The sequence below is a fragment of the Triticum aestivum genome, chromosome 3D, assembly GCF_018294505.1.
Source record: "Triticum aestivum cultivar Chinese Spring chromosome 3D, IWGSC CS RefSeq v2.1, whole genome shotgun sequence".
Taxonomy (NCBI): domain Eukaryota; kingdom Viridiplantae; phylum Streptophyta; class Magnoliopsida; order Poales; family Poaceae; genus Triticum; species Triticum aestivum.
Window position 1 is genome coordinate 326,845,207 of NC_057802.1, and position 72,089 is coordinate 326,917,295.

A 72,089-nucleotide genomic window follows, 5' to 3' on the forward strand; every position below is an offset into this window, starting at 1 on the left:
ACGGAGGTAGGTCCTCTGCCGGGGCAGGCGCTGGTGAGCCCCTTTCCCACCCCCCCAGCGGAGGGCCCATGGTCGCCGAGGGCGCCGCCAGCATCCCCCTTGCCCCTTGGCCTCATCCTAGTTTCCGGACGCCCCAACGGTGCCCGGGGGTGGCGCAGGGTGGGGTCCTCACTAGGCGATATGAAGCAAGGCTCATGTCTGTGAAGGTCTCCGCTCGTGACACTCTCACGTAATAATGAGTGGGGCTGTACGCGCCCCGGAGTCTCCAGAGTGCCGCACCTCGACCTCCGGGGCTCCCGCCCACGTCCAAGTGGAAGCACCATGCTCTGCACTGACCGTCGACACTGTCCCCTAATAACTATGCTCACATCCAGTGAAATCACTTAGCTTCGCGCTGGTGGAAGACAAGAAGACTAGCTAGGCGCCGGATGCGGCTGTTTGCTCTCATCCTTTTTTTCTATAACTCGATTCACCGTTTTTTGGACTGAGACTTGAAGTTCTTTTTTGCTGTCAAAAATGGGGGGAGCCTTCTCTTGTTCGTGTCGATTTCTTGCGTACTGGTTGCGTGTTTCACTTGGGGTTCGAAGCCACTGCCCCCCCCTACGAGCACCTCGCGAGCGGGGGGCTGGTCGGCACGCGGCGTTAGTAGCATCCGGACGGCATGGGCAGGGCCCCCTCGGGGTCAAGGACGCACTCGCTATAGGATCACTGCATGTATATCTTGCCATAGTCTGATGCTTGCTCCTCTCGAGGCCCTCCTGGACGGGTCAACAGGCTTCTCGGGAGATTTGGAGCCTCGTGAGCCCCAAAGGGCTCATCTCGGGAGGAAGGTTCGACCAGGACGTTGGGGCTCGCCCGAGACATGCAGAACCAAGGTAAATTGCAACAACTGCCCCGCGGGCCCGCGGTGGCACATCTCAAGCCCTATCCTTAAAACACGCATCATCACTTCACTAGCCCATACATTCCATTTCATATACTGTAAGGGGACCCCCCCCCTCAAAAATGCTTTCACGACCCGCGGGGCCGCACCCAAGGCTTTTCTTCCTTACAGGTTGAGGCAAAAGGAAACACAGGACTAGCCGGAGGTGATGCCTTCCGCGCCCTCCTCACCGTCTTCATCCACGTCGTCTGCATCATCACCAATGTTGCCTTCGTCGTCGCCATCCGCACCATCCGCATCGGCTGCGATCACGATCGTGTCGTCCTCAGGGGTGAACTCTGCGACCAGCGCATCCACGTTGTCATCCACCCAGGTCATGAGGTTATCCTGGATAACCCCGGGCACGGGGGCTATGGCGGCGTCGAAGTCGAAGTGGGGGTTGAGGCTCAAGAGGTGACTGAAGACGCGCGAAAACGCGCGCCCAAGAAGGCCCCGACTTCTCTCTTCAACGAGCTCGCGAGCTCTCACAGCCCGATCCTCCAGGCGGGTCACAACCTCGGTGAAGAAGCTGAGGTGGCTAGTGTAATCTTCTTCATGCGGGTGAGGAGCGCTCTCCTCGCAGATGGTGCTCAAGGCTCGGTTGGCTCTCACCTGAGGGACTGGAGCATAGAGGAATGCTCGCGTTGCAGTGTCTGCCGACAGCACGCCTCATCCGCATTCTTCTTCGCATGCAACATGGCACCATCGATTTGCTGCTAGAGTGAGAGCAAGTCAGCGCATGTGGAGGCCAAGTCAACCTGGGCCAGGGCATGAGCCGCCTCGGCATCCCTCTCGCGCTGCTCAGCCTCGTTCAACTTTGTCTTGAGGGCGGCATTCCTGCCTGCAACCTCGGCTTCCAAGAACTCCACCTTCAGGCAGTACTCATCGGCAACATCTGAGCGGGCCTTCGCCACCCTCCGATCAACCTCCTCCTGGATCTTAGCTTCCCGCGCGGTGACGGTGTCCTTAGTCATGGACACTTGGCGCTCCCTCATATCCAGCCGCTCGAGCTCGAGGCTGCGCTCCAAGGCCTCTAGCATTAGCGCCTCCTCGCGTTTCTGGATCTCCTTCTCTACGAAAGGCACTCCCTTCATCGATGCCAAGACGGCCCCGCGCGCCTGGATCCGCTGCTCGAGGGTGGAAATTACTTTAACTGCTAATCTAATGTCGAAGTAATTGCTGCATCGCCACCAAAACCCACCATCACTTAAGCTAAAGTAGACCGAGCTAACCCCTATATTAGCATATTACTAAGATAAACAGAAGGCACTGTAGAATCATTTAGGAGGTGAGCTTGTCAATCTGAACATGGAGGGACACCGTCCTCGACAACCGAGCCCCGGCCAGCAGCTTGGGCAGAACTGTGAAGAAGGTCAGCTCCTGCACGGCGACATTGCTGGGATCCTTGCTGCCTGTCACCTTGATTTCCACCTTGACGGTGTTGGTCCTGCCTTTGGGCTCCCCCGGCGGGCCGTTCGCCCACAGCTTGGCCGCATAGTGCGGCAGTGGGGACGCCCCCGCTCTGATGCAGTCCTCCTTTGGAAGCATGGCAGGCACAGGGTCGCCCATCAGGAGCTCGAGTACCGTGCGTAGTGTCTCGGGGGAGTGCAGGTACATGGAGCCTCATGGGGTCCCTGCTACCGGCATAAGCCCACATCCGTTGGGAATGGCGCTAGAGCGGAGCGATGCGGCACCGAACAAACTCACTCACCACCATGGGCGCCGTCACCCCCAGCTCCTTCAACCTGGCGAGTCGGCGCCAAACGTGGGCAAGCCGGGGGTCGACAAGCCTCGCGTGCCCCCACACAGAGCTCGGCACAGCCGGAGCCCGGGGAAGCAAGAGCAGGGAGTTGAGCACGTCGACGTCCTCGAACACCCACCGCTTTCGGAAGCCATTCACCACCGGTGAGAGCTCGAAGTCAATCCCTGAGTCAGCCGTCGCTGCCACAGCCTGGAAGGTCACGCACCCCGAGCACTGATGGGCGTCGGCCAGATGGAGCGAGAAGAAATGGCAAAACAAGGCCACAGAGGGAGCAATGCCCACCATGGCCTCACAGACGAAGGCGAAGACGGCGAGGAAAAGGATGGATTGGTGATCCAGATGCAGCGCATGGACTTGGTAATGCGAAATTATGGCATTGAAGAAATCGGAAAAGGGGGGAATCAAGCCTGCCAAGAGGGCATGGAGATGAAGGGGAATCTCCGTGGCCGCCATATCGACCATGGCACGGGAAGCAGGCCAAGCCACCGTAGCGTTCCACTCATTGGAACTGGCGGCGAGCGCTGGACGGATCTTGTCCAGCATCTCCCGATTAACCACCGTCGACCGCTCGAGGGCCGGCTCGAAGGCCGGCATAGATTTGGTCGGGGCATGGGTTTTCCCCTTCTTCTTCCTCGTCAGCCTCGGAGCCATGTCGACAGGGGAGAGTTAAGAAGATGGAGGGGCCAAGGGAGCGCGCGGCAAGCAATGAAGATGGGGCTGAGTCGGCGGCGACAACCACCAAGCCCGGCGAATATCAAGGCCGCGTGGGGAAGTGGGTCCGCCCACGTACCATCGGTCGCCACGCGTCAACCAGGGCCGCAGGTGATTGGGGCTCGCGGCGCTCTACACTTGCCCCTTGGCTTCGCCTCAAAGCCAAGTTCGAGCGCGCCTTGGGTCCGGGGGCTACTGTCGACGTCCTGGGAACGGGGGTACTCAGACTTGCCTGCCTGCAGCCCATGGCATGGCTCCATCAACGGCCTGGTACGGCCCAGCTTTAACTACAAAAACTCAAGACCCTCGCGAGGGGCCAAGCCTCGCGAGGTGGGCGACAGCAAGACCTTCCTGGGGGGCAGCCTCTCTAGGCTGGCTCCCGAGGAGCGGAGATATCTATGCAAGGCGCACCTCGTGAGGTTCATGTGACGTGAGCCATGATGACCAAGGCCAGGCGGGCGCCAGCGGGCGCAGTGTACCAGTTTCCCCTTTGGTGCCAAGGAAGCAAGCGCAGGCGCTGAGTCCCGAGGAATCAAGCAAAGGTTTCCATATCGGTGCAACAAGACCAAGGACCGCCAGGACGACAGGATGGAGGTCATCGTGGAGCCCGGCGCAGCATCACCACCAGAGCCTTTTGCAGCCGAAGACTACTTTTGTCTGGATAACTTGTACTAGTTGTCCCCCTTCAAATCTGGTCGTTGTGGGATCCCTTCCCGCCTACATTTTGAAACAGGACCAAGGCCACTATAAATAGGACTTAGCCACCACCATAGAGAGGCATCTTGGGACGGATTCGTTCCACCCGAACCACCTCGCCAGCTCATCGAGCTCAAGAACACCTCACCTCCTGAGGCTGTTCCACCGCTGTATTAGTTCATCCTCAACCCCTCGAGGCAATCCACCACAAAGCTGGAGTAGGGTATTACACCGCAAGGTGGCCCGAGCCAGGATAAATCCCTGTGTCTCTTGTTCTTTGGGTTTGTCGAGCTAGGCTGTGGGATCGTTGAGTAGGTAGGCTGGGAAGAGAGAGTTCTTCGCATGCACCCCAGAGTTCGAACCTCTCAAGGGTCCGCGGAACCCAAAATCCGACAATCTACGTTATCAATCAGTTGATCAACTGCTCGAACTGATGACTTCCACCACATCAAGGTGACACTCTACCGCGACATGGCGATAGGCGCGCCGATGTCGAGTACATCGCCGACCAAGAAAAACATGCGGCCCTGCTCCTCCGCGAACAGCAAGAGCCGCGGCTCCAACACTGGCACTTGCTGCTGGAGCACCTTGCCGTACCAAATCATGTGCACGGGCTTGGAATGCACGGTGCTGATGTGGTGGGGGAGTGCCGGTGATGGGCCTTCATAGCCGTAGACGGGTACGGGGCATTTGTCGTAGACGTGGTGGGGCCACGCTCGCACTTCTGGCACTGCCGCTAGTTTACGGGGCGCTCGCCGCGGCAGTCCGCAGGCCAGGTGCACTCCCTTGCACTGCATAAATCAATCGAACAACACATCAATCAAGAAACATGCACCTTGCTCGATCAGCCGAACGGACGAGGTGTATTCAAACCTCATACACTAGAGGCTTCAAGGGGCGGAGGCACAAGGGGCAGTGGAGCAAGGTGAGGTCCATAGAGACCATAGAGAGCCCCATCGTAGGGTCATGTTCTGTCGGCATGATCTCGCCCTCCTCGTGCACAACCATCTCTCGCTTTAGGGCCGGGGCATTACAAAATTTTACCATGACATATTCATACTACTTCAAGGTGCATTAAATCAACACATGCAAGTAACAAAAGGAAAGTCATGGCATGCATGCATGCGTTGTAATTAATCCATCAGTAAACGCAAATTATTGAAATATATTGAGTGCACTGCTTTGATATGTCGCGTCAACTCGTGCAACAAGGAGAAGTTTGATTACAACGCCATCTCCCTCGCCCATGAGCGTGGTGGCTCGCAGGACAAGGAGAAGCTTTCGCTATACGCTCTCCCTCCCACACATGGTGGACATGCAGCATTTCATTCGGTGTCAGATGGCCAGAAGCATACTAGTAGTACTCCACTGCAGTAGTACCATCATTGTTCGACTTCCCGAAGAGGCGAAGAGTCGAGCGCAACCCGGACGCTCGTGTGGCATTTTCATGTGTAGGGGAGGTAGTATAGTGACATAGTCTAGGATAGCGTGCACCGTGCCTCTAAGCTTAAAATCGTTGGAGTCGGCTCAATGCTATGAGGCCACCTTGAAGCATTTTTTATTAAAATAATCTTCTGGCCCTACCTGCCATCCTGGTGATTGTAGTTTGCATGCTCATCTGGTCAAGACAGGAATATATATTTTAATTTGTGGTGGGGTAAATGTTAGAGGTTGCAGCAAATATATTGTACATTGCAGGTCTTTTAGCCAAGTTTAGAGGCAAGCATGTCGGGCCAGTGCTATGATGTGTCGCCTCAACTCGTACAACGAGGAGAAGCTTGATTTTACTACTACACGCCCTCTCCCTCGCCCATGTGCGAGGTGGCTCGCAGACGAGGACAGACTTTTGCTTACTACAACAAGCTATCCCTCCCGCACGCGGTGGACGGACATGCATCAGTTGATTCGATACTATAGAAGTAGTAACATCATTGTTCGTCTTCTCGAAGAGGCGAAGAGCCAAGCGCAACCCAAACGTGGCAGTTGCGAACGCTCGCTTGGCAGTCTTTGTGTAGGGGTGGGGCGTGGTGCGGAGCCTTGGAGCACGCATATAGTCAGGCTCTAGCATGAGACAAAATTGCCATGTAAGCAGGCTATAAGCCCACTATTGTACTTGCTCTTAATAGTATGGCCTTGTAAACCGGAAAGGAGGGACTACTCCCTCCGTTCCTAAATACTCCCTTCGTTTTTATTTAGTCCGCGTATTAGCTTTGGTAAAAGTCAAGCTTTATAGACTTTCACCAAGTTTATAAAAACATATTATCATAAGCAGCAACAAATCAATACAATTAGATTTATTATTGAATGTACTTTCACATCATATAGAGTTGTTATGATAAATGTTTATATTATTTTTTATAAACTTGGTCAAACTTTATGAAATTTGACTTCAGTCAACTCTAATATGCAGAGTAAATAAAAACGAAGGGAGTATTTGCCTTTCTAGAGATTTCAACAAGTGACTACACCCTAAATAAGTACATACGGAGCAAAATGAGTGAATCTACACCGTAAATAAATACGTAGTTCTCTCGTTTTTCCTCTCCGCCTTGGTCGCGGTGCACAATATTAAGTATACTACTACTGACTAGTCTCTTTTTGACACGCATTTACGTTGATACGGCTTGAATGCCAACGAGGCAGAGGGTAGCGGTTCCCGAAACGTTGAACGGTCAATGATGCCTCCGCATTCAATTAGCATGCAGAGGTAAGTAATTGGAGAAGCAGAATGGAGCCAGCACGATGTGAATGCAACGCAGTTTGGACTCTCATATAAAGGCGCCCCACCACTCCAATCCATCTACTCCTAGTCTCTGCACAACACTACCCACTCCAATCCAAGACCAAGTGACCAGAATCCACAAGCACCCATGGCGTCGATGGACGCGAGCGGTAGTCGGCTGTGCCTGATCGTCCAAGACGCCGGCCTATGGCCCCGCACCGTGCATTGTTTCCAGACGGTGCTGGCGACCGCCGGCGTCATAGCCCTCGTCGACGCCGGCTTCGCCTCTCGCATGTGCCAGATGATGGTCGACTCCATCCGCTAGTTCACCGACGTCAAGAAGCGCACGAACGACCTTGCCGTACTGCTCCAGCCCGTGCGCCCAGGCTCCTCGTTGCCTGCCACCCTCATCGGCCTCCAAGGTGATGAACTCTTTGAAGCACTGGTGGCCCTGCAGCTGCCGGAGGTCGCGACGAAGAATGTGCACCTCGGGGCCGCGCTCGCCGCGCAGCGCCTCGCCATGCAAGAAACCGTCGACCTGCACATCCACGTCTATGAGGAAATCATCTACATAGGCCACTACAAGGCCGGCGAAGATAGAAAGACGTTGGCCTTGTTCCAGCGGCTGGAATCTTTGGATGCCATTGTTCAGAAGCATGGCGACGTGGCCACGAAAGCCGCTGCTACTTAGCCGCCGTTCTGTGGGACGGTGCCCTGTGTCGAGGAGGTGGACGTCGTCGATGGATGCATCTTTTTCTTGCCTCCTGTAACTAGCACTACATCGCCGCGTGGCCTTAATGTTTTATTAGTGTATGGCATTTTTATTCCAGTCGTAACATTTTCACTGTGAGGTGGGGCCACAGTTGAGCAAACCGACCATCGGCAAATCCCCACCCCGCCCACCGCGCGTCGGGTGAGTTAGAATTAGAAGAGAGAAACGAGGGAGAAGTGCTAGCTCTAGCACGGACGCTGTTGTCAGATGGGACTCGTGTTGATAGAATAGGAGTACTGTGTACTCGTACCTTTTTTTTAGGGAAAAAGTAGTCGTACGTCTAGTACCACTAGTTGGGTGCGTTCGACCTATACCTGTCATCACTTTAGGTCTCCTTTTCGAACCACAGCTACGCTTCATAGTACATATTTTTTCACGCATTTATCCTCCTATATGTACTCCTAGGCTATTTCCACGTGCTCCCTTTCGCCGACATGTGGGACATAGAGCATCTGGGTCGTAGTGCATGCACGACTCGAAGCATATGCAAACATGTCAGCGTACTTTACATTTCAGACCTCACAAATTACATGTAAACCCCCCGCAGAAGAATAAATAAATAAATGAATTACTACATGCAAACCGGATTATTTTCATAGAAACCGGAGCACGTTCATTAAATTTTGGACATAACACATTTATAAAAAAAACGACCGGACCTAAACCAGTCTAAGGGCCTCTTTGATTCATAGGATACTGAAAACACAGGAATGGGGAAAGTATGATGGCGATGAACCAAGATGAGGAGGAAGAGGAGTGGTACTGTACATGCTATAGACTGGACTGTAGCACATTGTTTTTTATGGCCATAACACCACATTGTTTTCTATGGCCTATCGCTTGCTAGTTCACTGGGCTGCCGTGGTTTGCACTCCTCCGACATGAGTAATAGTACTAGTATATACACTATATATACCGCATGATTCTTTGCTCCTTCTTACGTACTTCGCCGACATGTGGGAGAGCCAGCATCTGGGTCGACGTGTCATGCACCAGATTAGAGTGGGGAACGGAAGGGGGCATCACCCTGGGCGTAGCGCCAGTAATTCATGACTATAGTGAGTAGTCATATCACAAGACCCCGTCTTTCCAGCAGTAACGTGATACGTCTCCAACGTATCTGTAATTTTTTTTGTTCCATGCTATATTATATTCTATTTTGGATGATTAACGGGCTTTATTATACACTTTCATATTATTTTTGGGACTAACCTATTAACCGGAGGCCCAGCCCGAATTGCTGTTTTTTGCCTATTTCAGTGTTTCGCAGAAAAGGAATATCAAACGGAGTCCAAACGGAATGAAAGCTTCGGCAACGTGATTTTTGGAACGAACGTGATCCAGAGGACTTGGAGTCTGCGTCAAGAAATCAACCAGGAGAGCATGAGGCAGAGGGGCGCGCCTACCCCCCTGGGCAAGCCCTCCACCCTCATGGGGCCCACGTTGCTCCACCGACGTACTTCTTCCTCCTATATATACCTACATACCCCCAAACTATCAGATACGGAGCCGGAGGGGGCATTGATCACGGAGGGCTTCTACATCAACACCATAGCCTCTCCGATGATGTGTGAGTAGTTTACCTCAGACCTTCGGGTCCATAGTTATTAGCTAGATGGCTTCTTCTCTCTCTTTGGATCTCAATACAAAGTTCTCCACGATTCTTGTGGAGATCTATTCGATGTAATCTTTCTTTTGCGGTGTGTTTGTTGAGAGCGATGAATTGTGGGTTTATGATCAAGTTTATCTATGAACAATATTTGAATCTCCTCTGAATTCTTTTATGTATGATTGGTTATCTTTGCAAGTCTCTTCGAATTATCAGTTTGGTTTGGCCTACTAGATTGATCTGTCTTGCAATGGGAGAAGTGCTTAGCTTTGGTTCAATCTTGCGGTGTCCTTTCCCAGTGACAGCAGGGGCAGCAAGGCACGTATTGTATTGTTGCCATCGAGGATAAAAAGATGGGGTTTATATCATATTGCATGAGTTTATCCCTCTACATCATGTCATCTTACTTAAAGCATTACTCTATTCTTATGAACTTAATACTCTAGATGCATGCTGGATAGCGGTCGATGTGTGGAGTAATAGTAGTAGATGCAGAATCATTTCGGTCTACTTGTCGCGGACGTGATGCCTATATACATGATCATACCTACATATTCTCATAACTATGCTCAATTCTATCAATTGCTCAACAGTAATTTGTTCACCCACCGTAATACTTATGCTCTTGAGAGAAGCCACTAGTGAAACCTATGGCCCCCGGGTCTATTTTCCATCATATTAATCTTCCAACAATTTTTATTGCCTTTTATTTTACTTTGCATCTTTATCATAAAAATACCAAAAATATTATCTTATCATATCTATCAGATCTCACTCTCGTAAGTGACCGTTGAGGGATTGACAACCCCTTTATCGCGTTGGTTGCAAGGTTCTTATTTGTTTGTGTAGGTGTGAGGGACTCGTGCGTGATCTCCTACTGGATTGATACCTTGGTTCTCAAAATCTGAGGGAAATACTTACGCTACTTTACTACATCACCCTTTCCTCTTCAAGGGAAAACCAACGCAGTGCTCAAGAGGTAGCAAGAAGGATTTCTGGCGTCGTTGCTGGGGAGATTCGCGCCAAGTCAAGTCAAGTCAAGACATACCAAGTACCCATCACAAACTCTTATCCCTCGCATTACATTATTTGCCATTTGCCTCTCGTTTTCCTCTCCCCCACTTCACCCTTGCCGTTTTATTTGCCCTCTATTTTCCGTTCGCCTCTTTTTCGCTTGCTTATTGTTTGCTCTTGTGTTGGATTGCTTGCTTGTCACAATGGCTCAAGATAATACTAAATTATGTGACTTTACCAATACCAACAACAATGATTTTCTTAGCACTCCGATTACTCCTCTTACTGATGCTGAATCTTGCGAAATTAATGCTGCCTTGTTGAATCTTGTCATGAAAGATCAATTCGCCGGCCTTCCTAGTGAAGATGTCGCTACCCATCTAAATAGCTTCGTTGATTTGTGTGATATGCAAAAGAGGAAAGATGTGGACAATGATATTTTAAATTGAAGCTATTTCCTTTTTCGCTTAGAGATCGTACTAAAGTTTGGTTTTCGTCTTTGCCTAAAAATAGTATTGATTCATGGAATAAGTGCAATGATGTTTTTATCTCTAAGTATTTTCCTCCCGCTAAAATCATCTCTCTTAGAAATGATATTATGAATTTTAAGCAACTTGATCATGAACACGTTGCACAAGCTTGGGAGAGGATGAAATTAATGATACGTAATTGCCCTACACATGGTTTGAATTTGTGGATGATTATACAAAAAATTTATGCCGGATTGAATTTTGCTTCTAGAAATCTTTTAGATTCGGCCGCGGGAGGCACTTTTATGGAAATCAATTTAGGAGAAGCTACTAAACTCCTAGATAATATTATGGTTAATTATTCTCAATGGCACACCGAAAGATCTACTAATAAAAAAGTGCATGCGATAGAAGAAATTAATGTTTTGAGTGGAAAGATGGATGAACTTATGAAATTATTTGCTACTAAAGGTGTGTCTTCTGATCCTAATGATATGCCTTTGTCTACTTTGATTGAGAATAATAATGAATCTATGGATGTGAATTTTGTTGGTAGGAATAATTTTGGTAACAATGCGTATAGAGGAAACTATCCTAGGCCGTTCCCTAGTAATTCCTCTAATAATTATGGTAATTCCTACAAAAATTCTTATGGAAATTTTAATAAGATGCCCTCTGAATTTGAGACTAGTGTTAAGGAGTTTATGAATTCGCAAAATAATTTCAATGCTTTGCTTGAAGAAAAATTGCTTAAAGTTGATGAATTGGCTAGGAACGTTGATAGAATTTCTCTTGATGTTGATTCTTTGAAACTTAGATCTATTCCACCTAAGCATGATATCAATGAGTCTCTCAAAGCCATGAGAATTTCCATTGATGAGTGCAAAGAAAGAACCACTAGGATGCGTGCTAAGAAAGATTGCTTTGTGAAGGTGTGTTCTTCTAGTTTCTATGAAAATAAAGATGAAGATCTAAAAGTTATTGATGTGTCCCCTATTAAATCTTTTTTTTTGCAATATGAATCTTGATAATGATGGGACTGAATATGAGCCACTTTTACCTAGAAGGTGTTCCAAAAATTCAGAGTCTTTAGGTCTTGATGCAAAAATTGGTAAAAGTGAGATTGAAGAGATCAAAACTCTAGATATTAATGAACCCACTATTTTGGATTTCAAGAAATTTAATTATGATAATTGCTCTTTGATAGATTGTATTTCCTTGTTGCAATCCGTGCTAAATTCTCCTCATGCTTATAGCCAAAATAAAGCTTTTACTAAACATATCGTCGATGCTTTGATGCAATCTTATGAAGAAAAACTTGAGTTGGAAGTTTCTATCCCTAGAAAACTGTATGATGAGTGGGAACCTACTATTAAAATTAAAATTAAAGATCATGAATGCTATGCTTTGTGTGATTTGGGTGCTAGTGTTTCCACGATTCCAAAAACTTTGTGTGATTTGTTAGGTTTCCGCGAATTCGATGATTGCTCTCTAAACTTACACCTTGCGGATTCCACTATTAAAAAACCTATGGGAAGAATTAATGATGTTCTTATTGTTGCAAATAGGAACTATGTGCCCGTAGATTTTATTGTTCTTGATATAGATTGCAATCCTTCATGTCCTATTATTCTTGGTAGAACTTTCCTTAGAACGATTGGTGCAATTATTGATATGAAGGAAGGGAATATTAGATTCCAATTTCCGTTAAGGAAAGGCATGGAACACTTACCTAGAAAGAAAATTAAATTACCATATGAATCTATTATGAGAGCCACTTATGGATTGCCTACCAAAGATGGCAATACCTAGATCTATCCTTGCTTTTATGCCTAGCTAGGGGCGTTAAACGATAGCGCTTGTTGGGAGGCAACCAAATTTTATTTTAGTTTTTTGCTTTTTGCTTCTGTTTAGGAATAAATCTTTGATCTAGCATCTTGTTAGATTTGTTTTTATGTCTTAATTAGTGTTTGTGCCAAGTTAAACCTATAGGATCTTCTTGGATTATAGTTATTTGATCTTGCTGAAAATTCCAGAAACTTTCTGTTCATGAAAACATTTTTTAAAAATCACCAGAACGTGATAAAATATTTATTCCAATTTCTGCTGATCAATAAACAAATTGTCTAGGTCGTCCCATTTTGGTAGATTTTTTGAGTTCCAGAAGTTTGCGTTAGTTACAGATTACTACAGACTGTTCTGTTTTTGACAGATTCTGTTTTTCGTGTGTTGTTTGCTTATTTTGATGAATCTATGGCTAATAAAATAGTTTATAAACCATAGAGAAGTTGTAATACAGAAGGTTTAACACCAATATAAATAAAGAATGAGTTCATTACAGTACCTTGAAGTGGTGTTTTGTTTTCTTTCGCTAACGGAGCTCACGAGATTTTCTGCTAAGTTTTGTGTTGTGAAGTTTTCAAGTTTTGGGTAAAAGATTTGATGGATTATGGAACAAGGAGTGGCAAGAGCCTAAGCTTGGGGATGCCCATGGCACCCCAAGATAATCTAAGGACACCAAAAAGCCAAAGCTTGGGGATGCCCCGGAAGGCATCCCCTCTTTCGTCTACTTCCATCGGTAACTTTACTTGGAGCTATATTTTTATTCACCACATGATATGTGTTTTGCTTGGAGCGTCTTGTATGATTTGAGTCTTTGCTTTTTAGTTTACGAAAATCATCCTTTCTGTACACACCTTTTGAGAGAGACACACATGATTCGGTATTTATTAGAATACTCTATGTGCTTCACTTATATCTTTTGAGCTATATAGTTTTTGCTCTAGTGCTTCACTTATATCTTTTAGAGCACGGTGGTGGATTTGTTTTATAGAAACTATTGTTCTCTCATGCTTCACTTATATTATTTTGAGAGTCCTACAAAACAGCATGATAATTTGCTTAAATTGAGAAATTAGTCCTAAAGTAATAGGCATCCAAGATTAGTAAAAATTATCTTATGAGTGTGTTGAATACTATGAGAAGTTTGATGCTTGATAATTGTTTTGAGATATAAAGATGGTGATATTAGAGTCATGCTAGTTGAGTAGTTGTGGATTTGAGGAATACTTGTGTTAAAGTTTGTGATTCCCGTAGCATGCACGTATGGTGAACCGTTATGTGATGAAGTCGGAGCATGATCTATTTATTGATTGTCTTCCTTATGAGTGGCGGTCGGGGACGAGCGATGGTCTTTTCCTACCAATCTATCCCCCTTGGAGCATGCGCGTAATACTTTTCTTTGATAACTTGTAGATTTTTGCAATAAGTATATGAGTTCTTTATGACTAATGTTGAGTCCATGGATTATATGCACTCTCTTCTTTCCACCATTCCTAGCCTCTCTAATGCCGCACACTTTTCGCCGGTATCACACACCCACCATATACCTTCCTCAAAACAGCCACTATACCTACCTATCATGGCATTTCCATAGCCATTCCGAGATATATTGCCATGCAACTTTCCACCGTTCCGTTTACTATGACATGCTTCATCATTGTCATATTGCTTTGCATGATCATGTAGTTGACATCGTATTTGTGGCAAAGCCACCGTTCATAATTCTTTCATACATGTCACTCTTGATTCATTGCATATCCCGGTACACCGCCGGAGGCATTCACATAGAGTCATATTTTGTTCTAAGTATTGAGTTGTAATTCTTGAGTTGTAAGTAAACAAAAGTGTGATGATCATCATTATTAGAGCATTGTCCCAAGTGAGGAAAGGATGATGGAGACTATCATTCCCCCACAAGTCGGGATGAGACTCCGGACGAAAAATAAAAAAGGGGGAAAAAGAGGCCATAAAAAAAGGGAGAAAAGGCCCAAATAAAAAATGAGAGAAAGAGAGAGAAGGGAAAATGTTACTATCCTTTTACCACACTTGTGCTTCAAAGTAGCACCATGATCTTCATGATAGAGAGTCTCCTATGATATCACTTTCATATACTAGTGGGAATTTTTCATTATAGAACTTGGCTTATATATTCCAATGATGGGCTTCCTCAAAATTCCCTAGGTCTTCGTGAGCAAGCGAGTTGGATGCACACCCACTTAGTTTCTTTTGTTGAGCTTTCATATATTTATAGCTCTAGTGCATCCGTTGCATGGCAATCCGTACTCACACACATTGATATCTATTGATGGGCATCTCCATAGCCCATTGATACGCCTAGTTGATGTGAGACTATCTTCTCCTTTTTGTCTTCTCCACAACCACCATTCTATTCCACATATAGTGCTATGTCCATGGCTCACGCTCATGTATTGCGTGAAGATTGAAAAAGTTTGAGAACACCAAAAGTATGAAACAATTGCTTGGCTTGCCATCGGGGTTGTGCATGATTTAAATATTTTGTGTGGTGAAGATAGAGCATAGCCAGACTATATGATTTTGTAGGGATAACTTTCTTTGGCCATGTTATTTTGAGAAGACATAATTGCTTGGTTAGTATGCTTGAAGTATTATTATTTTTATGTCAATATTAAACTTTTGTCTTGAATCTTTCGGATCTGAATATTCATACCACAATTAAGAGAATTACATTGAAAATTATGCTAAGTAGCATTCCACATCAAAAATTCTGTTTTTATCATGTACCTACTCGAGGACGAGCAGGAATTAAGCTTGGGGATGCTTGATAGGTCTCCAACGTATCTATAATTTTTTATTGTTCCATGCTATATTATATTCTGCTTTGGATGATTAACGGGCTTTAGTATACACTTTCATATTATTTTTGGGACTAACCTATTAACCGGAGGCCCAGCCCGAATTGCTGTTTTTTTGCCTATTTCAGTGTTTCGCAGAAAAAGAATATCTAACGGAGTCCAAACAGAATGAAACCTTCGGGAACGTGATTTTCGGAACGAACATGATCCAGAGGACTTGGAGTCTACGTCAAGAAATCAACTAGGAGAGCACGAGGCAGGGGGCGCGCCTACCCCCCTGGGCGTGCCCTCCACCCTCATGGGGCCCACGTTGCTCCACCGACGTACTTCTTCCTCCTATATATACCTATCTACCCCCAAACTATCAGATACGGAGCCAAAAACCTAATTCCACCGCCGCAACCTTCTGTACCCGTGATATCCCATCTTGGGGCCTTTTCCGGCGCTCCGCCGGAGGGGGCATTGATCACGGAGGGCTTCTACATCAACACCATATCCTCTCCGATGATGTGTGAGTAGTTTACCTCAGACCTTCGGGTCCATAGTTATTAGCTAGATGGCTTCTTCTCTCTCTTTGGATCTCAATACAAAGTTCTCCACGATTCTTGTGGAGATCTATTCGATGTAATCTTCTTTTGTGGTGTGTTTGTTGAGACCGATGAATTGTGGGTTTATGATCAAGTTTATCTATGAACAATATTCGAATCTCCTCTGAATTCTTTTATGTATGATTGGTTATCTTTGCAAGTCTCTTCGAATTATCAGTTTGGTTTGGCCTACTAGATTGATCTTTCTTCCAATGGGAGAAGTGCTTAGCTTTGGGTTCAATCTTGCGGTGTCCTTTCCTAGTGACAGCAGGGGCAGCAAGGCACGTATTGTATTTTTTCCATCGAGGATAAAAAGATGGGGCTTATATCATATTGCATGAGTTTATCCATCTACATCATGTCATCTTACTTAAAGCATTACTCTATTCTTATGAACTTAATACTCTAGATGCATGCTGGATAGCGGTCGATGTGTGGAGTAATAGTAGTAGATGCAGAATCGTTTTGATCTACTTGTCGCGGACGTGATGCCTATATACATGATCATACCTACATATTCTCATAACTATGCTCAATTCTATCAATTGCTCAACAGTAATTTGTTCACCCACCGTAATACTTATGCTCTTGAGAGAAGCCACTAGTGAAACCTATGGCCCCCGGGTCTATTTTCCATCATATTAATCTTCCAACACTTAGTTATTTTTATTGCCTTTTATTTTACTTTGCATCTTTATCATAAAAATACCAAAAATATTATCTTATCATATCTATTAGATCTCACTCTCGTAAGTGACCGTTGAGGGATTGACAACCCCTTTATCACGTTGGTTGCAAGGTTCTTATTTGTTTGTGTAGGTGTGAGGGACTCGTGCGTGATCTCCTACTGGATTGATACCTTGGTTCTCAAAAACTGAGGGAAATACTTACGCTACTTTATTGCATCACCCTTTCCTCTTCAAGGGAAAACCAACGCAGTGCTCAAGAGGTAGCATAACGCGCCGTCAAATCACACAGCCCTACCTTTCCAGCAGTAAGTTGAATCCGCTACTCCCTCACCCTCCTCACCTCTCGGTCAAACGCCCTACGCGAAACTGCCGCGTGTACTGCCCGGGAAAAGCCCCGCCCTCAACTTTTAACTACTCCTTTTTTGAGAGAAAACTTTTAACTACTCATAGTATAATTTTGTATCGATGAATTGCGCCATGGAGCAGAAAACCAAAAGAAAAAGGTGGTACATGTAAACAAATACAGTTCAAGCTCTAGCTAGCGATTCGAAATGTAAACTGTGCATGTATTTATACGTATAGGTTACTTCAAAGTACTGAGTCCATTGATGCAATGTTGTCAAACTGTACCATCGATATCTCAAAGCCAAAATAGTTCGAGCTTGTTCGTTCTATATAAATACTAGTACTGTATGTTTATTCACCCGTGGGGTTGTTCAATGAATGGAGGGCCGGGGAGCACAAGTGAACAATACTACTACTAGTAAGTAGGAGTCGTACAGTTAGTCACGTTAAATAGAATGTTTCTTTTCTTTAATGCCACATGCACAAATTGAAACGCTTGTTGTGGAGAGAAAAAGATAATCACTCCACTATATATATATAGGCAGGGGCCTGAGCGCTTGGTTTACTAGGGTTGCTTTCTTCATTCTCTCATCCTCTCTAGATCTAAACAAGACAGTGATAGCGACATTTTCTCTCTGCTCACTGCTAGTCACCGATCCGGCCGGATCCCTTCGGCCGGTGTGTGTAGAGGACTAGGTGCATCGTTCACACGGTCATCGGCGGCGAGGGAGGAAACCCACAGTTGTCGGCGGGTCCCAATCCTCTGCCCATGTCCTTCTCTCCAACACAGCGCCGGCTCGGGAGGTCCTCCGACCCTTCTTCCTCCCTGCCGTATTGTGCGCAGATCCGACCTGCCGCCACTGACATCCCGACGACCCTCAGGTATAAGTTCTTCGAAAGCGGCCTTGCTCTACTGCCCCAGCTCCCCACGTGTCTGCATGTGCATCTTTTTCAGGTCAACAGGGTATGTCCAGTATTAGATTTGCTGCCCTCACATAGTAAAAGGTCTCCAAGATTAGATTTGCTGCCTATACAGATTATGAACAAACTCGGCATCACCACTTTATGCCTCCTTGTAGGTACATTGTGCTGATGCGTCCACTGTCTCATGTCCTTATACTAACTTTTTGTTGTTGTTAATGTAAGGGCGCATGTAAAATGAAGCGATCACGGTGTTACCTTAAGGACATGGCTAACCAGTGTTATTGTTAATCTAATGCCTCCAGTGATATGATGCAATTAACTATGTTACAAATGGTACTCCTGTTGTTTTCCCCAGTATGATAAGTAAGTTGCTTCTTTACGCTGCTGAGTGTCCTGGTGTCCCCACGGTCCATGTCCTTAAACCAACTCTTTAGCTGCTGTTGATCTACTGTATCTGGTAAACAAGCAATGCCACCATTAAAGTAATCTCATATTTGACGAATGTCATTGTTGATCGTAATGCTTCTGGTAACATGAAGCATTGCTGACGTTTTAAAATTCCTACTATCCTTGCGCGATTTCCATGAACATAATCAAGATGCTTCTTTTCATTTCGTGTATGTTTCGTATCTTGTTATTGACCAGCAACTATTTTCTTTCAATCTTTTTGTGTAGATAGGGATATCCATTTCACCTTGTTGCTATTGTGACCTTTTGGTGAACTGCACAAAACACTTTTTTTTGGAATGAGTGTCTTGTGCAGTTCAACTAAATGTCACGTGGGCAACATCTCTCAATTTTGGTGGAACTGCACAAAATGGTGATTGGAGTTTCCAAAATCTCCGTCAAATTCTGCTGGTAATCTCGTGCAACATTTTATTAGCCTTTGCAAGATGAGTCGTCACTATCACCACAATGGCACTTTATTTTAGTGGAACTGCACAAAAGGAAAAGTAAATTATAGTTGCACCTTACATGAGCAGGACAGCCAACCTTAATGTTGCTCAATTTAGTGCAACTACTAAAGAACCTGCCAGCTCACGAGAGCAAGTACTTCTTGCTAGCTGAATGATGCAATCTTTGCTTCATTTTAGGTGAACTGCAGAAAAAGTCACATGAATTGAATCATCGAGTGGAGCTGCAGGTTGACCACATTGAGTCATGGCGGCGTAGGGGCCCCTCTCTCAGTTCTGGTTCCCATGACCCGGTATGTTCCTTTTTGGTTGATTTTGACTCTGCATCCAGCTAGTTGTCTTGTGCTACTGTTTTTCCACTGCTACTGCCACTGATAAAATGAAGTAATAATACATTTAAAATAGAACTATTGTCTTAGCTACCATTTCATTTCCAATGTAGATAATTTGCAGAAAAGGTGACTGAAATGAGTCGCCGCTCCTCCTCTCTAACTGGCGGGCGCCATAATTTTAGTTGAACTGCACACAAAAAGTGATTGAAATGAGATCGACGCTCCTCCTTCTATTGCCACACTGAGGTGTTAATGAATCGCTTTCATAGCAAGATATGGGGACATGAAGAATAACTTGATCTCCCAAAGTCATCTCACACCGGTCAGGATTGTCCTTTATCAACATGATTGTGCTTTGTCGTATAGTGCTAACATTGTATTTTTTAAATAAAGTTATTCTATCGCAATCTTTTCTCATTTTGGAAATAAAGTTTGCTTCAACTAGTGCCACTGGAATACTCAACTACAGATGTTGTTATGGTCAAGAGCATTCGCCAAGTTCTTGGGTTGTATGACACGGCTAGCCAAGATGGACTTAATCCCGATATTCACTTTATCAAAAGGCTCTAAAGGGTTGGTTCTGAATCTTGCAAGCTGGGAATCAATGAGATGTGTAGGCATCTTTGTTGTACTTATTATTTGAATCTTATTTGTTGGTTCTGAATCTTGCAAGCTGGGAATCAATGAGATGTGTAGGCATCTTTGTTGTACTTATTATTTGAATCTTATTTGTTGGTTCTGAATCTTGCAAGCTGGGAAACACGGCATGATGATGCAGATGACATCAACTATAAAAAACTGTTCAAACTTGGTAGTATTGTATGTGTGAAAGTGTGTCAAATGTGTTGATCGTGTGCGTCCTGAGAATAATAATTCTAATTGTTGTGCATGTTGATCCTGTAGCATTGATAGAACGAGCCAATGCATTGCTTGTTTTAAGAATAAATTGTAATTAAAGCTAATTAAATTTAAGTAAAGTGACCACTAACACTTGTTATTACAGTACCAATACAGACCCACTCGTGAACCGACGTGTGGCCAGAATAGGTTTCTCAATGGAGGCGTTTGAATGCACCGAGGATGCATGTTCTGCCGGGCATGCAGCGGGCGAGGGAGGGGCACTAACTGTTGTCGTCTATACACACTCAGTTTACTGTTGAATCCAGTTCCCCAAGAACTAAAAAACGAACTGCTGTCGTCGCCTACCAACTCGTTCACTTGAAGAGACTCCAATGGCGATCCGAGGGGTGAGCCTGCTGGATATGGACTTCAGCAAGGAGTTCACCTTTGAGTTCGCCGTTCAGTCCCATGGCTGTACCAGGTTAAATGTGATGTACACCAACGATCCGGACTCGGTGAAGCTCTGCCTCGCCAAGTTCAAGCAATACCTACAGGATGAGAAACCACAAGGTCACAAGACTAGACCTTGTGCCCATCCAATCGTCTCCTGGCAGGGACCAGCGGATCGATGTTGCCCAGGTATGCGTGTGGGACGAGGTTCTCATCTACCACTGCTGTAGGGCCATCAGAGGTTCTGGAGCATTCGCCCGTTTCATCGGCAGGGCCGACTGCACCTTCGCTACGGTGGAGAGAAGGAAGAATGCGACGATTCGGCCATCTGGTGCAACAAGCTTGTCGACATCCAGAAGCAATACAAGATCATCGGCAACGGGCAGGAGAAGGACTCCGTGGTTGACCTCGCCGAGACCATCATCGACCCCTGCTACGCCAACATGAAAGAAGACAACGATACCAAGGACCTCAACACGTGGGAGGTACCTCCGAATCTAGCCTACCTAACCTACGCGGCCAAGGACGCATACGCATGCAATGACATGTACAGGCGGATCTTGGACATGAGGGCGTGTCTGCTTCCGGTAACCGATGAGTACACAGACAGCCGCAGTGTCATGATCAAGCGTGCCAGGAAGGTCTAGATGATGTACTTTATCTGTTTAAGCACCTTTATCATCTGAGTGTTTCATGCATTAGCCTATGTGTCGTAATTATCTGTTTTGTCCGAAATATTTTGTCTAAGAACCCATTAACCTGTTTGCTTTTTTTAGTGGCTATTTGCTTATGTATGTAACTAGTTCACTGGGCTGCCGTGCTTTGAATCTCCTTCCTCCCAACACATTCCCCTTCTCAGGTGGACCCAGCTGGTCTCGTACACAGGCATCTGGGAACAACCACCTATCCATTTATATTTCTTTATTTTGTTCAATCTTTCATCCTCTTCCTATACAGCAGCTGGCGGCACTGCCGTGCACGCCTCGGTGACCCATCATAGCCCATGACGTTGGACAGGCCATCCCTCTACTCCCACACATTGTCCGGCGGCGGCAGCTCCACCGGCCCACCCTGCAACCGAACAAGTCAACCCTCGTACTCCCCTCCGCCCGCGTCTTCCCCCGCTCGGATTCGTTCGGTCCGAGGTCTCGACATCGTCCTCCGCCTTGGTGCTCTTGCCGTGGCGCCGCCATCTATCGTTCCCAACATGGTCATCAAAACAACAGGATTCGGGAGACGACTGTTTGTCGAGAGGCTGACAGTCCCGGACCCACCAGGTCCATGGCCTAGGTTTTGTAGTTTAACACGCACAGCCCACGACATGTTTCAACTTTTTTTGGATCCAGCAGATATCAAGCGGTCTCTGGGCCTCCCAGCCTAGCTTGTCTATAACATCAGCAACCCAAGTTATCTTTGTTTTTTCAAGATGACGCATAGCTCAGTTCATTTTTCTATAAGAATGCAAAACTGAACCTATGTTTTCCCTTCTATAATAGTATATATATTTATATTTATATCTTATTTTATTACATATATATATATAATAGAAACAACATAAGATTCCGTTAAACCTATCGTTCGTCCAACCATTTTATAGCTTCCCACTTTCTTTATTTTTCGTTTTCATTAATCCTATATCTGAATTTTCTCCCACTTTCTTTTTCGATGTAATATGAGTTTTCTCCCAGTACTTTCCCTAGAACCAACTCAACTGCCCCACGTCTAGCCTAAAAAATAATAATACCCCACGTCCTATTAACTCATCAAATTAAAATGATATTTTATTTCGTAAATCGAAAGTTCTTATAAAATAATAATAATAATTGTTTATATATAACTTGGCAAGTTAACTCCTGGTGATTGCGTACATAAGCTTGTAAAGATTTTACTAACCAATGCAGTAATAGACGTGCAGTCATGTGTTTATGTTTTTATAACATTTCTCCGTCCAGTCCAATATGATATTTTCACCCAGCCCAGCAAGTCCGCGGATTTCGAGAAAAATGCAAATGGGCTTTAAATTATACCATAATATATAAAACGGGCTGCATAGACGCTACATCATTGTTTCACCTAGCCCACCAAATGGACTAAAAAACAAATGGACTGGCTGACATGTGGGCCAGTAGGTCGAAGCCTAAGCACTTTCGCAAAAAATAAAAATACAAAGGTCGAAGCCTAAGCAAGGCGGTTGATTTACATCCAACAGTCGGCATTCTTCTTCAATCTCGTTTTGCGCGCCTCGCAGCGAAACACTACCCCACCGACGGCCAGGCCATCCCTCCACTCCTCTGCACCTCCTGTTATTCTTTGCCGAGTGTAGGCCCACCCCGCACCCGAACCAGTCAAGTTTCCCACTCCTCTCCGTCTGTGACCCCACTGCCGCATCTTCCCCATCTCCGGGGCGTTCTAATCTGGGGCCTCACCGTCGTCCACCGGCTTGTGGTCAACGTGGTCAACAAATGAGAGTCATCTGAAGATGACTATACGTGGAGAGGCTGACAGTGGGGACGCACCACGCCCATGGACGCATGCATGCAACTGCATCCTTTTTGCCCTAAAAATAATATTTTCTCCCCCTGACAACTGGGACCCACCAGCTACATCTTCTCACGCAAGGAAGTGTGTCCTATTACAGGCAAAAAAATGATTCTTCCCCGTGACAGCTGGGACCCACTAGCTATATCTTCGCCGCAAGGAGGTGCATCCTTATCCTCCCTAACAGCTGGGACCCATCCGGTCGAAGCGTACATAGCGTTGTCTGTGTACATACCGGTCGATCAGTCTATCTACCACGATGACCGCGGCCGAGTAAGGAGCGGTAGCAGTTCAGGCAGTCCAGTCAAAACCGTGTACACATACATACAGTCAGATGCCAAAAAATACGGCCACGTATGTACACACGGGCAGGGTCTCGAACGCGTACTCGCGCATACGTACGGCCAGGGCTCGTGTACATGGAGAGGCAATGGACGGCAGCAACAACGTCCTGTTCATCGGAAGCCAACCGGCTGGGTCGGAAGGGAGAAACTTCGTCGTGTTCATGGTGAGGCAACGGAATGCGTCATGCTCATCGGGAGGCAACATAATACGTCCTGTTCATCGGGAGCCAACCGGCTTGGACGGAACAGCCAAAACGAGGTCTGGCGTACTGTAGAACGGAGGAAACGGGCCTTCTGTTCGACCGTGTATGGTCGAAACGGGGTCCTATTCACCCGGAAGGGTCTGGGGTACCGCAAAACGGAGGAAACGGACTTGTGTTCGACCGCGTACGGTCGAAACGGGGTCCTGTTCATCAGGAAGGGTCTGGCGTACCGCAAAATGGAGGAAACGGACTTGTGTTGGAGTGCCTATGGTCGAAACGGGGTCCTGTTGATCGGGAGGGGTGTGGCGTACCGCAAAACGGAAGAAACGGACTTGTGTTGGAGCGCCTACGGTCGAAACGGGGTCCTCTTCATCCACCGCCTACTACCTCGCTCCAGCCTCCACTTGCTACTGTTCATCCACCGTCGACTTCCTCCAGCCTCCACCAGCTACTGTTCACCCATGGGTCTTGTTCATCCAGCCTCCACGGGCTATTGTTCAACCAGCCCTCCACGAGGTCCTGTTCATCAACCCTCCACCGGCTACTGTTCATGGAGCCTCCACGGGGTCCTGTTCATCCACCCTCCACCGGCCTCCACGATCGGGGTCCTGTTCATCCAGCGGCAACGGCCTACTACTACCACGGGGTCCTGTTCATCCAACCCGCCCCGGGAACTGTTCATCCAACCCCAACCACGTACGTCTCGACTCGTTCAACCAACCCCCACGTTCACTGTTCATCAAGAGGCAGCAGGTTCGACCGGCTTCAGTTAGCAGCAGTAGCGAAGGAATCCCTCGGTCGGATTCAGTTAACAGCAAGGGATCGATCGGGGTTCAGTAATGTAGCTAGTGCAGTCGCTCTGGTTCGGTTAGAGCCCAACGCGTCGCTCGGGTTCAGTTAGAGCGCAACGTACGCCTCGCAGACACGCGCGTACGTGTACGAGAGAAACACGCAAACCTCCGTGCATCACTCGGCCCCGACCACCCACCGTAACCGGGAACTCCCTGGTATTTTCCTCGCCCTCGCTTCTACCACGATTTTTTCCGTCATGGGCGGCCCAAAGAATGTCATGCAGGTGCGTCTCCGGCCCGTCCAGGACGAAAAGCCCATTTTCTATCATGATTTTTTGGCATAGAAGTAGGAGCCCATCACATCTATGATGATACTGGGTTTTTGTCACAGTTATCGTCATAGAAGTGTCATAAGCATGACAGATTTTTTTTCGTTCGGCCCAAAATGTCGCAGATGTGTCTTTTTTTTGTAGTGTCTATGAGCTCCTCCACATATCTAAGCATTGTTGCACCTCTTGGGGTAATAACCATTCGAGACGGGCATGATGGGACCCATGAATCTTGCCATATATTTATCTGCGCTCCCATTCCGATACGCCATATGCAGCCCCTCTGAAAAGTCTGAATGCCACAAACAATGCTTTGCCACGTATACGACGACCCCTTCTCCAGACCAGCCTTCAAAATGTTCCCGTCAGGATAGTATTTGGCGCTCAACACACGTGCACATAAAGAATCCGGGTTCTGGAGTAGTCGCCAACATTGTTTTGCTAACATAGCAAGATTGAAACTATGCAGGTCTCTAAACTCCAACCCCTTTCCTCTTTGATACACACATTTTCCACCAAGCAAACCAGTGCATCTTCTTCTTCTCCTCACTATCTCCCCACCAAAACCCTGATATTTCATCTGTAATGGCTTTGCGAATTCCCTTCGGTAATTTGAAAACTGACATAGCGTAGGAAGGAATAGCATGTGCAATTGATTTATGTAAAATCTCCTTCCCTTGCATAGACAAAATTTTCTCCTTCCGTCCCTTGAGACGTTGGCAGACACAGTCTACAAGATGCTGGAAACAATCACTTATGTCAACACCCACCATTGTGGGCAGCCCCAAATAAGTGTGTGAGAGTGCTTCTGTAACAATATCTAATTCTCTGCATACCTCCTCTCGCACAACAACCGGAGTATTACGGCTGGAAAAAACTTGATTTGGCATTACTTACCAGCTGTCTTGAGTTGTTGCAATATGTGTTCAGTATATTCTTTAAGGTAGGTACACTCCTGCATTACTTACCAGCTGTCTGGAACTGTTAGGGGTTGTGGTTGGACCCGAAAGTTGGCGAATTACGAGACCTGATAAGGCTCTACAACCTAGAGGTGGTCTTTCTTTTGAAGACAAAGAAGAATCGGAACCTACTGAAGCGGAGTCTTGGTTTTAGGCAAGGGGTGGTTGATAGTTGTGATGTGAGAAGTGGAGGTTTGGCTTTGTGGTGGACAGATGATGTGTCAGAGACGGTAAGACGGTGGTTCTAATACTATATAGATACAATGGTTACGATGGGGGGAGATCCTTGGAAAATGCATTGCAGCTCTCGGGTGCCACACATCCCTATATGAAAATAGCATTAAAAATATCAGGAAATTTCAAAAAAATGTGAAATTTTGGGATATAAACCTGAGTGACCGTTGTACACCCGTGTTCATTTTCGTGGGGAATGGGTGCCCGTGGTATTCCGGCGTAGGAATTACGGTCCGAGATACGTTACATTCATTTTTTTACACATATGATTTTTTTCTTTTTTACTGGCATTACCACGGGCACCCATTCCCCATGAAACTGGATACGTGTGTACAACAGGCACCCAAGTTTCATATCCCAGAATTTTGGAACTTTTTAAATTTTCCTAATATGTTTTTTAATGTTATTTTCATATAGGGATGTGTGGCATCCGAGAGCCACAAATCATCATCCGGAGATCCTTCAAGTTCACTAGAATATATGGGAAACCCCAAGCGGAACTTCGACAAGATACTAGGGATGCTCTTAGATACCAAAGGGTCGAAGATGACCTTCCATGGTTGTGTGCCGACGATGCCCTTACGCAATCATAGCAACAAGGGGTGATGATTGTCGGAAATGTGCACCAAAGATAATAAGAAATGTATTATTATATTTTTATGTTTATAATTAAGTTTATTTTTCTGTGCTATAATTGCATTGTTTTGGAATATTTCGTTCAACCGGGGACTGACATCTGGAGGGTAATCTCGAACATGCCACGCTCTTCACATGATCACGAGGACCATCATACGTTGGTTGGGGTTAATCTGTCTAGAGCATCCATTCAGAGTTTCTGACCCTGCATCCTTCAGACCATCATCAGCATCAGGGAGGTCCCAATCCTCTCTCATTGCTTGCCATAGGCGCAGTGCATGCGGACACCGCTCGAGCCTCGAGGGCATGGTGTACGTCTGCAATCCTTTGCCTTGTTTGAGCAAAATAAAATCCCACGCGGTAGAAATAATCCATCACCAGTTTGGCACACACAAACAGCTAAATTTTCACATCACGTGACACTATAATCAAATTGCTTGTAACCCTAAAGGGAACATCAGGGGAGCGTAATAAGAAACGGTGTACACAGATTTCTACTGGGAAAGAACAAACAGAATTGTTTGGGGGCAAGAAATATACAGCATCTGTCAACACGAACAACAACCTTAACAGCAACCACGAGATGGTGTGTGGCACACCATGGCATACGGAGATGCTCAGGTCCCAACGAGCCTTTGCTGCCGCATGTGTCTACTCTGTTTTTGCCGCTGAAATCGGCACAGGGAGGCCTTCTCCTTGAGCTCTTGGAAGGCGCGCATGGTGTCGGCGTCGAAACCGCTTGCAAACTGTACGAAACAACGAACACGTATTCCTTTAAGTTGGTCACAATTGATAACAATTCCGTATTTTTCTGCCAATAATTACTACTCTCTGTAAAGAAATACGTATAAGAGAGTTTAGATTACTACTTTAATTATCTAAATGCTCGTATATTTTTACGGAGAGAGTACTACTCCCTCCGTTCCCAAATAATTGTCTTTCTAGCCATTTCAAATGGACTACAACATACGGATGTATGTAAACATGTTTTAGAGTGTAGATTCACTCATTTTGCTCCGTATGTAGTCACTTGTTGAAATCTCTAGAAAGATAATTATTTAGGAACGGAGGGAGTATATATATATATACCCCTACCTGGTGTACTCTGAAGGCGAATCGTACTCCTTGAAGCATCAACTCCTCTTCGTCTGGGCCGACTTTGATGGCTTCAAGCTCAGAGGAAACTCGTTCCAAGTACTTCCTGGCTAACTTCACGGATTGGAATTTGATCTGTAAATCAAATCATTCATTGGAGGCCATCCAATTATATCCTCTTTCCATTCAACAATGTAGTGCATATTTTTTTTTTGGGAAGTCAAACCTCACAAACTTTAATCAAGTTCGTGGAGAAGAACATTTACATCTAGAATGCCAAATATATCTCATTAGAATCTTCATAAGATGTAGTTCCATATTTTATATATTTGATATTGTAGATATAAATACTTTTCTCTATAAATTTAATCAAAATTTACAAAGTTTGATTTTTCAAAAAATGTATATACACTACATTATGAAACTCAGGGAGTATTATTTTTGGAACAAGGCAAAAAGATTGTCATTTTCATCGATTAAGAATAGTTCAGACATAAACCTACATGACAGGGCCAACGAAATGCTCACTCTCACAGCATTATAATACTCAAATGGTGTGCACCGGCCAAGGCCCAAAGAATCGATCCGTCCTTAATCCTAGACACTAAGGGCATCTCCAACCCCGACCTGCAAACCGCCCGAACCGCGAAAGTCATCCAATACGGTCATGTATCAGTCCGTCGCGTGGTTCAGACGCACTTTTTCCCACAAAATGGAGACAACGTGCGAGAGTTTTGCGGGTGTCCGGATATCCGTCTGACCAACGAAATGGCACCACGTATCCCTGTCCTCTCTGTGCGCATGGCGGAAGTCCGCTGATGCAGTTTGATGGTAGGATTAGCATGCTTTAGCATTTGACGGATAGCATGCTTGGTGTTTGGCGGAAGCCACCAATCACTTTGTTTTATAATTTTTTTTTCTTTTTTTTCTTCATATGCTCATTTGGCGGAAGCTAGTTCAAAACATTGGACTAGTAGGATTATTTGGCAGTTTCCGCCGTGGTGCTTGGAGTTAATAGAGGCGGACATATACGGATAGCGTTGGATAGCGACCTCTCCCACATCCGTATCCGCGGACTGCCCCCTCTCTCCGTGAACGTATGTGGGAGAAAATTTGCGGGTCGTCATTGAAGATGCCCTAAGACCATCTTCAATCAGCGGCGATTGTATAGGCGTCCTGAATTTTTTTCTCAAGCGCCTGGGTGCTAGGAGTAGGCGCTAGGGGATGAATTTTGTACATGACTTTTAAGCGACGGATTTCGAGGTGGGCGTCGATGCTAAAAAAAGCATCAGGAATAACATGAAAACTGGCACAATAGCCAGGATTTAATTCCTAGCGCCCCTGACTTAGCGCCTGCGTAGTACTATATGCCCTAACAATGTCGTCGGTGGTTGATGTCGTCGTCTATGTAGTGGTGGCCCACGACCAATGGGAAGCTCTCAATGCCGAGCAATGAGGTGGCACATTTTCCATATTCATCGCTGAAGGCGCTAGTTCCCTTTTTTTAGTTGAAGGCGCTAGTTCCTTTGTAACCGGTAACTGGCGCGCAGGTTCCTCTCCCATGTTAGGGAACTAAGCCGGTACAAAACGTTTCTATTCCCAGCACCGGTTTTGGGAACAAGGTACACTCGGTTTTTCTGGGTTAGGTTCTTCTAGTTTCTGCATAAAATGGTTCTTGTATGGTTTCTATCGGTTTTCACTCGTTTCTGCATTTTTATTTTATTTTTATTGCTTAATTTTTAAATTTGCAATCTTTTCTAAATCCATGCGCTTTTTAAAATTAACAAATAATTTGGTAACTTTTCAAATTTCTGGATTTATTTACAAGATCGCAAAAATTATTAAAATTCATGAATATTTTTTGAATTTGCCATGTTTTGTTTAAAACTCATGAACTTTTTTAAATTCAAGAACACCTTTAAATTAGTTATTCAAAGAATAATTAAATGTTTTTAAATTCATGGATAATTTAAAATTCATGAACTTTAAAAAAAATCATGAATAAGAATTTGTAGGTCGATGTTCAAGCCGAGATAGCGAGCCGGTCGACGTGCTTAATGGGCTGGCCCAATATTGTACCGTAAAAATTCCCAAACAGTAACCTCCACTCCATCGGGAATTAATCCCATGTGCAATGCTGAGAGTAGCTGTAGATCGGACATTATCCAATGAATTGGGGCTCGGACACGGGTTTCCTGGGGTTTGCAGCTAATTTCCCGGAGGGGCTCGTGGAGCCGAAGAAGACAGCAGCAAAACAAAACAAAACGTGATCGGACCCCCGATCTGACTGTACTGATCTTGAGAATGGCCGAGAACGTTTCAGCCCGAACTAGTTGCGGCATTCGATCGGGACCACGCACGCATACGGATCGATGGCCGCCCGGCAATGCGTACCTATGCTCCGCAGAACGACACGGCTCCCGAGGTGTCATGGGCTTGTTGTCTAGCTCTAGAGACAGGAGCGAACGAATTAGCGAGCATGGTCACGAGATCGCGTCCGTCCCACACTCACGTGCACCCCCACAGCACAAGACAAGAAAATGCCACGCATATCGATCCTCCCGGCTGGCCCCGGGTACATGTCGTTGCCTACGCCGCGCACCCACCTACGTACGTTACGCACGCTCTCTGCCCGTGAACAGATCGAGAAGGTCGCGTACGCGTCGCATCACGTGTGATGTGGGTGCGTTTCTTCAGCTACTCGCAACTCTGCAAATGCTAGTGCGCGCACCGCAAACTCAAGACGGTTGCTGTCCTATCACTACTCAAACGAGTACCAAGATCAAATTACTAGTTACTATTACGTTACCTGGCTGACGATCCCGGCGTCCTGCATCCACTCCGACGGGATCTGGAACCGGCCGTACCTGCTGGTGGCGCCGTCGCGGACGCGGGCGAGGTTGTACACGCCGTGCTCCAGCCTGCACGCACGCCGCACCCTTGTTGGTTCGTTGCCACATGACAAAACGCCGTACTGAAACAGCAGAGTGAATTTGACGCTTACTTCTCAAAGAGGGCCTGCATCTTCTTGAGCGCGGCGGCGCAGGGCTGGCGGGGGTCGTCGCGGAACGACGACGCCTCGCCCTCCAGCTTCTTCAGGTCACAGTAGCCGAACGCCGCCTCCCGGAGCGCGTCTGCCTTCTGCTCCGGCCACTCGAAGTGCTTCAGCACCGCGCGCTCGTCCACCTGCAATGCAACCATGGCCACCCACCCAATTACCAACCGCCGTCACCGGTGACCACCGAACAAGCACCTCAAGTGAATGAATTGCTGCCGCACCAGGCGGGATAGCTCGTTGTCGAGCCACTTGACGAAGCTGACCACGGCCTCGATGTTGACGAACGCCGCGCCCTCCACCTCCTTGATCAGGAGCCGGATGAAGTCGCCCTGCGTCTCCACGTCCGATCTGATCTGCACCCCACAACATAACACGCACTTTCTCTGTCAATTCGAGCGATGTACAGTAACCCTGTCCCATTTCCAAGTGTAAATAACTCCAACGGCTAACCAACGTCCGGGCGATCGACATCGGGCACAGGCTCACTAATGCAGTAATTCGATCTCGGATTAACTACCAGAGCCCGTAATTCGCACATGCATCCACCGCAATTATAAATGCAGTGCATTTCGATCCCATCGAGCCATGCCCACTTCGGATTCCGTGCAGCTGTTTCTGCTTCTGTCTTCTCTAGGAGTAGTCACGGTACACACCAATTGAAGTTGTGTACTCCTGCCATCAACCGACTGTAACACACGCCCCCCGTGTTAAAAAACTTTACGAAATCACTGCGTTCCAAGCAGTTTTATAATGCCTGGCGTTTTGTAATAAGGAATGGGTGGAATCCATAATTCGAAAACGCAAAAACCCCGAATTTTTCGCTTTTCTGAAGTACTCGTACATGCTGCGGTTGCAGTGTGGCACAGTAGCACTTAGCAGTTTTCACCAAGAATTAACGTCCATGTCCAAAGCAGTCTTTACTATACCAACCGAAAATCACTTGTACCCTTTGCTATACCAACCGAAAAGACGAAACCAGTACTGCTTATGTACGCTCCCTTAAAAAATGCATTAATGCACGTACGCAACTTTCTACCGAAACATCGTGCGATTGTTCAGCAGCAGCTCCAATATGAATAGTTCAGTCAGCAAGTTGTGATGTCAAAAAAAAGGTTCGTAGAAGTTACCACAGGTTAATAGAACGTTCCCTCCAATGATACCAGCTTAAGAAAAATGTCAATCTCGGTATACTTGGTGGTATTACGTACCGCGAGGAGGTGTGCCGACCGGTTCTCGATTTCGCCAATCATGTCCCTGGTCGCCGCCGCGCCGCCACCGCTCGCTGCGTCGGCACCGCTCCCTCCGTCCCTCTTGGACTCCCTCCGCATCAGTGAGTGGTAGAACTCCACCACCTCAGGCACGCGCCTCACGCACGAACCCGATCTCACCGGCGAACATGTCCTCTTGGACGGCGGGGGCGGGGGCGGAGGAGGTGGCGCGCCTACGCTTCCGCACACTCCCATTGAGCCGGAGCTGATGCTCAGGCTGGGTGCCGGCGTCAGCTGAGGCCGCGGTGGCGGTGGCGGTGGCGGAGGTATCGGCGGCAGCTTCGACAGCTCTGGCACGCGGGTTCTTGGAATGGCCGCCGTGTCTGACGACGAGCCTGAATCCGTCGGTGAAGTCGACGTGGACGAGGATGACGAAGAGCTCGGTGGTGAAGCGTGCAACGAGACGGCCAAGTAGGGCTTGGACGAGGATGACGACGAGCAGCAGTCATCAGCGTCGTGCTGCTTCCTCAGCTCTGCCATTTCCTTCTCCATTTGAACAATCCTCTGCTTTCTGCTCGTAACCTCCAGCGCCGCAGCGTCGAGCTCAGCGCACAGCCGCATGTTCTCGGACTCGAGCCGCGCGGCGGACTCCTTGTACCTCTCGACCTCGCTGCTCTTCGCCGCGAGCTCGGCCTCTAAGAAAGGGACGATAGCAACGGTCTCCCTGAGTATCTTCTGCTCAAGCAACTCGACGCGGAGCCGCGACTCCCTCTCCTGGAGCTGCTCGATGGCGCGCAGCAGCCCAGCGACTTCCGGCGGCGCGCGCGCGGGCTGCACCTGCGCCGACGAGCGCGGGAAGTAAGCGCCCAAGGACCGCGCGAACGCCGACGCCTTGGAGGCCGAGCCGCACGGGGCGGGCGATGACGTTGACGACGAGGGACCCCGGGCCGGCGTGTATGCATACCCCTCGGCTGGGGCCGTCGCCGCCGGCGCCGGCGATTTGGGCGCCCTGGGGCTGCTGTGGAAGCCCATGGCCGCCTTGACACGCCCGGCCACCATGGCGAGTGAGTGTACGTACGACCTGCGATATTCGGCCGTGGAACAAGAAACGTACGGGCAGGTAGGATCTAGGATAGGGCCGCGGCGGGCACTGTGGTGTGTTTAGTTCAGTTGCTGCTGCTCTGGGTTGGCGATGGCTTTGGGTTTAAGCGAAAAGGGCGGGCGCGATGTCCGAGGAGCGGTCCGACCTTGGCTTGGAAAGCGGGTGGCGGGGAAGCGAGGCAGACATCCAGGCCAGCAGCTCAGCGGCTGATGGTGGTGGCCGCGCAGGGGAGAGGCCGGGGACGCGGTACCTGGCCATGGGCGGCCCGGCACAAAAATCCTGGGCCGGGCCGGGCCTGGCTGTGTCATCGAGCCGGGCTCGGGCTTGGAAATTGAGCCTGATAGGCAGACCGGGCCAGGCTTGTAAAAAACAGATTTTAACCGTAGGCGGGCCGGGCAGATCGAGCGTGTCGGGCTTGGGCCTGATTTATTAGGCCCGATGGCCGGGCCGGGCTCACGCCTGGGTTTTCAGCACCGGGCTTTTCTAGGCCCGGCCCGACATATGCCCATGTGTAGACGCGGGTGTGTTTAGTTTGGGTGCGTTTGTGGACATTGATATAGCACCGAGCCAACCATCAAACCTTATTATTTATCAATCATTCCGACATATTTCAAATGAATATGAACAAACCAGACAAATTTTATACAAACTGGATGATTGTCATTTAAATCAGATCAAATTCATGACTTTTTTCTTTCAAAAAAAATTTCATCACATTTTTGACATATTTCATTAAACAAAATCGGGCACAACAGTTTATTTACATAACAAAAGTTAACCTAGTCTGAATCTTCGCCAACCGTGGAGGCATCCGTGTTGCACTTACTGTTCTTCTCTACGTCTGGTGGCCCCCGTCTGTCTTCCATATCCTACTGTTGATCGAGGTGAGATCCACGATCGACGTGGACGGGTTGGCCTCGTGGTTGTTGCGGCCCGACACCAATAACGTGGGCCCCGCGAACAACGTGGAGCTACCGATGTAGGCAACCATGTTCTCGTCCGCGACCATCTGCATTACCTCCGCACCTGTCTCTATCGTGATCGTGTTGTAGCTGACGCGAGTGCTGTGCACAGGCTCGTAGAGCGCCCTCTGCTGGTCAACGAAGTTCGGGTCCTTAGAGACCATAGGCGCCACGACCATCTTGCTCACAAACTCGTTGTAGATTTCCCCCTCCATCAACCAGTGATACGTGAGGAGGTTAAATGAAACTCATTCAATGGCTTTTGTTCCTCAGGGCATCTCCAACGCGGACTCTCAAATAGCATGCAAACGTCCGGATCGAGCTGTTCGGATGCAGTTTGCCATCCAACTTGGACCCCTATTTGTTCGCGGACGCGTTCACGCATTCATATTCTTGCAAATCGGACACAAACATATTTCATTGATTTGCTCAATGTTACAACTTTTTGATCATGTCATTGTGTAGTCCAGAAGCCCTTCATAATGATGCATTACTGGATGAAGCTTACTAGACATGGCAATTGGATCAATCAGGGCATGGAAGCTTACCTGCTGGAGGTGACTCCTCCCGTGTCGCCCCTGCGCGGCGACCGAGGGGAGCCCTAGCGCTGCCGCGTCCTCGTCCCTCCCCAGACCTCTCCTCCTTGCCGCCGCCGGGGTGCGCCGCCGGGCAAAGCCCGGTCGGCGTCGGCGGCGGCAGCGGGATCTCTTCTCCCACGACTCGCTGGATCAGACGCGGGCGGATCGCGGCGGTTGTTGGCGGTGCGCTGGAGGCGGGGCGCGCCGGCGCGGACTTGAGGGCGACGATAGGGCTCACGCTCGCGGTTTCCCCTGGTGTGTGTGGGAGTCCGCTCGGGGCGCGCGGCGGCGGCCCTCGGCAAGCGGGGGCGGGCGCTGGGCTCTCGGCGGCGCTCCGGCGTGTGCAGGCGGCGGCGGTCCTTGTGCGCGGTCGGCGGCTCCGTCTCTAACCCGGACGATGCGGGGGATGGCGGCGGCCCGGCGTGGCCGGCGATCTGGATGCTGTGGTGCCGGCAGCTCATTGATCCGCCGGTGCTCCAGGGTTCTGCCTGGTGGTGCTGGTGGTGACGGCGGCCCGTGCACGAGAGTTGGATCCCTTCGAACTGATCTGGGTGAAAACTTGCCTTCGGCGTCTGCTAAGGCCGGCGGTGGCGGCGCTATCTGCGTCGTTCCCTTCTTGAAGGCATCGCCGTGGAGAAGTTCAAGACCACTCTCTGCTACCTCCGGGGGAAAACCTAGATCGGATGATCGGATGACGGCGGCGCTCTGGTGTCGTTCCTCCCTTGGGGGCGCCATTCTTGGAGGTACACACGTGATCGAGGGACCAGAGGACGGATTCTTTGGTGGAGCGGTGATTCATCCTACACACTGATGGCGACGGATTTTGACAGCGTGGCGCAGTGCAGATTCGGAGTTCGCTGTGGGAGGATGGACTCGCGCAGGAGGACGACGCTGTCGGGCGTCGTGGTGGCGTCGATGGCAGAGAGACCTGGCACGGTACATGCAACAGTACAGCTCTGAAGATGGATTGGTGGCAGGTGGTTGCAGTGGCCTCATACCCGACAGGTGTCCTGGTTGAGGAGTGCGCCGGACTAGTAGGTGCCCCATACCATCCAGGCGTCCTAGTTGGGACCTCAGGTCTTAGAAGTTAGGTTTGGCTGCGATGTCTGTTTGGTATTAGGCCTAGACTATCTGCGCCCCTTCATCAATTGGATAGGTGTAGCAACAGTTGTTGCTTAGATGGTGGCTTTAGTCTTGTTGTTGTTTGCCTTTATAAGGTCTTGTAAAAATAATTAATAAAGTGGTTGTATGCATCGCCCACATGCAGAGGGCGGGGTCATCCTCATTTTCTAAAAAAATGAAGAAGGTCATCAAGTTCGAGGCAAGAAAACTTAAGATGAGGACTACTTTTGGGATCGATGAATTTAAAAACTTGTTGGACATCTTTCAGATTGTTAAACATCTTTCGTGGAGTAAATGTATGATTGAATTGCTATTGATCTAGATATATTCGTTAAAGTTTGGTGCGTGTGGTTGGATGGTGTCTGCACTTATCCTTGTCCGCGGACACATCCTGACATGTCCACGGGCATTAATCATGACTACCTTGCAATAAAAAGGGTGTAAATAAAAGGAATAAACATTTTAGATAGTTCGTAAAAGTGGGATATGGCATAGACCCTTCAGTCGGAGAAGATTGCATCATCTTCGCGCAGGTTTAGCCAAAAATGTTGTCGTGGCAGCAGTTTCAGCAAAAGCAGATTTCTGCAAAATACTATTGTTGTGGTGGCAAAAAATGTTCGTCGTGGCATAACTTTTCTACCATTGGCCGTTCTTTCAGTTTTTCTCCTCCATCTTCGCATACGGCTTTTGCGTCGGGGTCCGCCTTTGCAAAACTTCTCACCGCCATATGTATGCACTAAATATCATCGCTATCGAGATAGCTAATCAAAATGCATTACATAAAAGTTGACCTGCGGGTCATAAAAGTGGCAATCATATGGCTCCAGCTATCATACCGTACCATGACACATGGCCGTGTTAATAATTGTAACATATGGACATCTCATACATATTCTCACGAATATGACGATGGCTATACCACATCACATGCACATCCTATAAAACCAAGTTAAACACCTCTAATCTGTTTAAATTTATTATACGTGGTTTCTTGGGTTTCGAAACAAATCGTAGCTAACTATGTACATCATTAAGTATGATTATTCGAGTTGCTAGATTAACATGTAGGGTGTATGAAAAAGTGACTTAATTAAAAATCTATATCCCCCATACGGAAGTTTGATAAATGTGTGACCCCCGTGTAGATTCCATCTACAAGCCCTTTAGAGCATCTCCACTCGTTTGGCCCCCAGGGGCTTGAAATAGCGCTGCTTGGGGTGAGCCGGCGAAAAAAATCGGTGTGTATGTGTGTGGGAGGGGGGGCTATGGTTCCCAGTCGCCGACCCAAGGCCGCCCTAGACACCGCTTTTCGAAAACCAAATACGGCCAAAGAGACACAAATTCGGAGGAAATCCTGACGGTTTCATTGAAATTTATACAAACCGAAAACATAAATTAAAAAACAAATTAAAACTACTACTACTACTAGTAGTAGTAGTAGTAGTAGTAGTACACCGCCTCCACCGTCCTGCACGCCGCCGCCGCCTTCTACATGCCAAGGAGCCTGTAGAAGTTGGTGTAGTCGCCGTCGTCGTCGTCATTGCCATCGTCCCTGTTGTACCCCTGCCCTGGGTCACCGTGGCGGACGGGGTTGGACAGCCTGGGCGCCTCCTCGTTGTTGTCGTCGAGGATGAGGACGTCGTCCTCGTCGCGGTCGCGGCGCCGGGCGGCTCCTCGAGGGTGCGACACTGGCGCTCCATCTCCTGCCGGACGTAGTCCTCCCGCGCCCAATTTAGGTCGGTCTCCTCGTCGGCGGCCATGGCCTCATGCTCCTTATTCACGGGAAGGAGCGCCCCGGCTCGGTCTTCGGCCTGACAAGGCGGGAGGAGGAGGCCGACGGAGAAGGGTAGCCGCCCTCGTTGATGACAAGGGCGCTGCCATGCGTGCACCGCCCGAGCGGCGTCTCCTGTGGCTCCGGCTTGACAGGGAGGAGCGCTGGCGACCCGGAGGAGCGAGAGCCCGATGAGGAGGAGGACACCGTATCCATGCGCCTCGGCGTCCATGAGCTGACGTGGCGACGGGAGAAGGAGGGTGGCGATGGGTACTCCAGCCGCGGCGTGTTACCGGCCTCGATATGCTTGAGGACGGTGATACTATTGGGGAACGTAGCATGTAATTTCAAAAAAAAAATCATACGATCACGCAAAATCTATCTAGGAGATGCATAGCAACGAGACTGGGAGAGTGTGTCCACGTACCCTCGTAGACCGAAAGCGGAAGCATTAGGTTAACGCGGTTGATGTTGTCGAACGTCTTCACGATCCAACCGATCTAGTACCGAATGTACGACACCTCCGAGTTCAGCACACGTTCAGCTTGATGACGTCCCTCGAACTCTTGATCCAGCAGAGGGTCGAGGGAGAGTTTCGTCAGCACGACGGCATGGTGACGGTGATGGTGATGTAGTCCCCGCAGGGCTTCGCCTAAGCACTACGACGCTATGACCGGAGGAGTAAACTGTGGAGGGGGGCACTGCACACGGCTAAGAGAACAACTGTTGTGTTTTGGGGTGCCCCTCCTGCCCCCGTATATAAAGGAGGGGAGGAGGAGGCCGACCACCAAGGGGGCGCGCCATGGGGGGAGTCCTACTAGGACTCCACTCATAGTAGGATTCGCCCCCCCCCCTTTCCTTTCTCATCAGAGGGGGAAAAGGAAGGAGAGGAAGAGGGAGAGGGGGCCACACCCCCTCCTCCTTGTCCAATTCGGACTCCCTTGGAGGGGGGCGCGCGCCACCCCTTGCGGGCTCCCCTCTCTCTCCCCTAAGGCCCATGTAGGCCCAATACTTTCCCGGGGGGTTCCGGTAACCCCTTGGTACTCCGAAATATACCTGAACCATTCCGAAATCATTCCGGTGTCCGAATATCATCGTCCAATATATCAATCTTTACCTCTCGACCATTTCGAGACTCCTCGTCATGTCTGTGATCTCATCCGGGACTCCGAACAATCTTCCCTCACCAAAACACATAACTCATAATACAAATCGTCATCGAACGTTAAGCGTGCGGACCCTATGGGTTCGAGAACTATGTAGACATGACCGAGACACATCTCCGGTCAATAACCAATAGCGGAACCTGGATGCTCATATTGGTTCCTACATATTTTACGAAGATCTTTATCGGTCAAACCGCAATGACAACATATGTCATTCCCTTTGTCATCGGTATGTTACTTGCCCGAGATTCGATCGTCGGTATCTTCATACCTAGTTCAATCTCGTTTCCGGCATGTCTCTTTACTTGTTCCGTAATGCATCGTCCCGTAACTAACTCATTAGTCACATTGCTTGCAAGGCATATAGTGATATGCATTACCTAGAGGGCCCAGAGATACCTCTCCGATACTCGGAGTGACAAATCTGTCGCGGAATTGTCACGGCAGATGTCCTCGAGCTAGGACTTAGTCGTGGAGCCATCGCGACTAGGAAGCTTGAAGGGGTTAATGCGGGACAAGGAACACGAGGGTTTATACTGGTTCGGCCCCTTACGGTGAAGGTAAAAGCCTACGTCCAGTTTGAGGTGGTATTGATTAGGGTTACGATCACCAGGGAGCTAAACTGCTATGCCCGGCTCTCGATGAGATTGTTGTCGTCCCTAAACCGCTGCCGGGTCGTCCCTTTATATAGGGAGGCTGACGCCCAGCAGCCCTTAGAGTCCCGGCCGGCTCATAAGAGTGTCCGGCTCGGACTCTCAATCATACTTGCCTTACACTACAAGTTCTACCATAATAATGATTGTAACTACGGGCCTTAAGCCATATCCGGGTCTTAAGCCCATCTCTGGCCCATCGTCTTCAAGCTTGGCTCCGGGCTTCTGGCAATGACCATATGAGTAACCCGGCCCCTCCTGGCGGGTGATTCTAAGGTCTATATCCTCAACATTAGGCCCCAGATTGATTTGAGCCGGCTCATGTCAATCTTCAACTCTGCCGACAGAAAAAAAATCTCCGGCTTACCATTCATGTGAAGGCCATAACCCGGCGTGACGTCATCCTCTGGACTCCGGATAATCCGCCGTGACGTCATCTTCCATTAAGCCCGTTTTTTACTCCACCAGATCCGCAACGGATCTTTGCTTTTACTGTTATTCCGAAAATCGAGGCGTCGTGGGGGGGAGATAACCACGTCGTGGTCTCCTTGAATCTCGCGCCCACTTATGACCTTGCCTTATAAATAGGCCGGCCCGACGGGCTCTCAGCCACTTCCTCTCCATCTTCTTCCTCGTGCCATTGCTCCTCTGCCCGAGCTCGGCTACTGCCGCCGCCGTCGCGCCCCTGGTCTCCGTCAACTTGGCCGCTGCATCACCCTGACTCGGACCAGACAAACGGCGGCAACCTCCGCTCTTCTCCAGCTCCGGTGAGTCTCTTCTGCCCTGCTAGAACAGATCTGCGGTAGGGTTCAAATAGTTCGTCCGTGTTCTTCGCCATTGTCCTCAAGCTTCGGTAGTTCTCATAGTTGCTGCCCTTGTTTGATCTTTAGCCTTGTATAGAACTAGTGCGGCAGTTGTTTAGGACTCATTTCAAATGCCCGTAGATCTCTTTTTACTGCATAAAAGCTTCGTTCGAGCTCAAGAATATCCGCTCGTCTGTTTCTAGGTCTAGAAAATTTTCATTTCACCCGACCATTTTGATCCAAAAAAGTTACTGCAATATGTGAAACCTGTTTTACCACACTTAGTAAAAACTGCAACCATTGAATCTTGGCGGCTTACAATTCCGGTTTTAAAGAAACCACGCGCCGTAGAATCCTCTAGCTTAAAGAAAACCATGCTTCGTAGAATCCTCCGGTTTAACTGTGGTAAGGCCGTAGATAACCAACTTATTCTGAATGCCCCTGCGGCTTAAATAACCCACTGTACCTGACTATATATCATTAGGCCCCTTCATAAGCCGCCACCTTAGTCTTGAACTGTAGATCTCCGGCTTATAATTAACCCGGACATTTTCCTTTTTGTCATAGACTGCCAACTTTCACCATGCCTCCTAAGGCTCCCATCACTTGCAACTGGATGAGGTCCAACGTCACCAACGAGACCCTAGCCAATTTTGTTAAGTCCGGATATCTGCCTAAGAAGGAAGTCATGTCCTACCGTGCCCCTGACCCGTCAGAAGAGAGACCACAGCCAAAGGACGGGGAGGTAGTGATTTTCGCGGATCATATGAGCCGGGGCTTCGCACCGCCCGGCTCAAAGTTTTTTAGGGACGTGCTCAACTTCTTCGACTTGCGGCCTCAAGATATAGGACCCAACTCAGTATCCAACATCTGCAATTTTCAAGTCTTCTGCGAGGTTTACCTTGGAGAAGAACCTAGTCTGCTGCTCTTCAGAGAGCTTTTTTACTTAAACCGCCAGAATGAGTGCGCCAATGGGCCAAGTCTGGAGTTAGGTGGCATCTCCATCCAGCGGCGTAGGGACTGTCTTTTCCCTTACGCAGAGCCACCGAGCCACCCAAGGACTGGAACATGACTTGGTTCTACTGCCAAGATACATCCCCGGCTGATGAAAGCCCGCTGCCCGGCTTTCGCCCAACACGTCTGGAGCCGACTCACCCACTGTCGGACAAGCTGACTCAAGCGGAGCGCCAGCCTCTGCTTCCCACTATCAACAAAATCAAGGCTCTCCTGGGCAACGGTCTGAACGGAATCGACCTGGTCCGGGTCTGGATCTCATGGCGGGTGATCCCATTGAGCCGCCGCCCCGGCTTAATGTGTGAGTACACAGGACGAAAGGATGACCCTCAGAGGCACAGCCGCAATGATCTTCCAGAAGACGTTGCAGAGGAGGAGACCAAGGCTCTTTTAAACGAGAGCCTGGCAGACTGCGGAAGGACCGGGTTAGCCCCCTTCTGCAAGACCAATCCAGCCCCAGCGGTAAGCCGCTGACTTTAACTTTTTATCTTCGTCTGCATATAACCTTCATCTGAACCGTTTTAAGAATTCATCATTGTATTTTTCAGGCTGATGATAAGTTCTGGCGGGTCAAATATGACCATGAGGCGGCCAAGAAGGCCAGGAAGGCGAAGAAAGCCGCCAAGAAAGCCGCCCCTCGCAAAAAAGGAAGCAGGCCTACTGCTTCGGAGCTGATGCAATTAAGCGACAGCTCCGAGTCAGAGGTAACCCCTAAGCCTTTAAATTCTTGCTGTATCTGTTGTCTGTTGCTGTCCGCCTTATCAACACTTGCTCACTGACAGGATGACACCGGCGCCAGTAACCCGGTGGTTGAAGAGGTAATGTCACTTTCCTCCGACTCGGAGCCCTTGCCACAGCTGAAAGTCCGAAGGGTAACCCGGAAAGTAAGCTTTTCACATCCTTTAGCTTACCAAGACCCTCAATTTATTTTGAAGCGACAGGTTCATGAAAGCCGGCGTCACACCCGGACCAACAAGGACACCGACCTCTCCGCCGGGTTACCCGACGCAACAAGGAAGCGTCGAACTGAGGTTTTTTCTCACTTGTACCCTTTTCATCCGTTGGCGGGTGTTATCCGTCAGCCACTCAATTCTTCTGACTCCAATTATCAGGAGACCTCCCCTTCTTCGGGCGACTCTATGCAGTTGAGTCTTCCAACTTTCAAGACCGCACCCGGGTAATGACAACCATCTTACATTATATTTGTCTATACTTACTCTTTGTGTGCTTAACACTTCTGTCCTTTCAGTGCCCAGGCAAAACTCACCAAAAGAGCAAAGAAGACCAGATCAGCCGGAGTGCCGGATTTTCCTGAACCGAAGGTGACGGCTCAAGAACCGCCAGCTGCCTCCGCCCCCGAAGCCACCACTCCAATGGACACGACCCCTGAAGCCACTGCCCCAACCACCAAGGCAATGACCGAAGCCTCGGTTAACCCGGAGGCCTCCGGCTCAGCTCCACCAGCAGGCGACCCGGACGTGGTAATCACCCGGACGGAGTTTGTTGAGCCGGGGAGACCGACCGTGTTGGCCAAGTGCTCCGCTAAGGGGGAGTTGCTGCAGCCCCACCGGGCGAATCTGGACGTCTCCAACTATACCAACCTGAGCATTGGAGAGCTCGTCTCTGGCTACATCAGCCAAGTACACAAGAGCCGGGACGCCGAGGTCGCCATGGTAAACCAGATCCAGCAAAAATCTGAGGTATCCTTCTGCTATCTTCTTACTTACTGCATAGTTACCTTTGCCATGCTAGCCCCCAAGTCGACGACTTATGATTGAATATGTTGTAGACTTAGGTTCCGGCTTACTCAATTAAGCCGGTAGTATGTAGATAGATACGTTCAATATGCATTAGCCCCCAAGTGCTAAGCGTCTTTGCTTGGAAAACTCTTGGGACTTATCTAATGACTGTTAATAACCCGGAAATTTATGCAGGCTGTTGGCAAGAAGCTAGAGGCGGACCTTGCGGATCTCAAGAGCCGGCTGAAGACGCAGGAGATGGAGACCCGGAAGGCAAACGCCAAGTTTGTATCCAGCATCGCCGCTCAAGAGAAGCTGAAGACAGAATTTGATGCTGAGCGGAAAGCCTGGGCCGAAGAGAAGGCCGTACTGGTGACCCGGGCGGAACAGGCGGAGAAGGCTCTCTCTGAGAAGACCGCCGAGCTCTCCGGCCTAAAGCGCCAGGTTTCCCAAATGGTGGCCGCCATCTTCGGTAAGTCGCCTCACCGGCTTTCATCAATGTTAGAATGTTTATATCTCATGATTCATCCTTGTCGCCGACTTACCTGATTCTGTTAAACAGGTCCCAGAAGTGCCAACCTCAACCAGAGCGTGGTCACCAAGCTAAAGGCCGTGTATACCCTGGTGGAGCAGCTCTACACCGGGTCACAGCGTGCCTTAGCTGTGGTGGCCCTATCCAACGAGGTGCCGACTCACCTGGCAGAAGTCCTGCGCCGGCTCGCCGTTCTGCCTCAGCGGATCCAAGAGCTGCGACGGGCTTCTGCGAGAGCCGGAGCGATCGCCGCGCTGAGCCGGGCCAAGGCATTCCTGCCGGAGTTAGACCCGGCGGACATCGCCCTTGGCTATCCAAGCCTGAAGGAAGACGGCTCAGCTTTCGATCAGAAGGACTTCGCGGCGTGCGTGAAGGCTGTACGCCCAGTGGCCACCCTCATCGGGAATGACACAGATCTGACCAAGTACCAGCCGGGTTATGACGCGGGGAATCAGAGGATTCCAACCCCTCACTATGAAGCCCTCAACCTGATCCCGCCGGCTCGTCAGCACACCTTCGCCCCGGAGATTGACCCGGCCGGGTTAATTGACGAGGAAGCCCAATTCGAGGCTCTCAGCGGCATCGACTGGAAGTCATCAACCTTCCAGGTCTTGGGATCAGCCGGAGGAGAGGATAGGAACGAGCCGGAGACTTCCACTCAGCGGGCATCGTAACTCGGCTGGCGGTTTACCAAACAATGCTCCACCCTTTTTAGACTTGATGAGTTGTGTAATAGAGTAGGTGCAACATTCTATCTCTGCCGTGCCATCGTGCACGTATTGAATGCCAAGGTCGTTTGAAGTTGTCTCCTTGATGTTTCTCCGGGTCATAATCATCCCTTTGTTTTTCTCAACCTCAAAGAGGTGCCTTTAAGTATCCTGCATAGAAAGGCAAATCACAAGTCTCGAGGCGGGTTACCGCCCTGAGAATCAGGTGTTTTGGATAGATAACCCGGAATATGCAAAAAAACTGGCCCTCAATTATATCCTTAACACAACCGTAATAACACACTTAGCGGCCTGTAAGCATACTTCCGGTTTAGATAACCCGGGTAACAAGTTCGGTATCTTAACTCCGATTTACCTGTCTTAATGGCACCCATGGTGTTCTACTAACACTGTAAACCAAAGTTAAGCCGGCAAAGTGAGACCCGGCCGTACACATCTTGACATAATCAGAGTAGACTTGTGATAAAGCAGAAGAACTTAGGGGCTTCCGGTTCGAATACGACCAGAAAACCCGGCCCAAAGGGGTTAAGCTAAGATTCGGATACGATCACATAGCCCCCAGTGGGTGTGGCGATGCCGATCAAGAGGGTACCGACAGCTATGTTCTCTTTGGTTCGAATACGACCCATGTTTGAACTGGAAGCCCCCAAGTGATTTTAAGAATTGTTTAACGACGCTGATTCGAATATGATCCACGTTGGTTCTCAGAGGGGTTAAACTATGATTCAAATATGACCAAAGGTAACTTCCCAATGAGCTCGGCACTTTGCCAATCAAATGGGTATCGACAGCTATGTTCTCTTTGGTTCGAATACGACCCATGTTTGAACAGGAAGCCCCCAAGTGACTTTACTGCTTACGGCTAAATTCGAATACGATCATAAGCCGGATCCTCCTTTAAGTCATCATGTAATCTTACAATAAGAACAACACGTGTACATTTGGAGGAGAAAAAAGGACAGAGGTCCTGCTTTTATTGCTTATCATAATATATACATGGCTGAGAGAAGTATGTACACTACGAGAGCCGGTGGCTCAAGTGTAGTAAGGCCGAAGCTGAGCTATGTTCCACGGCCGACGGGTCTCCTCCTCCGACTTATGTGAATCTTTGTGCTCCCGAATGTCAATGAGATAATATGACCCGTTGTGCAAGTTCTTGCTGACCACAAAGGGCCCTTCCCAAGGTGGGGATAACTTGTGTGCATCTGTTTGATCCTGGATCAGCCGGAGCACAAGGTCGCCTTCCTGGAAGACCCGGGATTTGACCCGGCGGCTATGATAACGGTGCAGGTCTTGTTGGTAAATCGCTGACCGGGCTGCTGCCACATCACGCTGTTCGTCCAACAAGTCAAGAGCATCTTGGCGCGCCTGTTCATTATCCGTCTCAACATAAGCCGCCACGCGAGGTGAGTCGTGACGGATGTCGCTGGGGAGGACTGCTTCTGCTCCATAAACCATGAAGAAAGGCGTGAAGCCTGTAGACCTGTTAGGAGTGGTGTTGATGCTCCATAAGACGGAGGGCAACTCCTCCACCCAACAACCCGTCGTCCGTTGCAAAGGGACCAAAAGCCGGGGCTTGATGCCCTTCAGAATCTCCTGATTAGCTCGCTCAGCTTTACCATTGGATTGAGGATGAGCCACCGAGGAAACATCAAGTCGGATATGCTCTCGTTGGCAAAACTCTTCCATGGCGCCTTTGGAGAGATTGGTGCCATTGTCAGTTATAATGCTGTGCGGAAAATCACCCTTTTCATGAATTGAACCGCCGTGGCTGCATCGCACTTGCTAACTGGCTCAGCTTCCACCCACTTTGTGAATTTATCAACTGCCACCAAGAGGTGGGTCTTCTTATCCTTGGACCTTTTAAAAGGCCCAACCATATCAAGCCCCCATACCGCAAAGGGCCAAGTGATTGGGATCATCCTCAGCTCTTGAGCCGGCACATGAGCCCGTCGTGAGAACCTCTGGCAACCATCACATTTACTGACCAAGTCCTCTGCATCAGCATGCGTCGTCAACCAATAAAAACCATGACGAAAAGCCTTGGCCACAAGAGACTTTGAGCCGGCGTGATGGCCACAATCCCCTTCATGGATCTCACGCAAGATCTCTTGACCTTCCTCAGGGGAGACACAACGCTGAAATGCTCCCGTAACTGTAGCGACCAGACCTCAAATGGCCTGTGCTGCTGTGCACCAGTGTCATCCCTGGATCAGTAATGCTGACACGCACAGTACAAATGGAGGATTTATAACAGAGTAGCAATCACACACTTATTACATCGAATAACTCCGAAGAGTTTAAGTATAATAAACATGGCTTAAGGCCATCTAACAACGATAACAGCGGAAGACTTGGAAGATAAGTGAGTCCATCACTCCGGCGGCATCACTGAGTATAAGACCACGACCTAAAGCACCTTACTCGTTGTCTGAAAAGTCTGCAACATGAAACGTTGCAGCCCGAAAACGGGTCAGCACATAGAATATGCTGGCAATGTAACACATAGAGAATAATGAACAATGATAATGCTATACTATATGCATATATGGCTGGTGGAAAGCTCTATGGTTACAGTTTTTGCGAAAAGCCAATTTTATCCTACTTCAAAAGGAATAAATTTTATTTAACTATCATGGTGGTTGAAACATTGAGAAGGTACCTCCAACTCAATCCCAATTAAGTATCATCATTAACCCAACAAAATTAATTATAAGTATCACGGTGATGAGATTCAAATGATAATCCAGGTACTAGATACTCAAGTAGTCCATAACCGGGGACACGGCTAACCATGATTAGTTTGTACACTCTGTAGAGGTTTGCGCACTTTTCCCCACAAGACTCGATCGCCTCCGCTTGATTCTCGCACTGCATGATGTTTGAGAAATGGATGACCGAGACACAGTCTTTCAGAAACAATCACTCTTTACTCTGGATGGACCGGTACACCTACTTTCCCCTACATCTGCTAGTCCACCTCTTCAAGAGATCCTGTAACCTACTCAGCTATGCTAGAGCCCATAATAGCTTGTGGCTGCACACGGAAGTTTCTAGCATGAATAACCTTATGATCCCTTTGAGCCTGGGTGGCGGACCTTATACAAACAGACAACACTGGGTTCTCCAGGTGCCTCAATCCACCCAGATGTGAGTTTTAGTTGCCACCTTAAGTTGAACCATTAATAAACATCTCACATCTGTCATGGATATCACTCAAACCCAATCCACGTCTACGAGCATAGCATGGCAATATAATAGCAACGTAGAAGTAACTCCCAAGGGTTTGATAAAGTAAAACAGGTAATAGGTACTACCTCAACTACTTCCCAGTTCCCACAATTTAATTAGATCCTAATCATGCAAGTGTTTGAGGAAAACAGATCTAATGCAATAAAACTGGGTATGAACGGGGTATGATCAAAGTGTTACTTGCCTTGCTGATGATCCGCAAAACCTAGCGAGTCGAAGTAACAAGCGGCACACTCCGGGTACTCTATCACAAACAAACAAGCATACAATCAGTACTCATCTAATGCACAGGTAAAACTCGAATGAAAAATCCAACCAGAAAGTTCAACTTAAGAACTCCGGTTTGCAAAAAGAATCAACTCGAAAGAAGCAACGAAAGTCAAACGGCGAAAGAAAGAAACTTCGTTTTCTAATCTGGATCTAGGTCAAATTTTACTGTAGCAAAAACTTGTTTGAGTAGGTTAAACGAAAAGAGAATTTCGAGACGAAACTCCAGGCGCTTGAATCGCCTGATTCCGATAAACGAGCGAGAAGTTAAACAGAATCGAAGATTCGATCAGAAATCGAATCTGAGAAAATAACGAGAAAATCCGACGAAAAGAAAAACGATCGAACGGTTAAATAACGGACGTTCGTTAATCAGAGAAAACCGACGAACGCGTTCATTAAAACGAACGGTTCGGTAAACGCTCACAAAATAATAAAAACCGAAAAAAACCGATCTAGGTTTTTTTTTTAAAAACGAAGGGTTTTTTTTAAACGAAAACCGGCAAAGGTCAACGGCATCGGGCAGTACCTCGTCGGGCTACTCCGGCGAGGGCTCCGGCGGGGCTCCGGCGAGGGCGCGGGGCTCGGGGGGGGTGCGGCGAGGCGAGGGGCGGCGGCGCGGGCTAGCGGCGGCGGCGGCACGGCGAGATGCGGGCGGCGGCGGCGGCTCGGGTTGAGGGAGAGAGAGAGAGGGGAGGGGGCTATTTATAGGGGGGTGCTAGGCTTGGGGAAAGGGGCACCGGCGGCGGCGTACGGCGGCCGGACTCGGGCGGCGGTCCCGTGGCGCGTTCGGTCTCCAGGAAGGAGACGGGCGCGGGGTTGGGCCGTCGGCTGGGCCTTTGGCCCAGTCGGCGCGCGGCGTTTTTTTAAATAAGTTCCGCGGAAAATAATTCGTAGAAAAATAAATAAAAGTCAGAAAAATATGAAATAAATTTTCCCCGTCTTGTTAGAAAATCTAGAATAGGGTGAACATTTTTTTGAATCAAAATAAATATTTTGAAAACATGCAATATTTTTAATGCAATAAAAATTGCAAATAAAATCCAAATAAATTCCAAATAATGATTTTAACATTTTTCCTCCAGTATTTCAATTGTTTTGGAGAAGTCATGTTTTCTCCTCTCGTTTTATTTTAAAATGAAATATTTTTCCGGAGAGAAAAATAATTAAAACCAAAATCCTCGTCTTATTATTTGATAAAAAAAATCAAAAAAAAATACGAGAAAATCCCCAACTCTCTCCGAGGGTCCTTGAGTTGCTTAGGATTTATCGAGGATTTTGTCAAAATGCAATAAAACATGATATGCAATGATGATCTATGTATAACATACCAAATTGAAAATTTGGGATGTTACAGTAACACTGCGATGATGCAGCTCGCCATCAATAACAATCATTGACTTGGCCCGCCGGGTTATTTGCCTGGCCAAAGTTTCATCCTCAGGTAACTCGCCCCGGGTCATGTAAGCCAGATATGGCATTGTCCAGTCTGGTATGATATGGAGAGCCGCCACCAGTCGTGCCTCCGGGTCAGGGACAGCCAAGTCTTCCTCCGTAGGCCACTTAACCGAAGGGCTATACAGGACATCCAGGAAAGTGTTAGGCGGCACCGGCTTTCGCTGAGAGCCTAGCCGGCTTAGGGCATCAGCCGCCTCGTTCTTCCTGCGATCAATGTGCTCTACTTGGTAGCCCTGAAAGTGCCCAGCAATGGCATCAACTTCGCGGCGATAAGCCGCCATTAGAGGGTCCTTAGAGTCCCACTTGCCTGATACTTGTTGAGCCACCAAGTCTGAGTCACCGAAGCATCTTACCCGGCTCAAGCTCATTTCCTTAGCCATCCGAAGACCGTGGAGCAAGGCCTCGTACTCCGCCGCATTGTTAGTGCAAGGAAACATCAACTGTAGCACATAATGGAACTTGTCACCTTTAGGGGAAGCTAATACAACGCCAGCCCCCGAGCCCTCCAACTGCCTGGACCCATCGAAGTGAATAGTCCAATATGTGTTATCCGGCTTTTGCTCAGGCACTTGTGACTCTGTCCAATCATTGATGAAATCCACCAAGGCCTGAGATTTAACAACCGTGCGTGGCACACATTTGAGACCATGAGGTCCAAGTTCTATAGCCCACTTAGCAATTCTCCCTGTGGCCTCTCTGTTTTGGATGATGTCATGAAGGGGGGCAGAGCTGACCACAGTGATGGGATGACCCTGAAAATAATGCTTAAGTTTCCGGCTCGCCATGAACACACCATACACAAGCTTCTGCCAATGCGGGTACCGCTGCTTGGACTCAATGAGCACCTCGCTGACATAATAGACCGGCCGCTGAACCGGATGTTCCTTACCCTCCTCCTTGCGCTCTACCACAATAGCCACACTGACGGCTCGTGCGTTTGCCGCCACATAGAGTAGGAAGGGCTCCTTATCAACCGGAGCAGCAAGGACTGGGGGCTCTGCCAGCTGCTTCTTCAAATCCTCAAAGGCGGTATTAGCTGCATCATTCCAGACAAAGTCATCAGTTTTCTTCATCAACTGATATAAAGGCATGGCCTTCTCACCCAAACGGCTTATAAACCGGCTTAAAGCAGCAATGCGACCCGCCAAGCGCTGAACGTCATTTATACACGCCGGCTTAACCAGGGAAGTGATGGCCTTGATCTTCTCCGGGTTAGCCTCAATGCCTCTGTCAGAAACCAAGAAGCCCAAGAGTTTGCCTGCAGGAACACCAAAGACACACTTGGCCGGGTTAAGCATCATCTTATAGACCCGGAGATTATCAAAGGTTTCCCTTAAATCATCTATCAGGGTTTCCTCTTTTATGGACTTAACCACAATATCGTCCACGTAAGCGTGAACATTACGCCCAATCTGTTTATGAAGACAGTTCTGTACACAACGCTGGTAAGTCGCCTGTGCACACTTGAGTCCAAAGGGCATGGATACATAGCAGAAGGCTCCAAAGGGAGTGATGAACACCGTCTTCTCCTGGTCCTTAACTGCCATCTTAATCTGATGATAACCGGAATAAGCATCCAAGAAACTTAAACGTGCACAACCTGCCGTAGCATCAATGATTTGATCAATACGGGGGAGGGCAAAAGGATCAGCCGGACACGCCTTGTTCAAGTCCGTGTAGTCTACACACATCCGCCAGGTGCCGTTCTTCTTGAGTACGAGCACCGGGTTAGCCAACCATTCTGGGTGAAAGACTTCAACGATAAAACCGGCCGCCAAGAGCCGGGCCACCTCTTCACCAATAGCTTTCCGCCTCTCTTCATTAAACCGCCGAAGGAACTTTCTGACCGGCTTAAATTTAGGATCAACATTGAGAGTATGCTCAGCGAGTTCTCTAGGTACACCTGGCATGTCAGAAGGTTTCCATGCGAAGATGTCCCTATTCTCACGGATGAACTCGATGAGCGCGCCTTCCTATTTTGGTTCCAGATTTGCACTGATGCTAAACTGCTGAGATGAATCACCTGGAACAAAATCAACAAGTTTAGTCTCATCAGCTGATTTAAATTTCATTGCCGGCTCTTGTTCTGTAGTTGGCTTTTTCAGAGAGGTCATATCTGTTGGGTCAACATTGTCCTTGTAAAACTTCAACTCTTCTGTAGCACACACAGATTCTGCATAAGCCGCATCGCCTTCCTCACACTCCAGAGCCACTTTCCGGCTGCCGTGAACCGTAATGGTCCCATTGTGACCCGGCATCTTGAGCTGTAAGTATACATAACACGGCCGTGCCATGAACTTGGCGTAAGCCGGCCGTCCAAATATAGCATGGTATGGACTTCTTATCTTGACGACCTCAAAGGTCAATTTCTCCACCCTGTAGTTGTTCTCATCACCAAAAGCCACTTCCAATTCGATCTTGCCGACTGGATAGGCCGACTTACCAGGTACCACACCATGGAAGATAGTGTTTGACTGGCTGAGGTTCTTATCAACCAACCCCATACAGCGAAAAGTCTCATAATAGAGGATGTTGATGCTGCTGCCTCCATCCATGAGCACCTTTGTGAACTTATATCCTCCCACTTGAGGAGCCACCACTAAGGCCAAATGGCCCGGGTTATCCACCCGGGGAGGGTGATCCTCCCTACCCCACACTATAGGCTGCTCAGACCACCGCAAGTAGCGTGGGACCGCCGGCTCAACAGCATTCACAACCCTCTTGTGAAGCTTCTGATCTCGCTTGCACAAACTAGTGGTAAACACATGATACTGTCCACCGCTAAGCTGCTTTGGATTGGTCTGATAACCCCCCTGCTGCTGTTGATGACCCTGGCCAGACTGTTGATTAAAGCCCCCTTGACCGCTCTGAGGACCAGAATTTGAGCCGCCCCCCGGGCCATGAAAGCCGCCGGCGCCTGAGCCGCTGGCACCTGAGCCGCCGCCCGGGCCATTGTAGTTTTTAAAAGCCTTCATGATTGCACAATCCTTCCATAGATGAGTCGCTGGCTTCTCTCTAGAGCCGTGCCTTGGACAAGGCTCATTCAACAGCTGCTCCAGTGAAGGTCCTAACCCGCCGCCTCGGGGAGGGGGCCTCCCCTTGCGTCGCTGGTTATTGCCTTGTGTGCTGGCGTTGGCCACAAACTCTAGGCTGCCATCTGCCTTGCGCTTGCCTCCTCCTTGGTTCCCCGGGTTAAACTGAGGACCCTTGCCATTGCCGTTCTTCTTTCCCTTCCCTGTCCTTTCATCATCTGAAGGGGGATCCTTGGTACCATCAGAATCGGCGTACTTGACAAGAGCTGCCATTAGTGTACCCATATCACTGCAGTCGCGCTTAAGCCGCCCGAGTTTCATCTTCAGGGGCACAAAACGACAATTCTGCTCCAGCATTAAAACCGCTGAGCCGGCATCCATCTTGTCCGACGAATGTATGATCTCCTTAACCCGGCGAACCCAATGTGTCGTGGACTCACCCTCCTGCTGCTTACAGTTAGTCAAATCCACAATTGACATAGACTGCCTACAGGTATCTTTGAAGTTTTGAATGAACCGGGCTTTCAGCTCAGCCCAAGACCCAATGGAATTCGGTGGTAGCCCTTTCAACCAAGTGCGGGCAGTCCCATCTAACATCATGGTGAAATACTTGGCCATGGCCGCCTCACTAACCTCCAGTAGCTCCATAGCCATCTCAAAACTCTCGATCCAAGCTGCGGGTTGTAAATCAGCTGTGTAGTTAGGCACCTTCCTAGGGCCCTTGAAGTCCTTAGGTAGACGTTCATTACGGATAGCTGGCACTAAACAAGGGACACCCCCGGTCCTGGTAGGGATACCCACATCGATGGAAGTCGTCGGATAAGCCGGGGGGGTCTGGTAAGCCGTTAATTGAGGTACTTGCTCCGCCTCTTGCCGCGCTTGGTCTGCTGCGTAAAAGGCTCCATTATGAGCCGGGCCATGGCCAGGGGGCGGGTCATGGCGTCGGACGTTACTTGAGCCGGTTGCTGAGACCATGTGCCGGCTGTAACTCGGGCTCTGGCCTGGACGAGGGGTCGAGTGGATCCTGTCCCGGCTGTAGGAGTACGCCTCTTGCTGCGCCAGTGCTGTCTGAAGGAGTTCTCTGACCCGGCGGGTTTCAATAGCCGTCGGAGAGTCGCCGTCAACTGGTAGAGCCGCCAGCCGTGCTGCCGCAGCGACCATGTTCTCCAGCGGGTTATTATAATGACCCGGGGGTATTGGCACATACTGAGGCAGGGCAGGGGGCACCTGGGGAGGCCCCATCACTCGTGGCTGAATAAGGGGTCCAGACCCGGGCGCTACGACCCCTGGCGGGTTACTAGACCCTGCACCTGGCGTGTTGAAGAGGTTACGTGGATCGTAAACCGGAGGGAGCCGAGATTGGGCCTTTTGATGCCTCCTTCTCATGACCTCATTGGCCGCATTCTGATCCATCGTGAGTTGGAAGGACTGCGCCTGAATCAGCTGAGTTTGGGCATCGAGAGCCGCCCTCTCCGCGGCCAGCCTGATCCCTTCCGCTGCAAGATCCTCTTTAGCTTTCATTAGATCCAATTTTAACTGTGCCACCTCTGCATCGTGCTGAGCTTGCTCTGCCGGGTCAACCGTGGCGGTTAGCAGGGCCGTCATCTTGTCCGTGAGATCCATCAGCACCTGAGCCGGAGAAGGCACCGGGTTTCCCGCTCCAGCAGCGGGGTTCTGGACAGGCTGCGCACCAGCCATAAAGACTCCAACCTGACTTGGCGGCTCAAACGGGTCCGGAATACTATCACCATCGGAACAGCCCATGAGCCTGCCGTCTTGAAGTTGATACAACGAGTTCGACTCGTCGGTGGCCGACTCGCCGTCAGAGCTGGCGGCCGCCTCATCACCAGACCCAGATGGATCAGAGGGCCCTCCATGGATGCATCCCACAAAAGCGCGCCTTAAGGCAGGCCGGGCCCGGGCGGGTCGTGCGCGCTGAGCCATTTCGATGAGATCGGCGCGGAGATCCGGCTCAGGGCCCGGCTCGCCAATCTTGCCAATGAAAACATGAATTCCGCCGAAGGGGACCCGGTACCCGTACTCAAATGAGCCGGCGTCGGGGCCCCAGTTTGCATCGTCGATGTAGAGCTTGCTGCGACGACTCTTGGTCATCCGGCCCACAGCGTATCCCTTGAGCCCTTCGAAGCTGCCCTTCAAGAACTCAAATCCACCGTGCGCTGGCCCCACGGTGGGCGCCAACTGTCGTGGAATTGTCACGGCAGATGTCCTCGAGCTAGGACTTAGTCGTGGAGCCATCGCGACTAGGAAGCTTGAAGGGGTTAATGCGGGACAAGGAACACGAGGGTTTATACTGGTTCGGCCCCTTACGGTGAAGGTAAAAGCCTACGTCCAGTTTGATGTGGTATTGATTAGGGTTTCGATAACCAGGGAACTAAACTGCTATGCCCGGCTCTCGATGAGATTGTTGTCGTCCCTAAACCGCTGCCGGGTCGTCCCTTTATATAGGGAGGCTGACGCCCCGCAGCCCTTAGAGTCCCGGCCGGCTCAGACTCTCAACTATACTTGCCTTACACTACAAGTTTTACCATAATAATGATTATAACTACGGGCCTTAAGCCAATCCCGGGTCTTAAGCCCATCTCTGGCCCATCGTCTTCAAGCTTAGCTCCGGGCTTCTGGCAACGACCATATGAGTAACCCGGCCCCTCCTGGCGGGTGACTCTAAGGTCTATATCCTCAACAAAATCCTAATCTCGATCTATGCCAACCCAACAAACACCTTCGGAGACACCTGTAGAGCATCTTTGTAATCACCCAGTTACGGTGTGACGTTTAATAGCACACAAGGTGTTCCTTCGGTATTCGGGAGTGTCATAATCTCATAGTCAAAGGAATATGTATAAGTCATGAAGAAAGCAATAACAATAAAAACTTAACGATCATTATGCTAAGATAACGGATGGGTCTTGTCCATCACATCATTCTCTAATGATGTGATCCCGTTCATCAAATGACAACACATGTCTATGGTTAGGAAACTTAACCATCTTTGATTAACGAGCTAGTCAAGTAGAGGCATACTAGGGACACTCTGTTTTGTCTATGTATTCACACATGTACTAAGTTTCCGATTAGTACAATTCTAGCATGAATAATAAACATTTATCATGATATAAGGAAATATAAATAACAACTTTATTATTGCCTCTAGGGCATATTTCCTTCAGTCTCCCACTTGCACTAGAGTCAATAATCTAGATTACATAGTAATGACTCTAACACCCATGGAGTCTTGGTTCTGATCATGTTTTGCTCGTGGAAGAGGTTTAGTCAACGGGTCTGCAACATTCAGATCCGTATGTATCTTGCAAATCGCTATGTCTCCCTCCTTGATTTGATCACGGATGGAGTTGAAGCGTCTCTTGATGTGTTTGGTTCTCTTGTGAAATCTGGATTCCCTCGCTAAGGCAATAGCTCCAGTATTGCCACAAAAGATTTTCATTGGACCCGATGCACTAGGTATTACACCTAGATCGGATATGAACTCCTTCATCCAGACTCCTTCATTTGCTGCTTCCGAAGCAGCTATGTACTCCGCTTCACACATAGATCCCGCCACGACGCTCTGCTTGGAACTGCACCAACTGACAGCTCCACCATTCAATATAAATACGTATCCGGTTTGTGACTTAGAGTCACCCGGATCAATGTCAAAACTTGCATCGACATAACCATTTACGACAAGCTCTTTGTCACCTCCATAAACGAGAAACATATCCTTAGTCCTTTTCGGGTATTTTAGGATGTTCTTGACCGCTATCCAGTGATCGACTCCTAGATTACTTTGGTACCTCCCTCCTAAACTTATAGCAAGGCACACATTAGGCTAGTACATAACATTGCATACATGATAGAACCTATGGCTGAGGCATAGGGAACGACTTTCATTTTCTCCCTATCTTCTGCAGTGGTCGGACATTGAGTCTGACTCAACTTCACACCTTATAACACATGCAAGAACCCTTTCTTTGATTGATCCATTTTGAACTTCTTCAAAACTTTATCAAGGTATGTGCTTTGTGAAAGTCCAATTAAGCGTCTTGATCAATCTCTATAGATCTTGATGCCCAATATATAAGCAGTTTCACCGAGGTCTTTCATTGAAAAATTCTTATTCAAGTATCCTTTTATGCAATCCAGAAATTCTGTATTATTTCCACTCAACAATATGTCATCCACATATAATATTAGAAATGCTACAGAGCTCCCACTCACTTTCTTGTAAATATAGGCTTCTCCAAAAGTCTGTATAAAACCATATGCTTTGATCACACTATCAAAGCGTATATTCCAACTCCGAGAGGCTTGCACCAGTCCATAAATGGATCGTTGGAGCTTGCACACTTTGTTAGCACCTTTAGGATCGACAAAACCTTCTGGTTGCATCATATACAACTCTTCTTTAATAGATCCATTAAGGAATGCAGTTTTGATGTCCATTTGCCAAATTTCATAATCATAAAATGCGGCAATTGCTAACATGATTCGGATAGACTTAAGCATCGCTACGGGTGAAAAGGTCTCATCGTAGTCAACTCCTTGAACTTGTCGAAAACCTTTCGCAACAAGTCGAGCTTTGTAGACAGTGACATTACTGTCAGTGTCAGTCTTCTTCTTGAAGACCCATTTATTCTCTATGGCTTGCCGATCATCGGGCAAGTCAACCAAAGTCCACACTTTGTTCTCATACATGGATCCCATCTTAGATTTCATGGCCTCAAGCCATTTCACGGAATCTGTGCTCATCATTGCTTCCTCATAGTTTGTAGGTTCGTCATGGTCTAGTAACATGACTTCTAGAATAGGATTACCATACCACTCTGGTGCGGACCGTACTCTGGTTGACCTACGAGGTTGGGTAGTAACTTGATCTGAAGTTTCATGATCATCATCATTAACTTCCTCACTAATTGGTGTAGGCATCACCGGAACTGATTTCTGTGATGAACCATTTTCCAATTCGAGAGAAGGTACAACTACCTCATCAAGTTCTACTTTCCTCCCACTCACTTCTTTCGAGAGATACTCCTTCTCTAGAAAGGATCCATTCGTAGCAGCGAATATCTTTCCTTCAGATCTGTGATAGAAGGTGTACCCAACAGTTTCTTTTGGGTACCCTATGAAGACACATTTCTCCGATTTGGGTTCGAGCTTAGCAAGTTGAAGCTTTTTCACATAAGCATCGCGGCCCCAAACTTTAAGAAACGACAGCTTAGGTTTCTTGCTAAACCACAGTTCATATGGTGTCATCTCAACGGATTTAGATGGTGCCATATTTAACGTGAATGCAGCTGTATCTAAAGCATAACCCCAAAAGGATAGTGGTAAACCGGTAAGAGATATTATAGATCGCACCATATCTAATAAAGTATGGTTACGGCGTTCGGACACACCATTACGCTGTGGTGTTCCAGGTGGCGTGAGTTGTGAAACTATTCCACATTGTTTCAAATAAAGACCAAACTCGTAACTCAAATATTCACCTCCACGATCAGTTCGTAGAAACTTCATTTTCTTGTTACGATGATTTTCTACTTCACTCTGAAATTCTTTGAACTTTTCAAATGTTTCAGACTTATGTTTCATTAAGTAGATATACCCATATCTGCTCAACTCATCTGTGAAGGTCAGAAAATAATGATACCCTCCGCGAGCCTCGACACTCATCGTACCACATACATAAGTATGTATTATTTCCAATAAGTCAGTGGCTCGCTCCATAGTTCTGGAGAACGGAGTCTTAGTCGTCTTGCCCATGAGGCATGGTTCGCAAGCATCAAGTGATACATAATCAAGTGATTCCAAAAGCCCATCAGCATGGAGTTTCGTCATGCGCTTTACACCAATATGACCTAAACGGCAGTGCCACAAATAAGTTGCACTATCATTATTAACTTTGCATCTTTTGGCTTCAATATTATGAATATGTGTATCACTACGATCGAGATTCAACAAAAATAGACCACTCATCAAGGGTGCATGGCCATAAAAGATATTACTCATATAAATAGAACAACCATTATTCTCTGATTTAAATGAATAACCGTCTCGCATCAAACAAGATCCAGATATAATGTTCATGCTCAACGCTGGCACCAAATAACAATTATTCAAGTCTAAAACTAATCCCGAGGGTAGATGTAGAGGTAGCGTGCTGACGGCGATCACATCGAACTTCGAACCATTTCCGACGCGCATCGTCACCTCGTCCTTAGCCAATCTTCGTTTAATCTGTAGCCCCTATTTCGAGTTGCAAATAGAGCAACAGAACCAGTATCAAATACCCAGGCGCTACTACGAGCATTTGTAAGGTACACATCAATAACATGTATATCAAATATACCTTTCACTTTGCCATCCTTCTTATCCGCCAAATACTTGGGGCACTTCCGCTTCCAATGACTAGTCCCTTTGCAGTAGAAGCACTCAGTTTCAGGCTTAGGTCCAGACTCTGGCTTCTTCCCTTGAGCAGCAACTTGCTTGCTATTCTTCTTGAAGTTCCCCTTCTTCCCTTTGCCCTTTTTCTTGAAACTAGTGGTTTTGTTAACCATCAACACTTGATGCTCCTTCTTGATTTCTACCTCCGCAGCCTTAAGCATCGTGAAGAGCTCGGGAATTGTCTTTTCCATCCCTTGCATGTTATAGTTCATCACAAAGCCTTTATAGCTTGGTGGCAGTGATTAAAGAACTATGTCAATGACACTATCATCAGGAAGATTAACTCCCAGCTGAGTCAAGTGGTTATGGTACCCAGACATTCTGAGTATGTGTTCACTGATAGAACTATTCTCCTCCATCTTGCAGCGATAGAACTTGTTGGAGACTTCATATCTATCAACTCGGGCATTTGCTTGAAATATTAACTTCAACTCCTGGAACATCTCATATGCTCCATGACGTTCAAAACTTCTTTGAAGTCCCAATTCTAAGTCGTAAAGTATGGCACACTGAACTATCAAGTAGTCATCAGCTTTAGCTTGCCAGACATTCATAACGTCCGGAGTTGCTCGTGCAGCGGGCCTTGCACCTGGCGGTGTTTCCAGGACGTAATTCTTCTGTGCAGCAATGAGGATAATCCTCAAGTTACAGACCCAGTCTGTGTAGTTGCTACCATCATCTTTCAACTTAGCTTTCTCTAGGAACGCATTAAAATTCAAGGGAACGGTAGCATGGGCCATTGATCTACAACAACATAGATATGCAAACTATCAGGACTAGTTCATGATAAATTTAAGTTCAATTAATCATATTACTAAAGAACTCCCACTTAGATAGACATCTCTCTAGTCATCTAAATGGTCACGTGATCCATATCAACTAAACCATGTCCGATCATCACGTGAGATGGAGTAGTTTTCAATGGTGAACATCTCTATGTTGATCATATCTACTATATGATTCACGTTCGACCTTTCGGTCTCGGTGTTCCGAGGCCATATATGCATATGCTAGGCTCATCAAGTTTAACCCGAGTATTCTGCTCGTGCAAAACTATCTTACACCCGTTGTATGTGAACGTAGAGCTTATCACACCCGATCATCACGTGGTGTCTCAGCACGACGAACTGTAGCAACGGTGCATACTCAGGGAGAACACATATAGCTTGAAATTTAGTGAGGGATCATCTTATAATGCTACCGATGTACTAAGCAAAATAAGATGCATAAAAGATAAACATCACATGCAATCAAAATATGTGACATGATATGGCCATCATCATCTTGTGCCTTTGATCTCCATCTACAAAGCACCGTCATGATCTCCAACGTCACAGGCTTGACACCTTAATCTCCATCGTAGCGTCGTTGTCGTCTCGCCAACTATTGCTTCTAGGACTATTGATACGTCTCCAACATATCGATAATTTATGAAGTATTCATGCCATGTTTACTATTGTTTTATATGATTTTGGTATGATTTGATTAGAACTAACCCAGACTGACGCTTTTTTCAGCAGAAGTACCATGGTTTTGTTTTTGTGCAGAAATAGAAGTTCTCGGAATGCGCTGAAAATCAACGGAGAATTTTTCTGGAAAATATGAAAAATACTAGAACAAAAATCTATCGGAGGGGAGTCCCGTGGGCCCCACGAGGGTGGGGGGAGCGCCCACTCCCTGGGCGCGCCCCTGTGCCTCATGGACTACCCGTGGGGCCCCCTGACTTTTTCTCGATGCCAACCTCTCCTATAAATATCCAAACCTCCAGAAATTAACCTAGATCGGAAGTTCCGCCGCCGCAAGCCTCCGTAGCCACGAGAAATAAATCTAGGCCCTCTCTGGCACCCTGCCGGAGGGGGCCATCATCACCGGAGGCCATGAAGGAGGATCCCGGAGGGGCCATCATCGCCATGAAGGCCAAGGACCAGAGGGAGAACTTCTCCCCATCTAGGGGGAGGCCATGGAGGAGGAAGCACAAGGGGGAGAACCTCTCCTCCTCTCTCTCGGTGGCGCCGGAGTGCCATCGGGAGGGGAATCATCGCCGCGGTGATCGTCTTCATCAACATCACCATCATTATCACCATCCTCATCTCTTTTACGCGGTCCACTATCCCGCACCCCGCTGTAATCCCTACTTGAACATGGTGCTTTATGCCACATATTATGATCCAACGATGTGTTGCCATCCTATGATGTTTTGAGTAGATATCCTTTGTCTTTGGGTTGATTGATGATATAGATTGGTATGAGTTGTATGTTTTATTTTGGTGCTGTCCTATTGTGCCCTCCGTGTCGCGCAAGCGTGAGGGATTCCCGCTGTAGGGTGTTGCAATACGTTTATGATTCGCTTATAGTGGGTTGCTTGAGTGACAGAAGCATAAACCCGAGTAAGGGGGTTGTTGCGTATGGGATAAAGGGGACTTGATGCTTTAATGCTATGGTTGGGTTTTACCTTAATGATCTTTAGTAGTTGCGGATGCTTGCTGGAGTTCCAATCATAAGTGCATATGATCCAAGAAGAGAAAGTATGTTAGCTTATGCCTCTCCCCCATATGAAATTGCAATAGTGATTACCGGTCTTGTTAACAATTGCCTAGGACAATTCCGCACACCGACCCATCATTATTCCACACTCGCTATTTATAATATTTAGTAATATATTCTAACTTTATGATAACAGCACCTACTTTTATATTTTAGCTCTTCGATATCATGCAAAGTTATCCCCTTCATACCCACAACGTAGTTTTATTTCTCGTTTCTAGTTGGAAGCAAACGCTCGGTGCACGTAGAGTCGTATCAGTGGCAGATAGGACTTGAGAGAATATTGATCTTACCTTTAGCTCCTTGTGGGTTCGACACTCCATACTTATCACTTCCACCATTGGGAATTGCTACGATGATTCCCTGCACTTGGGGATTATCAAGCTCTTTTCTAGCGCCGTTGCCGGGGAGCAATAGCGTGGGGTTGATATTCTCGTGTGTGCTTGTTTGCTTTGTTCACTAAGTAGATTTTGTTTTTCCCTTTTGTTTCTGTTTAGTTGTGGGTGAAACATAAAAAAATTAAAGAATGAAAATACAAAAAAAATTACTTTCCTATCATGCCTAAAAAGTTTTTCAAAAGAGAAGTGATTGGAAAGTTATGAATTGAAGAAGTGAGGGTCGACCTTGAGCACTTGTGTTCATGCTCACGGAAACAATGTAGAATTTTTCATGGAAGTTTCTCTGTAAATAATTATCCCCTTGTATATATCCATTGTATTATAAAAATAATGTGCCAAGCTTTGGTTTTAGGATGATTAGATTGCTTGTTTACTATGTGCAGAACAAAAACAGAAACTTTGGCTGTAGCGCGTGATTTTACATTTTTTACTGGAAGGTCAAATGGGTCTGAAACTTTTTGCACATTAGTTCTGTACAAAATTTTCAAATTGTCAAATTTATTTCATAATTTTTTGTGTTACAGAAGTTTACTAAACCTCCAGATTACTACAGACTGTCCTGTTTTTGACAGATTCTGTTTTTCGCGTGTTGTTTGCTTATTTTGATGAATCTATGGCTAGTATCGGGTAGGGGTGGGCATAAAAATCGACAAACCAAAAACCGAACTGAAGCCGAAACCGAATAAACCGAATTTTCGGTTTTTTCTACTGTCACAAAGAATTTCGGTTTTCATGTCCACTAACCAACAAAATTCGGTAGGTTCGGTTTTCATCTTGGTTAACCGAAGAAAAACCGAATAACACGACTTAGTGTAACGAACAACGCAAAAGACGGTGCAGATGAAGCCGCACAGGCGCGCAGCAACGGCTCGCGGGAGTCACGCGCCCACGATTGAGCACAGGATCGACCGCCACCAAACACATCGTGCATGCCGCATGGGCCTACCTGGACAACATGCATGCAAGGCCCAACTCACGTGGGCTCTTTTGTAAAGGCTGTGTGTGCCCACACGTGCAGCATGCGAACGGCTGACCACGCGCCTATGCCATTTGACTCGTTTAGTCCCACCTCGCGCGACTAATGTGTTGAGGCAGATTTTTTGCCTATATAACAGGGTGCCGCTGCATTCCTCTAGGCACTGATACTTAAACTGTGGTGATTCTGTTTAAAACCGAAAACCACACCGAATATTCGGTTAACCGAATTTTCGGTTATCTATTTTCAGTTGGCATTTTCAGTTTTCTGTTTTCCTAACCGAATTTAAAGAAAAACCGATTGGTAGAAACCGAAATTTCGGTTTATACCGAACGCCCACCTCTAGTATTGGGGGGTATGAACCATAGAGAAGTTGGAATACAGTAGGTTTAACACCAATATAAATAAAGAATGAGTTCATTACAGTACCTTAAAGTGGTAGTTTGCTTTATTACACTAACGGATCTCACAAAGTTTTTGTTAAAGTTTTGTGTGGATGAAGTGTTCGAAGATCGAGGAGCTATCAATATGAGAAGAATAAAGAGAGGCAAGAGTTCAAGCTTGGGGATGACCAAGGCACCCCAAGTAAATATTTCAATGATACTCAAGCATCTAAGCTTGGGGATGCCCCGGTTGGCATCCCATCTTTCTTCTTCAACAATTATCGGTATACCTCGGTTTTTGTTTTGTTCACATGATTTGTGTCCTTTGTGTTTTTCTTTTTCTTTAAGAACCATGCTATTATGAGATAGCCCTTCATTGATTTATAGAATACTTCATGTGCTTCACTTATATCTTTTGAGTATGACCTTATAGAATGCTCTTTGCGCTTCACTTAAATCTTTTGAGTATGGTTTTATAGAATGCTTTGTGTGCTTCACTTATATATTTTGAGCTTGGATATTGGTTAGTCTATATTAATTGTAGAATGCTCCATGAACTTCACTTATATCTCTTGGAGTATGAATAATACTATCATCTAAAGCGGGTTTGGAAGAGTGTCAACTTTAGGAATTAGTGATCCCACTATTCCGAATGAGAAGAATTTTGCTTATGTGGGGAGTAAAAAAATTTCTGTGCTTGTAGATCATGAAAAGAATGCTCTTATGTGATGGTTATATTGTTGAATTCATTCATGATTCTACTGAAAATTATTATGAGGGAGGAATATATGCTTGTAGGAGTTGCAATAATACCAAGTTTCCTCTCTATGTGCTTAAAGTTTTGAAGTTATACTTGCTTTGCCTTCCTATGCTAGTTGATTCTTGTTCTTATAAATTATGTGTTCACAAAATCCCTAGGCATAGTAAGTGGGCTAGATTCAAATGTGCTAGTCATATTCTTTATGATGCTCTCTTTATGTTTAAATTCTTTGCTTTTATGTGAGCATCATTGAAATCATCATGCCTAGCTAAAAGGCACTAAAGAAAAGCGATTGTTGGGAGACAACCCAATATTTACACTTACTGTTTCTGTGTGTTTACATGATTAAGATACTGTAGTAATCATGTTTTATAGCTTTTGTTTCAATAAAGTGCCAAGTAAGACCTTTGGGAAGACTCGGGTGAAAGTTAATGTGATTGTCGTGGAATTGTGACGGCAGATGTCCTCGTGCAAGGAGTTAGTCGTGGAGCCATCGCAGCTAGGAAGCTTAAAGGGGTTAAGCGGGACAAGGAACACGAGGATTATACTGGTTCGGCCCCTTACGGTGAAGGTAAAAGCCTACGTCCAGTTGAGGTGGTATTACTTAGGGTTTCGATGACCAGGGAGCTTAATCGCTATGCCTGGCTCTCGATCTGTTGTCTTCCCCTGAACCGCCGCCGGGTCATCCCTTTATATAGAGAGGTTGACGCCCAGCGGCTCTCAGAGTCCCGGCCGGCTTATAACAGCATCCGGCCCGGACTCTTAACTACTCTTGCCTTACATTACAAGTCTTGCCATAACGACGGTTTATCACTACGGGCCTTAAGCCGCCTCCGGGTCTTAAGCCCATTATTGATCCGCCATTCTTAAGCTTGGTACTGGGCTTCACGTGATGATTATTATGAAATAACCCGGCCCCTCCTGGGCGGGTGACTCTAATGGTTATATCCTCAACATTAGGCCCGAGATTGATTTGAACCGGTTCATGTCAATCTTCAATACCTTTAAGAGAAAATCTTCCGGCTTCTGCTTGTGCGAAGGTTATAACCCGCCGTGATGTCGTCTTCTGGATTCTTGGTAACCCGTCATGACGTCATCGTCCATTAAATTCATTTTCTTATTCTGTCATATCCCAACGGATTTTATCTTAATGACCATCCCGAGAATCGAGGCGTTTCTGCGGCAAGATAATCACGTCTTCGGCCTCCTCGTTTCTCGCGCCCACTTACCAGCCGTCCCTTATAAATAGGCCCGGCCCATAAGCCTTCGTCACTCTTCTCCTCCATCATCTTCCTCCTGTGTCGCTCCAGAGCCCGAGCTCCACCGCCGCCGCCGCGCCTCTCGTCTTCCTCAACCTCGGCCGCTGCATCACCCTGAACCGGTCCAGAGAAACGGCGGCGACCTCCGCGGCTCATTAGCGCCAGTAAGTCCTTGCCACTCCATACAGTAGATTCGCATTAGGGTTCTGTCGTTCTCCCCTGTTCTTCGTAGTTTCATCTCAAGTTCTTCACAGTTCCTCCACCACGGCTCCTTTTGATCCGAAAATGGTACAAAATTCCTGCGGTAGTAGTTTCTCACCCATTCTTATGCTAGCAGATCCCTCTTGCTCGCAAAAAGATCTCGTTTAGAGCTTATGAACTTCTCTGTATCAGCTTTTTAGGTCTAGAAATTTTTCCTTTCTGGACGATCGTTTGATCCAAAATAATCCCTGCGATCTGTGAAACTTGTTTATGCAACTCTTAGACAAAAACTGCATCTGTCAGCCATAGCGGCTCATATCGCCGGCTTAAAAGAGGCCATGCTTTGTGAAATTTCCGGCTTACTCATAATAGAGTTAAATAACTTAAATTGCTTATAATACCCACGGCGGCTTAAATAACCTGACACAATTAGTCATATATCATTAGGCCCCTTCATGAAGCGCCGTCCTGAATACTGAACTGAAATTTTTCTCTGGCTTAAATTTGAACCGGAAATTTTCCTTTGTCATAGGCTTCCATTTTCCACAATGCCGCCCAAGGCTCCCAAGGCACCCATTACGTGCAACTGGGTGAGGTCCAACATTACTGAAAGCACCTTATATGACTTCGTAAAAACGGGTTACCTGCCCAAAAAGGAGGTCATGTCCTACCGTGCACCTGACCCGTCCGAAGAGAGACCTCAACCAAAAGACGGAGAGGTTGTTGTATTTGCTGACCACATGAGCCGGGGCTTTGCTCCTCCTGGCTCAAAATTCTTCAGAGATGTTCTAAACTTTTTCGATCTGCGACCTCAAGACATTGGATCCAATTCCATGTCGAACATTTGTAATTTTCAAGTGTTCTGTGAGGTATACCTTGGAGAGGAACCCAGCCTGCTACTCTTTAGGGAGTTATTTTACCTAAACCGCCAGAATGAATGCGCCAACGGGCCTAGCTTGGAACTTGGTGGAATATCAATGCAACGACGGAGGGATTGTCTCTTTCCTTATGCTGAGCCGCCAAGCCACCCAAAGGACTGGAATGAGACATGGTTCTACTGCCAGGATACTTCTCCGGCTGATGAGAACCCTCTGCCCGGCTTTCGCGCCCTGCATCTGGAGTCAAACCACCCCCTGCCAGACAAATTATCTCAAGCTGAGCGTCAACCACTTATCCCCATCATCAATAAGATTAAAGCTCTTCTGGAAACGGCCTTAACGGCGTTGATCTGGTCCGGGTCTGGATTGCTTGGCGGGTGATTCCTCTAAGCCGCCGCCCCGGCTTAATGTGTGATTACACGGGCCGGAAGGATGATCCTCTTCGGCACAGCCCCAACGACTTACCTGAGGACGTCGTTGATGACATGACCAAGTCCCTTCTAAATGAGAGCTTAGCAGATTGTGGGAGGACAGGCTTAAGTCCCTTCTGCAAAGCTAACCCGGCTCCGGCGGTAAGCCACTGATCTGAGCACCTTACTTTCCATTTTAACAATTTTCGTCTTAACTTCAAGAAACCTTTGTTGTATTTTTCAGGCTAATGATAAGTTCTGGAAGGTCAGGTATGACCATGAGGCTGCTAAAAAAGCCAGGAAGGTTAAAAAAGCCGCCAGGAGAGCCGCTCCCCGCAAGAAGGGGAGTAAGCCTAGCGCCTCAGACCTGCTTCAGCTGGATGACACCTCCGAGTCAGAGGTAGCCCTTGATTCTTTAGGCTCTTCTTTTGTTTTTTGTTTGTTTTTAACCACCTTATTGACACTGATTATCAGCAGGATGATACCGGAGCGAGTAACCCGGTGATTGAAGAGGTAACTATACTTTCCTCCGACTCGGAGCCCTTGCCAAGGCTGAAAGTCCGAAGAGTAACCCGGAAAGTAAGATTTTCACATCCTTTAGCTTATCAAGATCCTCAATTTCTTTTGAAGCGACAGATTCATGAGAGCCGGAGGCAAACCCGGACCAACAAGGATGCAGACCTCTCCTCCGGCTTACCTGAAGCATCAAGGAAGCGCCGGACCGAGGTTATCTCCAACTTATATCCTTTTCATCCTTTGGCGGGCGTCACTCGTCAACTGCTTAATTCTTCTGATTCAAACTATCAGGAAACTTCACCTTCCTCCGGGGACTCCATGCAATCTAACTTGCCGGCTTTCAAGACCGCACCCGGGTAATGATGATTAGCTTATGTTGTGCTTATCTTACTCATGTTTTTGCACTAACCTTATTACTTTCAGTGCACAAGCAAAGCTCAGCAAGAGGGCAAAGAAAAGTAACCCGGTCGAAGAGCCGGTCTTGGCTGAACCCAATGCCTCTGCCTCTGAGCCGCCGTCTGCACCAGCTCCAGAAACCACCGCTCCAACTGAAGAACAAGCCATAGGAGGTTCTGACAACCCGAAGATTCCTAGCCCAGCTCAACCGGCCGATGACCCGGATGTGCTGATTACCCAGACCGAATATGTTGAGCCGGGAAGACCCACTGTGCTGGCTAGATGCTCTGCTAAGGAAGAACTGCTGGAGCGCCGCAGGGCCAGACTGGATATCACTGACTATGCTAACTTGAGCATTGGAGATATTGTTGCTGGTTATATTGGTCAAGTGCACAACAGCCGGGACCTGGAAATTGACATGGTGAAGCAGATACAGCAAAAATCTGAGGTATAATTCCCTTGTTTACTCCATAGTCATCCTTACCATGCCAGCCCCCAAGTCTATTACTTATGACCGAATATGTTGTAGACTTAATACCGGTTTACCTGGTAACACTCAAGGGCCGGGTTAAACAGCCTAGGTGAACCGGTCTTTTACCTTATGTTTTAATCAAGTATTTGAGCAACTTTGCCCATTAGCCCCCAAGTGCCAAGCACCTTTGCCTGCAGAGTGCTTGGGACTTATTTTCATGAACCGACACTGTAAATAAAGCTTCTCAGCCTACATTAGCCCCCAAGTGCCAAGTGTCTTTGCTTGCAAAGTGCTTGGGACTTTAATGTTGCATGGTAATCACTCAAACTGTAACCCGGAACTTGTACAGGCTGCCTGCAAGAAACTTGAGTCGGAAATCTCTGATCTGAAGACCTGCCTGAAGACTCAGGAAAATGAAACCCAGAAGGCCAATGCCAAGTTTGAGTTAAGTGTCTCTGCACAAGAAAAACTGAAGAAAAGATTTGAAACAGAAAGAAAAGCCTGGGCCGATGAGAAGACTGCCTTGCTCAGCCGGGCCGAACAAGCGGAGGTTGTTCTTACTGAAAGAACCGCCGAACTCTCCGGCTTAAAATGCCATGTATCGCAGATGGCCTCCGCAATCTTTGGTAAGTTACTCTGTAAGCTTTAAATAAATTTACATCATTTATGTCTCATAAGCCCCTCCATTGGTATCAGCTCACCTAACTGTTATACAGGCCCCAAAAGCTCCAATCTCAATCAGAACATGCTGACCAAGCTGAAGGCTGTTTACACCTTGGTGGAGCAACTCTACACCGGGTCACAGCGTGCTTTAGCCGTTGTGGCTCTGTCCAATGAGGTTCCCACTCACCTGGTAGACGTACTCAGGCGGCTTGCCGTACTTCCTCAACGCTTCCAAGAGCTAAGACGGGCTTCTGCAAGAGCCGGAGCTATCGCTGCTCTGAGCCGGGCCAAGGCGTTTCTACCGGAGCTAGACCCGGCCGACATCGCTCTTGGATACCCCAGCCTGAAGGAAGACGGCACCCCCTTTGACCAGAAAGACTTCGCCGCCTGTGTGAAGAGCGTGCGCCCGGTGGCCACCTTGGGAATGACACAGACCTTACCAAGTATCAGCCGGGCTATGACGCGGAGAATCAGAGGATCCCAACTCCACGCTATGAAGCAGTCAGCCTGATCCCTCCGACTCGTAAGCATACCTTCACCCCAGAAGTTGACCCGGCCGGGTTAATTGATGATGAGGCTCAATTTGAAGCTTTGAGCGGCATTGACTGGAAATCATCAACCTTCCAGGTCATGGAAACAGCCGGAGGAGCGGAGAGGGATGAGCCGGAAGCTTCAACCCAATAAGCACCTTGATTACTTAGGCAGCTCATGGTTACGCCTTATAAACAATGCCTCACCTTTTGGACTCGGGGAGTCCTGTAATAGAGTAGGAAAAACAGTTAATTTTGTCGTGCCACCGTGCACGTGTGCAGCGCTTAACTCCGTTGAAGCTGCTCTTTTATATTCCTCCGGGTTATGTTTGATCATTTACTTTCCTTAAGCTTGAAGAACTATCTTTAATTGTTCTGCATAGAAAAATAAATCACAAGTCTCTAGGCGGCTTACCGCATGGAGAGTCATATATCTTACATATAACCCATAATATAAACCAAGGTCATAAAAGACCGGCTCTCAATCATATCTCGGGATAACCACAATAGCACACCTGCAAGCCTTGCAAGTACACCTCCGGCTTATGTAACCCAAATAATGAGGTTGAGAACGCAACTCCGGTTCACCAGCACCTATAATGCCTATTGTGTGCTATCAACATTATTAATCAAAGTTAAGCCGACGGAGTAAGAACCGCCCGTGCACACTTTTGATTTGATCCAAAGAACTTGTTGCAAACCAAAAGATCAAAAACTTAGGGGCTTCTGATTCGAATACGACCAGAGAACCGTCCCAAAGGGGTTAAGCTAAGATTCGAATGCGATCATATAGCCCCAGTGGCTTTGGCGTTGCCTATCAAGAGGGTACCGACAGCTATGTTCTCTTAGGTTCGGATACGACCCATGTTTGAACAGGAAGCCCCCAAATGACCTTAAGAGTTGTTTAACGACGCTGATTCGAATACGATCCACGCCGGTTCCCAAAGGGGGTTGAGCTATGATTCAAATATGATCAAGAAAAACTCCCCAATGAGCTCGGCAATTTGCCAATCAAGTGGGTATCGACAGCTATGTTCTCTTTTGTTCGAATACGACCTATGTTTGAACAGGAAGCCCCCAAGTGATCATATTGTTAACGGCTAGATTCGAATACGATCATAAGCCGGATCCACCTCCAAGTGACCATGTAATGTTGTAATGGAAATAACACATTTACCTTTGGAGGAGAAAAGGACAGAGGTCCTGCTTTATTATTTATCATAATATATACATGGCTATAGAAATATGTACATTATGAGAGCCGGTGGCTCAAGTGTAATAAGGCCGAAGCTGAGCTATGTTCCACGGCCGACGGGTCTCTTCCTCCGACTTACGTGAATCTTTGTGCTCCCGAACATCGATAAGGTAGTATGACCCGTTGTGCAAGTTCTTGCTGACCACAAAGGGCCCTTCCCAAGGCGGGGATAACTTGTGTGCATCTGTTTGATCTTGGATGAGCCGGAGCACCAGATCACCTTCCTGGAAGACCCTGGACTTAACCCGGCGGCTGTGATAGCGGCGCAGGTCTTGTTGGTAAATCGCCGAGCGAGCTGCTGCCACATCACGCTGTTCGTCCAACAAGTCAAGAGCATCTTGGCGCGCCCGCTCATTATCCGCCTCAACATAAGCCGCCACTCGAGGCGAGTCATGACGGATGTCGCTAGGGAGGACCGCCTCCGCTCCATAAACCATGAAGAAAGGCGTGTAACCCGTAGACCTGTTAGGAGTAGTATTGATGCTCCATAACACGGAGGGTAACTCCTCCACCCAACAACCCGGCGTCCGTTGCAAAGGGACCAAAAGCCGGGGCTTGATGCCCTTCAAGATCTCCTGATTGGCTCTCTCAGCTTGACCATTGGATTGAGGGTGAGCCACTGATGAAACATCAAGCCGAATATGCTCTCGTTGACAAAACTCCTCCATGGCGCCTTTAGACAGATTGGTACCATTGTCAGTTATAATGCTGTGTGGAAAACCAAAGCGAAATATCACCCTTTCATGAACTGAACCGTTGTGGCTGCGTCACACTTACTAACTGGCTCTGCTTCAACCCACTTTGTGAACTTGTCGACCGCCACCAAGAGGTGGGTCTTCTTATCCTTGGATCTTTTAAAAGGCCCAACTATATCAAGCCCCCAGACCGCAAATGGCCAAGTAATTGGAATCATCCTCAATTCTTGAGCCGGCACATGAGCCCGTCGCGAGAACCTCTGGCAACCGTCACATTTACTGACCAAATCCTCTGCATCAGCATGAGCCGTCAGCCAATAAAAACCATGACAAAAAGCCTTGGCCACAAGGGATTTTGAGCCGGCATGATGGCCATAATCCCCCTCATGAATTTCACGTAAAATTTCTTGACCTTCCTCAGGGGAAACACAATGCTGGAAAGTTCTAGTGACACTGCGACGATGCAGCTCGCCATTGATAATTATCATTGACTTAGACCGCCGGGTTATTTGTCTGCCCAAAGTTTCATCCTCAGGCAATTCTCCCCGGGTCATGTAAGCCAAGTATGGTACTGTCCAGTCTGGGGTAATGTGGAGAGCCGCCACCAACTGTGCCTCCGGGTCAGGAACAGCCAAGTCTTCCTCTGTAGGCAACTTAACAGAAGGGTTCTGCAAAATGTCCAAGAAAGTATTAGGTGGCACCGGCTTTCGCTGAGAGCCCAGCCGGCTTAATGCATCAGCCGCCTCGTTCTTCCTGCGATCGATGTGCTCTACTTGGTAACCCTGAAAATGTCCAGCAATGGCATCAACTTCGCGGTGATAAGCCGCCATGAGAGGGTCCTTGGAATCCCACTTGCCTGACACTTGTTGGGCCACTAAATCTGAGTCGCCAAAGCACCTTACCCGGCTCAAGCTCATCTCCTTAGCTATCCGAAGACCATGGAGCAAGGCCTCGTACTCAGCCGCATTGTTAGTACAGGGAAACATCAACCGTAGCACATAGCAAAACTTGTCACCTCGAGGGGAAGTTAATACAACTCCAGCCCCCGAGCCCTCCAATTGCCTAGACCCGTCGAAGTGAATAGTCCAGTATGTATTATCCGGTTTCTCTTCAGGCACCTGCAGCTCTGTCCAATCGTTGATGAAATCCACCAATGCTTGAGATTTGATAGCAGTGCGCGGCATGTATTTTAGACCATGAGGCCCAAGTTCTATAGCCCACTTAGCAACTCTTCCTGTGGCTTCTCTGTTTTGGATGATATCTCCTAGGGGAGCAGAACTAACCA

The 72,089-nt window shown here is 47.8% G+C and overlaps 1 protein-coding gene across 1 annotated transcript; it reads right to left on the minus strand.

Annotated features, from left to right (window-relative positions):
* Positions 1-26,850: 26,850 nt before the first annotated feature.
* On the minus strand, positions 26,851-33,104 carry LOC123078676 (protein CHUP1, chloroplastic). The gene is made up of 6 exons (XM_044501262.1): positions 31,831-33,104; positions 30,844-30,975; positions 30,569-30,750; positions 30,374-30,485; positions 27,565-27,699; positions 26,851-27,215 (listed from the first exon to the last, which is right to left on the minus strand). Exons 1-6 carry the CDS (start codon positions 32,887-32,889, stop codon positions 27,087-27,089), a joined length of 1,749 nt encoding a protein of 582 aa, XP_044357197.1. The 5' UTR covers positions 32,890-33,104; the 3' UTR covers positions 26,851-27,086.
* Positions 33,105-72,089: the final 38,985 nt, after the last annotated feature.

Bases quoted from the DNA above. Each gene is read 5' to 3' on its own strand.
- LOC123078676 (XM_044501262.1), bottom strand. From the start codon at position 32,889: ATGGTGGCCGGGCGTGTCAAGGCGGCCATGGGCTTCCACAGCAGCCCC. The intron at 30,976-31,830 runs GTACGTAATACC...TGTGGGGTGCAG, and splicing joins GGTCGGCACACCTCCTCGCG to ATCAGATCGGACGTGGAGAC. The intron at 30,751-30,843 runs GTGCGGCAGCAA...GTTGCATTGCAG, and splicing joins ACAACGAGCTATCCCGCCTG to GTGGACGAGCGCGCGGTGCT.